This window comes from Eleutherodactylus coqui, unplaced genomic scaffold (assembly GCF_035609145.1).
Source record: "Eleutherodactylus coqui strain aEleCoq1 unplaced genomic scaffold, aEleCoq1.hap1 HAP1_SCAFFOLD_312, whole genome shotgun sequence".
Classification (NCBI taxonomy): Eukaryota; Metazoa; Chordata; class Amphibia; order Anura; family Eleutherodactylidae; genus Eleutherodactylus; species Eleutherodactylus coqui.
In genome coordinates, this window is record NW_027101919.1 from 10357 (window position 1) to 82445 (window position 72089).

At 45.8% G+C, this 72089-nt stretch overlaps 1 protein-coding gene and 1 long non-coding RNA gene across 4 annotated transcripts; both read right to left on the reverse strand.

Annotated features, from left to right (window-relative positions):
• Positions 1 to 14448: 14448 nt before the first annotated feature.
• Positions 14449 to 45248, reverse strand: LOC136593537 (uncharacterized). 3 transcript variants are annotated; one of them, XR_010788253.1, is made up of 5 exons: positions 45171 to 45248; positions 16124 to 16212; positions 15983 to 16048; positions 14939 to 15300; positions 14449 to 14719 (listed from the first exon to the last, which is right to left on the reverse strand). It is a non-coding gene; the product is annotated as an uncharacterized lncRNA (long non-coding RNA). The 3 variants fall into 3 exon arrangements; XR_010788254.1 differs by lacking the exon at positions 45171 to 45248 and adding an exon at positions 28613 to 28879; XR_010788252.1 differs by lacking the exon at positions 45171 to 45248 and having other exon boundaries at positions 16124 to 16706.
• Positions 45249 to 56314: 11066 nt separating this feature from the next.
• LOC136593535 (protein kinase C theta type-like) lies at positions 56315 to 59572 on the reverse strand. The gene is made up of 4 exons (XM_066588651.1): positions 59516 to 59572; positions 59307 to 59369; positions 58701 to 59141; positions 56315 to 56351 (listed from the first exon to the last, which is right to left on the reverse strand). Exons 1-4 carry the CDS (start codon positions 59554 to 59556, stop codon positions 56315 to 56317), a joined length of 582 nt encoding a protein of 193 aa, XP_066444748.1. The 5' UTR covers positions 59557 to 59572.
• Positions 59573 to 72089: the final 12517 nt, after the last annotated feature.

Below are 72089 nucleotides of genomic sequence, written 5' to 3' on the forward strand. Positions count from 1 at the left end.
CTGCTTCTGGTCGGATAACCAGGCTGTAGTGACAGCGGTGAACAAGCAGACATCCAGATCTCCCTTGGTTTTGGCAGTTTTACGCCATTTGGTCTTGAGATGCCTGCAAAATAATATGAAGCTGAAGGCGAGACACGTACCCGGAGTAAACAATAACACGGCTGACGCTCTTTCTCGTTTCCAGATGGAGAGATTCAGGGAACTCCACCCGACAGCGGATGTCAAAGGGACATGTTGCCCGGCGATCTTATGAGAGATAGTAGAAGAGAGCTCACGACTCTGATTCGCAACTCCGTTGCGGAATCGACGTGGAAGCGATATATATATATGCAATATGGAAAACATGGTTGATGGCAGCAGGGGGACAATTCCCTGATGGAGCGCGGGCGACAGCGGTGACGTTAGACATTATGGCGGAGCTGCGGCGTCGGGGCGCATCGGCGAGCTCGGCGCGCAAGCACTTATCGGCCATTGCGTTTTTGTTGCGCCTGCACGGACGGCGCGATGTGACAAAGGATTTTGTCTTCGGACAGATACTTAAAGGTTGGAAAAAAGAAAGGTCGTCAAGAGACGACAGGCGGCCGATAACATTTGAATTGCTAAATGCAATGCTGAACGTTTTGGGAGCAGTGTGCAAAGACGAAAGCGAGGTGCTGCTCTTTCGTGTTGCGTTTTCGTTAGCGTTTTTCGCAGCATTGAGACTGAGCGAAATAGTGGCTCCCAGCTGTAGGAAGCTGGGGGGGTTGCGTTTCGAGGATGTGCTGTGCAGTACAGATGATATAAAGTTATGCATCAAAAAGTCCAAGACTAATGTGTATGGCGCAGGCGAGTGGCTGCGCTTGGCGGCGTTGGGGACAGCTGCGTGTCCTGTGGCGTTGCTGAAACAGTTTTTGTCGCAACACAGCGGAAAAGGACAACTGTTGGCGCATGCTTCAGGCGCCCCACTAACCAAGTTCCAATTTGGGGCGGTCATGCGCTCATGCTTGAAGAGATTAGGTTTCGAACCCAGCGAGTTTGGCACGCATTCATTCAGGATTGGCGCAGCAACGTCGGCGTTCGCTTGCGGATTAAGAGGAGACGAGGTGAAGCGGGTTGGACGCTGGAGGTCGGAGGCGTACAGGGCGTACGTCCGACCAAATTTGAGAGTTTTATAGTTAAAGTTACATTGTGGTGTGCCGTTATGTGTTTGTTTTGCAGGTTCGGAGTGGACAGTTTGGGTGGTGGGCCACTCTTTCATTCATTGGGCAGAGAAAAGAGCGGGGACCCGGCCCATTGGCAGGAACCTGGGCCTGAAAGAGGTCCAGGTGAAATGGCACGGGATAAGAGGTTTACAATGGGCCAGGCTGCTGCACGAGGTATTGTGTATCAGCAGATGATCTTAAGGAAAAGTAATCCTAGTAATTCATGCAGGCGGTAATGATCTGGGGAGGGTGAAGGTAGCGGAGTTAGTCGCCCTCATGAAGGAGGATATGCTGAGGTTTAAAAAATGTTTTGAGGAGACTGTTATAGTATGGTCCGACATAATCGCTAGGAGAGTGTGGAAGGAAGCAAGGGATGTGGAGGCGATTGACAGGGTCAGAAAAAATGTGAATTTTAAAATTTCAAAGTTTGTTAAGGCTATAGGAGGGGTAGCCATTAGGCATTGGGAGTTGGAGAAGAAGGTGCCAGGGATGTGGAGGAAGGATGGTGTCCATTTAAGCGACATAGGCATGGACACATTCTTATCGGGGTTGCAGGACGGGGTTGAGGCGGCGCTGACGCTGGCATGTGGGGGGCGGATGGCAGCGTAGGCAGGCTGCATCCTTCGTGGCGGTTTAGCGGTATTTCCATGCCAGCTGGAAGATTGAGGGTGCGTACAGGCCGTAACGGGCTTTCTCACGCCTTGAAAGGTTTAGAGCATTAGAAGTTAAGAATAGGCGATAGGCATGGAAAGAAGGAAATAAGTTGATGTTATATATTAATAATAAATAAGCTGTGGCCTTCCCACATAATTTATGCCAGCATAGAGTGATATATAGATGTCTAATAAAGAAGTTTTGTTAATAAAGAAGTTTTGTTACTAAGAAGTGGTCACGTGTTTTATTGGAAGGGAGCGGGAAGAGTGGGGCGTCCCCCCAGTCCCTCAGCAGTGGGCCAAGCTGTCTCTTCCCCCTCCTCCTCATGCTCCTCCCCCTCCTCCTCAACGCGCTGAGATATAGACATGAGGTTGCTCTGACTATCCAGCGACATACTGTCTTCCCCTGCCTCCGTTTCTGATTCCAAAGCGTCTGCCTTTATGCTTTGCAGAGAACTTCTCAAGAGGCATAGCAGAGAAATGGTGACGCTAATGATTGCAGCATCCCCGCTCACCATCTGGGTAGACTCCTCAAATTTTACAAGGACCTGGCAGATGGCTGCCAACCAGGCCCACTCTTCTGTAAATAATTGAGGAGGCTGACTCCCACTGCGCCGCGCAAGTTGGAGTTGGTATTCCACTATAGCTCTACGCTGCTCATAGAGTCTGGCCAACATGTGGAGCGTAGAGTTCCACTGTGTGGGCACGTCGCACAGCAGTCGGTGCACTGGCAGATTAAACCGATGTTGCAGGGTCCGCAGGTGGCAGCGTGCGTGTGGGATTTGCGGAAATGTGCGCAGAGCTGGCCCACCTTTCCGAGCAGGTATGACAAGTGGGGGTAGCTTTTCAGAAAGCGCTGAACCACCAAATTAAACACATGGGCCAGGCATGGCACGTGCGTGAGGCTGCCGAGCTGCAGAGCCGCCACCAGGTTACGGCTGTTGTCACACACGACCATGCCCGGTTGGAGGCTCAGCGGCGCAAGCCAGCGGTCGGTCTGCTCTGTCAGACCCTGCAGCAGTTCGTGGGCCGTGTGCCTCTTCTCTCCTAAGCTGAGTAGTTTCAGCACGGCCTGCTGACGCTTGCCCACCGCTGTGCTGGCACGCCGCGTGACACCGACTGCTGGCGACGTGCTGCTGCTGACACATCTTGATTGCGAGACAGAGGTTGCGTAGGAGGAGGAGGAGGAGGGTTTAGTGGAGGAAGCATACACCCCCGCAGATACCACCACCGAGCTGGGGCACGCAATTCGGGGGGTGGGTAGGACGTGAGCTGTCCCAGGCTCTGACTTTGTCCCAGCCTCCACTAAATTCACCCAATGTGCCGTCAGGGAGATATAGTGGCCCTGCCCGCCTGTGCTTGTCCACGTGTCTGTTGTTAAGTGGACCTTGGCAGTAACCGCGTTGGTGAGGGTGCGTACAATGTTGCGGGAGACGTGGTCGTGCAGGGCTGGGACGGCACATCGGGAAAAGTAGTGGCGACTGGGAACCGAGTAGCGCGGGGCCGCCGCCGCCATCATGCTTTTGAAAGCCTCCGTTTCCACAAGCCTATACGGCAGCATCTCTAGGCTGATCAATTTTGCAATGTGCACGTTTAACGCTTGAGCGTGCGTGTGCGTGGCGTCGTACTTGCGCTTGCACTCAAACTGCGGCGCTAGCGACGTCTGGACGATACGCTGAGAGACATTGCTGGATGGGGCCGAGGACAGCGGAGGTGAGGGTGTGGGTGCAGGCCAGGAGACGGTACTGCCTGTGTCCTCAGAGGGGGGTTGGATCTCAGTGGCAGGTTGGGGCACAGGGGGAGAGGCAGTAGTGCAAACCGGAGGCGGTGAACGGCCTTCGTCCCACCTTGTGGGGTGCTTGGCCATCATATGCCTGCGCATGCTGGTGGTGGTGCCTCCCCAGCTGATCTTGGCGCGACAAAGGTTGCACACCACTGTTCGTCGGTCGTCAGGCGTCTCTGTGAAAAACTGCCACACCGTAGAGCACCTTGACCTCTGCAGGGTGGCATGGCGCGAGAGGGCGCTTTGGGAACCAGTTGGTGGATTATTCGGTCTGGCCCTGCCTCTACCCCTGGCCACCGCAGTGGCTCGGCCTGTGCCCACACCCTGACTTGGGCCTCCGCGTCCTCGCCCGCGTCCACATCCTATAGGCCTACCCCTACCCCTCAGCATGGTGTATTACCAGTGATTTGATTTCCCAGGCAGGAAAGAAATTGGCGCAAGCCTGCTGTTAAACGTAGCTGGCTGCGTATGTTTTTTGTTAACGTTCTGCACCCACCACACACGTACCCAGAACGCTGAGGACTGACAGAGGCAGGGCACATAGAATTTTTCCCTTTTTTTTTTAAAGAAAAGGCCCACTGACTATATTCAATCAGATAAGAAATCTGTTCCACAGAAATGCAGTTATATGAAGTGCAGCAGAGCGGTGATTTTTCCCAGGAAGGCAGGAAATAAATTGGCGCAAGCCTGCTGTTAAACGTAGCTGGCTGCGTATGCATTTTTTACTATCTCCACTCACCACACACGTACACAGAACGCTGAGGACTGACAGAGGCAGGGCACATACAATTTTTCCCTTTTTTTTAAAAGAAAAGGCCCACTGACTATATTCAATCAGATAATATATGTCTTCTGGCCCTGCCTACACAATTCTCTCCCTGTAGTATTACTGCAGGGCGCAATGCTCTGCACAGCGGATTTTGAAAAAAAAAAAATGCAACACTGCTAACAGCAGCCTGCACAGTACTGCACACGGTTAAATGTGGCCCTAAGAAGGACCGTTGGGGTTCTTGAAGCCTACACTCACTCCTAACACTCTCCCTGCCTAACCACCACTTCTGTCCCTGGACTATTACTGCAGGGCGCAATGCTCTGCAGACAGCCGATTTTGAAAAAAAAAAAATTGTGCAACACTGCTAACAGCACCCTCCACAGTACTGCACACGGATAGATGTGGCACTGAGAAGGACCGTTGGGGTTCTTGAAGCCTACACTCCGTCCTAACACTCTCCCTACAGCAGCACCAGCAGCAGCACTTTCCCTCAGCTAACTCAGTCACAAGGCATCTGAGGCGAGCCGCGGGAGGGGCCGACTTTTATACTCGGGTGACATCTGATCTCCCCAGCCACTCACTGCAGGGGGGTGGTATAGGGCTTGAACGTCACAGGGCCAGAAATTCAATTGGCCAGAAAAGCGCTCTAACGTCTCAGAGAGGAAACTGAAAGTAACCCGAACATCGCGTGGTACTCGTTAAGAGTAACGAGCATCCCGAACACCCTAATATTCGCCCGAGCATCAGACGAGTACGTTCGCTCATCTCTAATTGTAACATATTTTAAATATGATCCTTAATTTATGATTATGATGGCACTGGTTATTAACAGGCTTTTCTAATATGCATATGCATATTTTATAATGTTTGTGTACAAAATATTTTTAAATGAGATATAATTGGTTAACAACATTTTATCTATACAGTATTATACTGGTAGATGGTTTTAGGGAAAGGTTTTAAGAATGAATTTATAATAATGATGAAAAGAATTCTATCTCCAGTGTATGACTGAGGGCGGAGCACTTAGATAAATCCTGTTGAGATCACAGGATGGTCAATAAAGTTGATAGAGAAATTGAGACGCACCTTGCGGTCCAAACTAAATCGGGTGATGATTCACGTTAGAAAGAGGGGAATCCCTCCCACATCCATTACGTCATGAATTGGAAGGCGGAAGATGTAACTGTGTAACAATGTATTAAACTTCACAAAGTCACAATAATAGTTCTGAAACACGTAGCGGAATAAAAGATTTTATCAATAGAAGTTTCGTAGTTCATAATGGCGCGGGTAGGTTTTAAATAGTATATAGTGATATTCCTGAACTGGCTTTGCCTGAGAGCAAAAGCCTGTGTTACCCTGGACGCCTCTTCCCCACCAAGGAGAAAGTGGACAGAAAAAGAAACTTCCTAAAGCCGACTTGGACAACAGGTGCCGGAGGGTTCTCCCAGTGAGATGAATTAACCTTTCGAGCACCAGGTGAGTTACATATTCACCTTCCACTTTTATTTATATACATATAATTGCTTGAGGCACATTCTGATGTTATATAATTTCTTTCTGGTGACGGGGCTTTAAATACCCTTCCTCCAGCAAAGCGAGCGCTGTGATTGGATCGTGCGCCAGCCAGTCATAGCCGGCGTTCGATCCTATCACAGTGCTCGCTTTGTTGGAGGCGGGGTATTCAAAGCCCCGTTTACCAGACAGAACTGATACGAGGGGGTGCTGATAAGTCTTTGGCTTTGTGTTCTTTTTTTGTTTCTATGGTAACGAATGTTACATCACATGAAAGCCTTATATGTCTAATATATGTTTTCAAAATTTTTTGTTTGTAGCTTATGGCAACAGTGATCTAGGCAGTCGGGAAAACAAAATGGTGGAGTCTAAGGTGATATTCGCAGCAAATGAGAGCAGAGGAGTGATAAAATTCTTGTTTCTGCAAGGAAAGTCCGTAAATGATATTCATGGTGATATGTCACAGACATTTGGGGATCAATGCCGTTCATATTCTACAGTTAAGAACTGGGTTGCCAAATATAAAACGGGCGACTTCAGCACCAATAATGAGGTACGTCCTGGACGACCGAGAGAGGTTGTTGTCCTGGAGATCGTCGATGCTGTGCACAACCTCATACTGGAGAATCAGAGAATTTCAGCTAAAGGAATAGCAGACATCATGGGGATTTCTCGTGAACGTGTTTGTGTCATTATCCATGAACATTTGAACATGAAGAAGCTATCTGCAAAGTGGGTCCCCAAATGTTTGACAAAAGATCAGAAAAGCATGCGAGTGAAAACTTCCCAGTCCATTTGTCAGCGTTTCCAGACTGATAAGAACTTCTTGGATCGACTGGTCACTATGGATGAGACCTGGATTTATTTGTATGACCCTGAAACCAAGGAGCAGTCAATAGAGTAGAGGCACAGTGGTTCTCCTCGCCCAAAGAAGTTCAGGGTGCAAAAATCAGTCACTAAGGTGATGGCTTCTGTGTTCTGAGATAAGGAGGGCGTGCTACTAGTGGACTACCTTCAAAATGGTTCCACCATCAATTCAAGGTATTACATTGAACTTTTGGACCAATTGAAGGCAGCTCTGAAGGCCAAAAGGCATGGCAAGCTGTCCAAAGGAATCTTGTTCCTGCAAGACAACGCCTCTGCTCACACTGCACAAGCAACCACGGCAAAACTGGTGGAGCTAGGCTTCCAGCTGGTTGACCACCCACCTTATTAACCAGATCTAACTCCCTCCAACTCTCATCTGTTTTCAAACCTGAAGAAACACCTCAAGAGTACCAAAATTCACACCAATTCTGATACCATGGCTGGTACGGATGACTGGTTTGAGGCACAACCGAAATCCTTCTTTTCGCAAGGCTTACAGAACTTGGAATACCGATGTAAGAAGAGTGTTGATATCAGTGGAGAGTATGTGGAATAAATGTAAAGTTTCATCTTCCTATCTTGTTTCTTTCTGGGTAAAGCCAAAGACTTATCAGCATGGCCTCTGTGATAAATTCTTGTAGATCAATCATATAATTGCTGTAATGTCTCAAATGATACTGTTAAGCCAACATAGCCACATCATGTGGGATACAAGTATGAATAGAAACCGCATCACGTCCTATCCAAAAAAAACTGAGAAGACCAACTTTAGGCTCAGAATTCCTGTGGACACCTGTGTAGTCATGAATGTACCCAGGAGCTTGCCGTACCAGAGGCTGCAAGAGTCCCAATCCAATTTGGCAAAAATCTGATCGATCACGGTGAACAGCAGTACTTAGATCAGCATATGAAATGCTAGTCTGAGTGATTATGCTCCATTGCTTCTCGGCAGAAAATATCCTTGATATGGCAGCTTATGGAGGCACCATAAGGCAGCACACAGTGCTTACAGCTCTACCTTGTACACAAGTCCTTCAAAATGCTAAATTCTAAAGAAAGCATAAAACTAAATTATGTACCCATCAAAAGTATTAACATTGATTATGTTTTGTGCAAACATTCTGAAAGACCGTCTGCTGGTGAACCAATTATCTTTTGTGGGTTCATTATTATTTTTTTGGCTGAAGCCTTTGTTTGTTTATCCAAGCTCCTTTTAATGTATATTGCCCCCTCCATACATTACTCATATAACATAATGATTATCTTGCTGGGTACAAGCAGGATGTACATTTTTAAGAGCCCTGCATAAAGCATTTAAAGGGGTTGTCCCGCGAAAGCAAGTGGGGGTAAGCACTTCTGTATGGCCATATTAATGCACTTTGTAATATACATTGTGCATTAAATATGAGCCATACAGAAGTTATTCACTTACTTGTCTCCGTCCTCGCGCTGTCTCTGTGTCCCCGTCGCCATGGTGCCGTCTAATTTCTTCCTCACCAGTCCGTTTTAGACGTGCTTGCGCAGTCTCTTCTCTTCCCTCTGTGAACGAGCCTCTCCAGCGTGCCCACGCGATACAGCTCATCTGCGCATGCGCAGACGAGCTATCACTGCACGGGAGCGCGCAGGGGCGGCTATTCAGTTCCCGGCGTCCCTTTAAACACGGGTGAAGGAGCAGTCTAGCCTTTCACCCCGAATCAGCAGCAGCCAGATGGGACCATCCAGGAGCAGCCAGACGGGACCATCTAGGAGCAGCCAGCCGGGACTATCCAGGAGCAGCCAGCCGGGACAACCGACCAGCAGCCAGGAGCCACACGGGACCAGCAGCCGGGAGCCACACGGGACCAGCAGCCGCCAGCCGGGACGAACACAATCCAAGCCGTGCAGCTGCCTGGGTAAGTGAGGTGTCTGTGATGCTGTGGGCGCTGGGGGGGGGGGGGGGGGTGAGGTGTCTGGGGTGCTGTGGGCGCTGGGGGGTGGGGGGGTGAGGTGTCTGGGGTGCATGAATAAATGCATGGCTGGATATGTGTGCATAAGTGCGTGCGGATGCACGGATGGATGAGGCTGAATTAATGAATGAATGAATGCATGCATGGATGTGTGCAGGCCGCATGAGCGTTGGGATGAGGCCGCAAGGGCGGATGTGTTTGTACGTGATGATGGGTGCATAAGTCTGTGTGGATGCATGGATGGGGCCGCATGGGCGGATGTGTGTAGGCCGCATGGGCGGATGTGTTTGTACGTGATGATGCGTGCATAAGTCTGTGTGGATGCATGGATGGGGCCGCATGGGCGGATGTGTGTAGGCCGCATGGGCGGATGTGTTTGTACGTGATGATGCGTGCATAAGTCTGTGTGGATGCATGGATGGGGCCGCATGGGCGGATGTGTTTGTACGTGATGATGCATGCATGCATAAGTCTGTGTGGATGCATGGATGGGGCCGCATGGGTGGATGTGTGTAGGCCGCATGGGCGGATGTGTTTGTACGTGATGATGCGTGCATAAGTCTGTGTGGATGCATGGATGGGGCCGCATGGGCGTTGGGATGAGGCCGCAAGGGCGGATGTGTTTGTACGTGATGATGCGTGCATAAGTCTGTGTGGATGCATGGATGGGGCCGCATGGGCGGATGTGTGTGTGGTTGTGTGTGTGTGTATAGGGATGGATGCATGCATGTATGTATGTGTATGTGCAGATGGATGGATGTGTCTGTTGGTCTGTATCTGTGGGTGGGTGGGTTGGTTGTTGTAGCTTAGCATCTCTGTTGATCTACACCTTCTTGTCTTTAAAATGCAGAGCGTATACGTCGGAGCGCATCGGTGGCCATTGGAGATTCCTGGGTTTGGACTCGTGATATTCTTCCGAAGTTACTGCAGGAGGGTGAGTATTTGCACCACATTTTCTTTCCCACACACAGCAGATCAGTCACTTTAAAACACAAAATCACAATGCCTAGCTGCGTGGTTCCAACTTGCACTACATCCTGGAAGAAGGGAGGCGAAAGTGCTTGTCTTCATGTCTTTCCAACGAATATCGAAAAAACAAGACTTTGGCTACAGCAGGCTCCTCACATCTTTGTTGACGTTGAAGAGTGGCTTACTAAGATTTCCCCAAAAAAAGATTCTTACAGTTATCGTTTGTGCAGCAAACATTTCTTGGAGGATTGCTACATAACAGTCGGCGACCGTAAAAAATTGAAGCCCAATGCTGTGCCAAGTATATTCCCAACAGCGTTGGAAATTGAGACCCGGTTAGCGAAGAAAGGTGAACCTTCAAGAAAACGCAGAAGAATTGGGGAGACGCAGCAGCCAGAAAGTTCAGCCACAGAAACTTCGAGGGAAGAGACTTCGCACGAAGAATCTACCCTGGTTGCACCTAGCGCGGTTCAAGAAATGACAGTCGACGTGTATCTACAAGGTGATGAAACACAGCTAGAAATTCCTATGACAGTAATCAGTGAAGGTTGTACAGTAGATGCAAAGGTAATTGTCAATTTCAAAAGACAATTTGAGCAAAGAGAAACCGACAACGAAGCAAGCAATGCAGGGAGGGGTAAATGCAAGGCCTGTCAAGCAGCGGCAAATAAATCGCAACACAGGACACAACTCCAGTCAAGAAGCATTGGCATCCAATGCAATGAAGTAGAAGCCAGTCCACACCGGAATCCAATTTCATTTAAAATCCCACAGGGCACTCCGTGCTCTTCTACACCATTAAAAACCAATATGGGTAATACTGCCTTCCAAGAGATACCAGAAGAGAGCCCAATATCCAAAACAGCCAATGAGGCCGATAGAATCAATATGCAACCCTCAAGTTGCAATATTGCTTCTACTTTTGAGGAAAGCCTTTCAAGTGTTTTTTCTGATGATCAAAACGACTCGACATTCAAAGCATCGCAAGCATCGGAGAGTTCCGGTAGTGAGGATTTTGCCATTCCTTCTGATTCCAATAACCCCTTGAGCTACCCCTTACCAGAATTTGTAACCTTAGCTCCAACAGAGATGGACCCATCCGCTGAAGAAAAGTACATAGTTTTCAAAAGCTCCTTGATGGGTTTATTTTCAATGATCCCTTGCCCTTACCGAAATCAATGCTTTCTTAAACTAACTCATGTCAAGATTTTCCCAAAGGGATCAATGGTAATTGTGAAATCTTTCTGTGAAAGAGGCTACACCTGCAACTTGTGGCGAAGCCAACCACTCATCCACAATTGCCCGGCGGGGAACATTTTACTTGCTTCCAGTGTCCTTCTTAGCAGATCTAATTTTGCAAAAGTTAGTAATATGCTACATATTCTGAAACTTCAAGGAATCTCAAAAACCACTTTCTACCGCCACCAACATCACTTATTATTCTCAGTGATAGATAATCATTGGATGCAGTAGAGGGCAAATCTAATAGCAGAAATGAAATCAACACCCTTGTATTTAGCTGGCGATGGGCAATCCGATAGCCTGGGTTTTTCAGCAAAGTACACCGTTTATACTTTTTTGGAGTTGAAGAGCAAAAAAAATTGTGGGCTTCACGTTGGAACAACTTGTTCCACCTGCTTCGTCAGTTTCGCTCGAAACCACTGCATTCCAGAAAACACTAATTGAATTGATCGCCGATGAATTAAACATTCAAATAGTCACAACTAATCGGCATGTCTCCATACGTAAGGTAATGCGCCAGGAATTCCCAGAAATTATGCATGAATTTGATGTCTGGCATGTGGCCAAAGCTGTCGGCAAGCAGTTGCTTGTGGCTTCCAAAAGCACACACTGCGCAACCATTTCCCCGTGGATATCGAGCCTCAAAAATCATCTGTGGTGGTGTTCGCATACCAGTCAAAAAAATCCCGAATTACTGGTAGAAAAATGGAAATCGGCAACAAATCACATTATCAACGTTCACGAGTGGGAGAACAATGCCCAATATCACCGCTGCAGTCACGCCCTTCTTGAACCAACCACCGCTTGGTTAGCCCCTAACACTACAGCACATACCAAATTCAAAACCGTGGTTCTGAAAACAAGTTTACTGAAAGACATCCGCCATCTTTCCAATTTTTGTCACACTGGCGATTTGGAGATTTTTCACGCAAGTGTATTGAAATACAGGCCCAAACGAATTCATTTTTTTAATGACGGAATGGTGGCTAGAACGCAACTTGCTGTTCTAGACCACAATTACAACGTAGGTAGGATTCAAAAGCTCAGAAAAACACAATCAGAAGACGGGATAGAGGACCGGAAGTGTTACCGAGTGGAGTACTCAAAAGCACGGAAGCAGTGAATTTTGAAAGCTCTTTATGAGCCTAAGTCCATTGCATTTGTATTTGACATAATTCGTGAGATTGTGATGTTCGCCAAAGGTGAGATGTCCATCTCCTGGCATTCAAAATCCTCAGAATTCCCTCATAATATTGCACCTGTTGTGAAACCCAGTGAAGAGGAATTGGTTCACAAATTTCAAAGTCGATTTCCAAGGTAATCAAGAAAAAATTTTGGTGGGTATAAAAAAAAAAACAAAAAACCAACAAACTTTAACGAAAAATTTAGTAATATTTTTGTATCATGTGCAACCATTGTTTCATGTCTGTCTATTGTAAATAAGTGAACTACAATTTTCAACGGTTCGTCTGTCTCTTTTATCTGTGTCTCTTTATTACTTACTTTGTCTTTTGTATAGTTTACATGTGCGTTGCAATCTTATTTCCATGTGTGTATAGTAAAGATGAGCGAACGTGTTCGGCTCCGCCCCTTTTCGCCCGAACACCGAACTTTGCGAGCAATTCCGTGCTCGGGCGAAAAAAGTTCGGGGGTTGCCGTGGCAGCGCGGGGGGGTGCGGCGGGGAGTGGGGGGGAGAGGGAGAGAGAGAGGGCTCCCCCCTGTTCCCCGCTGCTGCCGCCCGCGCCGCCGTGCCTCTCCCCGCCCCCCGGCGCCCCCCGAATCTTTACGCGCGGACACTGAAGTCCTCGGTAAAGCCGGTGTCCGGGTGCGTAAGTGTTCGTTAAGAACACGTTCGCTCATCTCTAGTGTATAGTGATATTTATTTAACATTTTGGTCACTTATCCTTATTTATTTCCTATGCCCTCTAGTCCCTTTTGTTAATCGCATTAACATCCCTTTTTACTCTTTGCAATCATCTGCATAAAATGTCTTTTTTGTATAGAATGTATAACGGGTACAATGTGAAATGTTGCCGGTCTTATCCCATAAATCCTATGCATTTTTCCACGGGTGTTTCTAACTAATTTTACATTTTTTATTAATTTTTTAAATTTTGTAAAAAATTCGGTCCTTTACGGTAGAATTTTTAGTTAGGGAATTTTTAATTTTTTTAGATTGGTCTCGCAAGAGAATGAGGATCCTTGTCGTGGATTGCGGGCTTACGGTAAAATGACCAAATTAATGACACTCGTATTTAAAAGTATAGCCATAATATTTATAAAATGTTTTTGCACAAAAATTCTTAATTTGGTCATTTTATTAACCAATACCTCATTGCAAATTTTTTTTGATGTAAGTTATTGTACTAACATGACTTACAAAGTAGGTGCATGTGTTTGCGAATACATACGCACGCGCACCTTGTCCAAGTGTCCACGTGTCCACTTGTCCAAGTGTCCACTTGTCCAAGTGTACAAGCGTACATGTGTACATGGTTACGTCTGTCTGGGAGATATATATATTTATATATATAATCTCTCTCATACACACCCACGCAGACGTATGCATATATGTATGTATTACACACATACACACACACCTGTGGGTATGTTACATACATGCATACATAGACATACACGCGTATACTATATATATGTGTGTACATGCATATATACCCACACATATTTTGGTGAAGAAAACTATTTGTTCCATCACACCATCGATGTTGGGAGTGCATTGCAGCTATTACAGTACTTTCTGCTGAGACTTCAGCACTCGACAGCTCCCTGCTATAACGAAGCCTTGCCTCGCTGTGCAGGGGAAAGGTTCAGCACTGGACAGCTCCCTCCTCCCTTATAGAGACCTGCAAAGGAATACACAGGCAGGCAGGCAGAAAAACAGATAGAGGCAGACAGATAGAGAGAGAGAGGCAGACAGATAGAGAGAGAGAGGCAGACAGATAGAGAGAGGCAGACAGACAGATAGAGAGAGGCAGACAGATAGATAGAGAGAGGCAGACAGATAGATAGAGAGAGGCAGACAGATAGAGAGAGGCAGACAGATAGAGAGAGGCAGACAGATAGAGAGAGGCAGACAGATAGAGAGAGGCAGACAGATAGAGAGAGGCAGACAGATAGAGAGAGGCAGACAGATAGAGAGAGGCAGACAGATAGATAGAGAGAGGCAGATAGATAGAGAGAGGCAGACAGATAGAGAGAGGCAGATAGATAGAGAGAGGCAGATAGATAGAGAGAGGCAGATAGATAGAGAGAGGCAGATAGATAGAGAGAGGCAGATAGATAGAGAGAGGCAGACAGATAGATAGAGAGAGGCAGACAGATACACAGGCATACAGATATATATGTGTGTCAAAATACATACACTCACAACCCACAGTTTGTGTGTGTATATATTATACACACTAACATACGCATATGTAGTCATGTATATACATAATGATAGAACGATTAGTGATTATAGTCGAGACGTTCCAAATAAAAAAACCACACACTATATTTCACAAAAAAATGTATTAACATTTTAAAATCTGTAAAGCCTGAATACAAAATTGCACAAATTAAAACATCCTACAAGTTCAACTGGAAATCCAAATTGCTTTCAGTCGGGTCCATGTAGAACTGGAAATCAGTGTAATTTCCTTGCGGATCAGGGTAAGCTGTCCGTATTGATTTAATCACACACGCTGGTATGGGGATTCTATTGTTTTTCCCCAAGAATCCATGTATCCACGCTGTATAAGAGCGATATGCGCCCACACGCATAACCCTAAGAAAAAACGAAAGGAAATATATTAATATTTCTAAACTTATTAAAAAAATTTTAATAGTCTACATGAAAACAAAAAAAAAAGACGCATTGATATCTTATGTTTTTCCATGTTGCCTTTTTCACTAACCTTTTTTCCTTTTCAAATAAACTTTTTCCTTTGTTAAAAATTATACTTGCATTGTCTTGTGTGTTGTACAATAAAATTGTAATAAATACCTATTGTTTGTGGTGTCGTACTGTCTCCGGGTGACCAGTGCAGATAGTCTTATCGCGTGTTCTATGTTTTCGCGCACAAGCGCATACTGAGCAAATAACGGATGTTGTGTAACACATACGCAAGCTTCTGGTAACATCTGTAGGACTACTTTGTGTTCTCGACAACAGACACACTCCGCCACTGTGGGCATGCAAATGCACTGCCCACAGTGACACCACTCTTTGTTGGCAAGCCTGCCATGGGGATCTTCAGTGGATCCTGAAGCACCCGCTTCTGGTGCACCCTGCGGATCGTTTTGAAAACACTGGAGACTGCTTATGTCCGCCTGAGCATATAGCGAGTCTGCCAGTTGTTGTTGAACCTAAGAAGGGATTAATATGAAGAATACTGTATTTAATGTTTTAGGAAAAAAGGAAGGGGTACATTTTTAATTGTATGGTGTTGCTGAAAGCGGCATGATCATCCTTATTAGGCAGGGCACAGATTCCTGTATGTATATGTGCATACATACACAGACGTACGTACGAGTTTGTATGTATATACACAGATGTACGTACGTGTTTGTATGTATATACTGACTTACGGGTGTGTATGCATTAACACGTACACGCGTGCGTACCGGTGTATGCCTAAACACGTACACGCGTGTGTCTGTGTGTATATATATATATATATATATATATATATATATTAAATATAATGTGTGTGTACACACGTAATTAAGTGTGACTGTATATACACATACACTCGTTCCTACGTGTGACTGTATATACACATACACTCGTTCCTACGTGTGACTGTATATACACATAAACTCGTTCCTACGTGTGTATGTATATACAGATACACACGCGCATGTGTGTATATACACACACACACGTGTGTATGTATATACACACGTGTGTGTATGTATATACACACGTGTGTGTATGTATATACACACATGAAATAATGTATTGAAATAATAAATTGTACAGGACTGATGCATAGTTGCGGTTTCAAACAATAAACAAAAAAAATTTTATACATATTTCAACACATACCGCCGAATAATGCCGAGTTTCGGGGAAATCCTCATCATTTTCCTCGCTATCAGATTAAAAGTCCTGCTAAAAAAAAAAAAAATGTATTCTGTTTATTACCATTGGTTTGCTGCAACCTTTCTATTTTCAGCAAAAACTTACCTCTCCAAAAGAATCGGATGAATAATCAAGCTCCTCAAATTCAAGATCTTCCTGGTACATGTTTGTTCTTGAATTGGACTACAAAAAAACTTTAAAAAAAACAAAAAAACACCAAGTTAGTGGCACTTCAATAACAGTTATGGAAGCAGCAGCATTTTCTAATAACAATCTTTTAAAGGTCCATGGCAGGCATAATTTAGGCAAATTTTAGATTGATTACTGGGCGATTGTGGACAGATTGTTGATAGCTAGCATTATCCGCAGTCTGTAGGCAGATAGCATGCATATTGTATGTAGAATGCAGGTTAATAGTGTCGATTGAAGGCAGTGTTTGTGTGTAGATTGCATGCAGATGCTATGTCTATTCCATGCAAATTTTCCGAAGATTGCATGATAATTGTATGAATGAATTGTGCGGAATGTATGCTGATTCAAAGCGGTTTGCAGTCACATGCACATTGCAGCACATGGCAGGCACATGGAAGCACACGGCAGGCACAAAAAAAAAAAAAAGGCAGGCACATGGAAGCATACGGCAGGCACAAAAAAAAGCAGCAAACGGAAGCACACGGCAGGCACATGGAAGCACACGGCAGGCAAATGGAAGCACATGGCAGGCCCCCCCAAAAAAAGAAGCACACGGCAGGCACCAAAAAAAAAAAACAGCACACGGAAGGCACAAAAAAAAAAAAAAAAAAACATGGAAGCACACGGCAGGCACAAAAAAGAATTAAAAAAAAAAAGGACATGGCAGGCACACGGCAGGCACAGAAAAAAAAGCAGCACATGGCAGGCACACAGAAGCACACGGCAGGCACATGTTAGAACCCGGCAGGCACATGGAAGCACACAGCAGGCACAAAAAAAAAAAAGGGAAGCACACGGCAGGCAAAAAACAAAATAAAACAAAAAAACACATGGAAGGCACACGGCAGGTATATGGAAGCACACGGCAGGCACAAAAAAAACGAGAACACGCCAGGCACATGGAAGCACACGGCAGGCACCAAAAAAATAAAAAATACCCCTGGCAGGCACACGGCAGGCACATAAAAGCACACGGCAAGCACAAAAAAATAAAATAAAATACACTGCAGGCACATGAAAGCACACGGCAGGCACAAAAATAAAGAAAAAAAGAAAAAAGCCGGCACAAAAAAAAATAAAAAAAAAATACACGGCAGGCACATGAAAGCACACGGTAGGCACAAAAAATAAAAAAATAAGCACATGGCAGGCGAATGGAAGCAGGCGGCATGCACAATAAACACTGCAGTCGCGATAGCAGCACACAGCAGGAAAAAAAAAACGCAGCACATGGCAGGCACTATAAAAATGTAAGACACATTACTATACAGGGCATGCACAATACATTTTTCATGCACAGACTCACTGCATAAGGCAATGATCCTGTGCTAATAAAAGCATGAAAGAGTACCGCGGAAAGGTGCACTTACCTGCGCTTCTGTGTGGTCAAGAGATGGGAGAAACAGCTGTTTGCTGTTTTCTCCGGTAGACTCCACCTCCCGCTGTGACGCTTTCTGCCGACCAGCCAATGTGGCGGCTGGAGCGGCGTTTCATTCATTTGCAAGTGCACGCCTCCACCGATGACGTCAGTCACCTGCTCACGTGACCGGCGTCTCGGGAGCGCGCATGAAGGCCTCCAGGAAGAGCGAGCATTGCACCGTGGAACGCACCCAGGGACAACGCAGGCGCCATCTTACATGGAGAAGTTTAAAAGTTATTATTTCTGCTAAACTGTAAGTAGGATGCGGTTTATAACCGCTCAAAAGGGCTGCTTTATGACGGGGGGTGACAGGGGGAATGGGCTAATAATATAAAATTTTGCGGTTTTGCCTCGGGACAACCCCTTTAAAACAAATTAAATTTCAGAAAAGCTTTGGGAGCTCAAGATGAATGTTTATGCGAAATCCAAGAAGCTGTTGTACAAACAGGTAAACTAAACATAATAATTCAAACTAATTGACTTTGAAGTTAATTTTTGTTTATTTAGCATCTATGAAAATATACCTACTTATCTTAACTCTAAGCTGCTCCATTACTTTACTGGGAATATAAAGTTTTGTGCTTAGCTTAAAGCCATATATAAAAGTTCTTCTAAATGTATATAGTATGATCATTTTCCTTAGGACTCTAAAATGTGGCAAAAAATGCCATTCTCACACCGTTATCCTACCAGCTGCAGGGTGTATTTTTTAGTGCTGTGCCACAGCTGCTGCAGAACATCAAAATATACACTATCAAAATAATTTTCAGACATGAATGTCTCTTTACTTCTAAGGCCGGAATCACACAGGCGAGAAACTTGCGCCAGTTTTCTGCGATGCAAGAGCCCGGAAAATGACACAACTATGAAATGTATTTTTTTCAATGTGTTTATTCCCATGTGCGACTTTTCTCTTTATGTGATCCTGCGAGAATTAAAAACCGCAGCATGTCCTGTCTTGTTTCAGAATGGTATGTCTTCTTGCCCATGTGTTCCTAAGGACCCTCTGTATTCTCGCATTGCCTTGTGTTGTCTTGCAATGTTTCTGTGATGCATTTTCATGCGTATTGCTATGGGAATATATGCAAATTTAAGCGGACGTGCTCATCAGCTTCTTAGCAGTGTGGAGGCCTGTTTGGAGCAGCGTGGAGGCAGGAGTTGTTGGCAACTTTCAAAAACACGACATACATTTATATAGACGAGGAGCACTTGATCTATCTGGTGCAGGGGCACCCCATCCTGTGGTACATCAGGAGAGTGGAGTACCATATCAGGAGCCGGAGGGACTTGGTGTAGGAGGAAGTTGCAGAGCTTCTTTTAGGGAAGCAGTGGGAGTCCCCACACTCCCTCCACAATACTGATGCCAGCCATAAGCCCCGTTCCCTGCAAATGATGCAACAGGATACCCGCCTGTATCACATCTTGTATCCAAGCTAAAGGCAGCCCAATAGGTTACTAGAGCCTCCATGCCCCCCTGTATCACAATTTGCATCCAAGCTAGAGGCAGCCCAACAGAGTACTAGAGCCTCAATGCCCCCGTATCACATCTTGTATTCAAGCTAGAGGTGGTACAACAGGGTACTAGAGCCTCCATGCCCACCCATATCCCATCTTGCATCCAGGCTAGAGGCGGTACAACAGGGTACTAGAGCCTCCATGCCTGCCCATATCACATCTTTTATCTAAGCAGGAGATGGTACAACGGGGTACTAGTGCCTCCATAGCCACCCATATCATATCTTGCATCCAAGCTAGAGGTGGTACAACAGGGTACTAGAGCCTTCATGCATGCTGTACCACATCTTGCATCCAAGCTAGAGGCCGTACAACAGGATACTAGAGCCTCTATGCCCACCGTTATCACATCTTGTATGCAAGCTAGAGGCAGTACAACAGGGTATTAGAGCCTCCATGCTGCCCTTATCACATCTTGTATGTAAGCTAGAGGTGGTACAGCAGACTACTAGAGCCTCCATGAGAAGGAAATATATATATCCTTGTAGGTAGATAAGAGAAAACAATGGAATATATACATTTATATAGATATAGTTATGTGCCTTTCTTTTTATATGTATACTAACTTTATTCTCATATGTACTAACTCTATGAAAAACTTAATACTTCGCCTTACATCAGATATGCCAAGATGCTTTGCAAGGCAAACAGAGAAAGAATGTCCAAAGAAACTGGATGAAGGTTAAAGTGAAGGAGAGAAGAGATATGGAGAATGCATGCTTAGCTGCTTTTTTAGAATTGAGTGGGTGATTCTTTGCACTGGAGTTAATTGAATATGTGATTTTCTGTACATAAGCCAGAGGCGCCATATCAAGATAACGACTGTTCAACTATGCATCTGAACTTTCACTATCTCAGGCCGGAAATCCGGACTTTCCATATATGGTTATACGGTGGAGTTGAGCCAATGAGCTCATCACCCATTTCTAGTTATGAGACCAAAGGGTATAAGATCCCATGTAATCTGTAATAAAGCGCGCGGCGCAGTCATGTCCCCGTGTGAGGAACTATACCAGACTTCCGTGTGTGGTGTTTTCTTCCTTACCGCCGGCAGCGGGGCAAGTGGGGTGGGCCTGATTGGTGCTGTACTTAGAATTTCTCTGACAAATGGTGCCGAAACCCGGGACGACAAAACCGGAGCCGTGCAGCCCTGTCCACCCGGATCCACGCCACGGGGAAGCCGTCCTGCTGCAAACCGAGCCTGATCAACTCACAGAACTCCACGTAAGACCAGCATATATTTATGTTGTGTTTTACACTGCGAGTCTTGCAGCAGGAGGGACTATCTGTGTTTTGTGACCGGACGGGTTGGGTTAAGAGTTCTACACGGTAACTCGTGTGGGCTTCGGGTTTGCCGTCATGGACCACTGACCGTGATATGCGCACCAATCGCTCACCCAGAAACTAGTCTGTAGTCTATTTGTACTTTGAAGTCCATAGTGTTTTAACAATAGTGGAGATTGTTGTATCTGCAGAATTTTTTTTCCTCTTACTTTTCATTTTGTCTCATAGTAGAAGGGACCCTCGGTTTTAGTTTAGTTAGTTAATGGTTTAGCAGAGGAGGAGATGCACTCTATGAGATAGGTCTCATAGAAAAAGGGACTCTCGGTTGTTTTGCCTTATATATGGGGCTAACGATTTGATTTCAGAGAGATGCATTCTGTGAGGCTGGTTCCATAGGAGAAAGGACCCTCGGTTGTTTTGCCGGTATATAAGGGGCTGACAATTTGGAATTAAGAGGGATGCACTCTATGGAGCGTGTTATTATTATTGTTGTTGTTCTAATATGCGTAAGATCTTATTAAAGAAGACAGAGCCCTTTATGGGCCGCCGCCGTGCGGATCAATTGGTGGAGGAGAGACAGGAGTTCCAATGTGTAAAATGTAAGAAAACTTATGAAAATGTGTAACAAGGACCCGCACGGTAGATTACAGCATGGTGTCTGGGAGGAGGTCTTTAGGACCAAGAAGCGTGCCTTGAAAGACCAAGGTTTCCTAGAAAGTGCTGGAGTGAGGAGGAGAGAGAGACAGTCAGAGAGAGTTAAGTATGTACACATTATTTGTTTAGTAAAGTATCCGTAAGTGAAATGTTGGAAAGTACAGTAAGTGATCAAGAGGGTGTCGGGAGAGTGTCTATTGAAGGTTACATTGGCAGTTAGGTAGGGAGAGAAATATGGGGAACAAGCAAAGTCGAGAAGAAGGTTACAATGCATGTGATTTGTTGGCAAAGAGAGAGGAAAAGGTGTATAATATGTATAATCCATACTAGATGGATATATATATGTGTATATATGTATATACTGTATGTGCAAATGGTTAACTGAGCTTGCTTTTAGATGAGAAAGATTGTTTACATGAAGCTGCAGAGCTTGTGTTTAGTTTTCAAGGTCAAGCGATAAAGTAGAGAGAATGAAATAATGACCCTGGAAAATATCTTTGCTTGCTTAAATGGAATGAAAGCTTATAATGAATTTAATTAATTATACTGTCTTACAAGGCAGGAAATATAGCAATTTCTAAGGTATATTCTTACTTATACAGGGGTTGAAAATGCAAAACAACTCAGTCAGTGAATGCATATTCGGAGAGATAACAGTTGGTTTTACAAAGGTGGGGGCTTTCAGATTTCACTCCAAACTCAGGGTCACAGAAACTAAAATACTTTAGCGTTTAATATAGCATATAATAGCTTCAGTAAATAAGAAAGAGAGAATGTCTCAGTCACTCAGCAAACTTTTTTCACATAATTTGTCAAAGATAGCGCTCATTCACAATCTCATCTCAATAGAATCATGTACTTTATAACATTATAGCACTCACCTCAATGTTTTTCAACTGATGTATGTTTGTTTGTCAAACTTTTTTTTGTCTGTGCGTCTGTGTGTACTGGGACACCTTCAATAGGGGGTGACGGAGCAGACTTGAGCGCATGGATGGATGAAAGTTAATGCCCAGTGCTCAGGCTGTGATGAATGTGGGATGTGTGATGCAGATATTGACTAGGGATGGAGGTCCCCCCCATGCATGGGACTTTACTTGGTTGTGATGTGGATGCTTGGACGGTTAAGCTGAAATGAAGGTGTGAAAAAAAAAGACGCAAGCGACCAATATCGAAGGGGTGGAGCTAGATGATGTAAAGGACGTAATGTTTCATCCCTCTTGTCCACAAGGGAGGGGGTGAGGATCTTGAGCAGCTAGTAAAAGTTTTTTTGTTTTTTTTTCTCTCTCTCAAATTTGATAAGACATTGCAGGCAGGATCAGATTAATAATGAATTTGCTTAAAGGATATCACATTTCCAATATTAATAGATGTTTGTAGATTATTCTGCCCCGATGTAACTCATGTCTCTGTTATTGGTGCTAACATCTTACAGGCCTTATCTGCATCCATCAAATCTTTTTACAATGTGATACTACCTTGAACTTGGCTACTCTTCTTACAATTGAGTATCCTGGTTCAAAGGGGGGGGGGGAGGAGAAGGCATAGGTGATCTAGGTATTGCAAATCAGCCATTTTTAAATTTTTTGCAACAAGATTCTGATCTTTTTGAAATAGAATATCAGCCTGATTGTCTAGCATTGATGCAACAAGAAAATTTAAGTTTTAAAAAGTTACTGAAAGCCCTTGTTAACAATGCATATTTTGAGTTGTTTTTTATAGATGGTACCAGGGTGATTGACGACTCCACACTGGATATGTAGTGGTCACACAACAAGATGTCCTAAAAGCAGAATGCTCCGCATGTCGCAGTACAAGAAGCGGAACTAAAAAGGCCATCACTGAGGCGAGTAGAGTGGCCACAGGTAAGACGGCAACCTTTTACACTGACTCCCGGTATGCATTTGGCATAGCTCATGATTACGGCCCAACAGGGAAGGCCAGACAGTTTTTTACCTCAGCAGGACAGCCAATTAAAAATGATGCAGCGGTCTCACGGAGGCCCTACTTCTACCCGACAAAGTGGAAAGCTCACATCAATTCCTACACCGGAGAAGCAAGAGGCAACACCATCACAGACCACACAGCAAAAGTAGCGGCCCTCAAGCCGTGGAAGAAAAGAAGAAAAGAAGAATTTAACAATAACTTTGACTAAACCTTGGACTTTGATATGATCTTGGACTTTGATATGAATTTGGACTTTGATACAAACTTTGAACTTTGATATGCTAAAGACTTTACAGTTACAAGCCAGCAAGGAAGAAAAGGAAAAATGGAATAAAAAGGGACAGCATATGGTGAACAGTCAACAGCACTTGCCTACCACGGTCCCTGTGCCCCATGATGGCCCAGCTGACGCACGGAAAGACGCACCTCTATGTCAACGCATGAACGAGGACGGGTGGCTCCTTGGTTTTCTGTAGCTGCTGCATCATTTGTCCAATTTTGCATGATCTTTGCCGTAAGCAACAGGGCAGAAGTAAATTTGCCACATAACACTTGCCTAGACCACTCTACCCATTTCAGGGATTGCAAATTGGCTACACTCAGCTCCCACTTGTTGGGAAGCATGAATATGTGCTTGTTGTTGTTGTTGATGTTTTTCAGGTTGGAGACCTACTCTGTTGCCAAAGTAAATAAGCAGGTAACCGCATAGAAGCTCATGAATGAGGTAATCCGGAGATACGGGGTACCGGAAGTGATTGAGTCAAACAAAGGTACACACTTCACAGGTGAAATAATGCAACACATCATGTCTGTTTTGGGTATATTCCAGGCTTTTCACACACCCTACCATCCACGGAGTAGTGGGAAAGTAGATACAAAAGGCAATGAAGAAAACGGGCAAATCTTGAATTGAGTGTCTCCCATTGGTTTTTCTTTTTCTTAGGAGGGTACATGCCACAGTATCAGAGTTTGGGGAATGATTTTCTTGTTAATTTTGTCATAGGTCTCTCCAAGGAATTGTCAATAATGCATTCTGCAGTCTCTGCTTTTCTCCCAGGTCCTACAGATGAGTGTCACAATCTGAACCCAGGTGACAGGGTCTATGTAAAAAGTTTGAGAGAGAAACCCTGTTTAAAGGTCCTTACCAGATGTTGCTTACCACCCCCACTGCAGTCAAGCTCGAAGGAAAGCCCACTTGGATCCACACTTCGCACTGAAAAAACTCATGATCCTGCATATCCTTTACATGCTATAATGTGGTACAATTCCTCTAACACACACCTTTGACTACTGTACACTAGCCCCCTGTTTCAGAACAAATTAATACAATCAAATGTGCAATATGAAGAGTACACTGAGGGTAAGAATCCAACACCGCATCGTGCTAAGAGAGATGTTGACACTCAAGGTGGTAACTTTGATCCACATGTATACATAGATGTAATAGGAGTGCCAAGGGGGGTGCGGGATGAATTTAATTCTTGAGATCAGATTAAAGCAGGTTTTGAGTCCTTATTTGCTATTGTCACTGTTAATAATAATGTAGATTGGATGAATTATATCTATTACAATCGGCAGAGATTTGTAAACTACACCAGAGATGCTTTACAAGGGTTAGCTGACCAGTTAGGGCCCACTGCATCCATGGCCCTAGAGTGGCCCTGGATATGATTTTAGCAGAAAGAGGTTGGGTATGCAACTTTCTGTATGTGTATTATCCCTTTGATCAAAAAGAGTGTGAGTAAGGGACTGGACAATATGACACCAAAATTTCCCTTGTTTGAAAAAGATGAAGAGCCAGTTCCGATAATGCCAACCACGTAAGTTACCAGAAGAATGGAGAAATGTACTAGTACTTCGCCTGCCCCGATCTCCTAAGATGAACTGTCAGTGGACTTCCCATTTGCCTAGGGATAGTGCAGAAGACCTTAGCTTCCGGCGAGGGGACACCCTGTGGGGTGTTAACTTGTACAGATAGAGGGTATGGATGCCCGGAAATAAGCCCAGGGAATCCATGGCCTCCTTCTGAGGTGAGGTAGGGATCCCCCCTCCTAGGAGTAGGGACTTACGGGCAGTGGAGAAACCCTGACACAAGGGAGAGGCGACCGAGGAAGAGTGCAAGGTCTGGTGCTTGATCTCCGTATTAAGTTTTTAGGGGGGTTTGAGAAGGAAATATATATATCCTTGTAGGTAGAAAAGAAAACACTGGAATATATACATTTATATAGATATAGTTATGTGCCTTTCTTTTTATATGTATACTAACTTTATTCTCATATGTACTAACTCTATGAAAAACAATACTTCGCCTTACATCAGATATGACAAGATGCTTTGCAAGGCAAACAGAGAAAGAATGTCCAAAGAAACTGGATGAAGGTTAAAGTGAAGGAGAGAAGAGATATGGAGAATGCATGCTTAGCTGCTTTCTTAGAATTGAGTGGGTGATTCTTTGCACTGGAGTTAATTGAATACGTGATTTTCTGTACATAAGCCAGAGGCGCCATATCAAGATAACGACTGTTCAACTATGCATCTGAACTTTCACTATCTCAGGCCGGAAATCCGGACTTTCCATATATGGTTATACGGTGGAGTTGAGCCAATGAGCTCATCACCCATTTCTAGTTATGAGACCAAAGGGTATGAGATCCCATGTAATCTGTAATAAAGCGCGCGGCGCAGTCATGTCCCCGTGTGAGGAACTATACCAGACTTCCGTGTGTGGTGTTTTCTTCTTTACCGCCGGCAGCGGGGCAAGTGGGGTGGGCCTGATTGGTGCTGTACTTAGAATTTCTCTGACATCCATAGCCACCTGTATCATATCTTGCATCCAAGCTAGAGGTAGTACAACAGCGTACTTGAACTTTCATGCATCTCTTATCACATCTTGCATTCAAGCTAGAGGCGGCCCAACAGGGTATTAGACCTCTATGCCCACCCTTATGACATCTTGTATGCAAGCAAAAGGCGGTACAACAGGGTACTAGAGCCTCCATGCTCCCCCTTATCAAATCTTGTATGCAAGATAGAGACGATACAGCAGGGTACTAGAGCCTCCTTTCAAGGGGTCAGTTTTTCACAATAAATTATCCTTTTGCACTGATATTGTAATCACTTACTTGTATCAAATATCAGAGAGAAAGTTTCATTCCATTCCAACAACTTCTCTTATGGGAGAGATTGTTTTTTGACAATGAGTGTACATGGCGGATTCTAAATCTGTATGTGGGTTTTGAGAGCAGAATTCAACCTTTAAGACCTAAGGCAAACTGCACCAAAATCCATGGCAAAATTCTTACCATTTTGTTTTTTCATTAAACTAAGCTTTTTATGAAGGGGTAGAAGAAGAACATCTTTTGGGTCCACAAGAGGCTCAGCAACGACATTTTTCTCGGCAGAGTCAAGATTTATTGCAGGCCAGTCCGCTTGAATGTAATCTGATTTCCTATCCCTACTCCAAGTGCTGCAGACCTCTTTTCAAATATTTTCCTATCCCTACTGTCCCACATACATAAAAAGCAACAGTATTTAGTGTACCCCAGTTGCATTCCTAAGAGTACAACCATGACTTTTAGATTTTCCTCTTGTGTTCAGCATATTTGATTGAGTCGAGGAGGGCTGTCATGTTTGCATAAAAGTCTCCTTCACGTGAACTGCATGACCAACAGGAAAAGAAGGAAGACGGTTGCTGTTGTGAAGTAATACAGCTTTCAAACTAAGCTTGGAGGAGTCTATGAATAGCCTCCATTTAGTTGGATCATGGTTCAGATTCAAACATTTTATCCAGCCATTAACGTCGCAGCAAGCAACCAGATTGGTTTTATTCCGAAAAAAAGAAGCAGATCCCCCTGACGTTGGAGAAGACTCCATTGCTGTAGTCTTGACCCTAGAAGTTACGCCTTCTCCTTTGACAAGTCAAGCTTTCGAATGAGATCCCTCAACTCCGCATGACTCAGTCTGTGCCATGTATCATCTTTTACCTCAAAGTCAGGGTCATGGGATGTGGAAGGCTTGTTGAGTTCTTCTTTTTCCACACTTTCTTCAGTTTCTACTTTAAACTCATAATGTTGGGGTGGAATAGGAACTGGTCAACTATCTGAATGTGGAATAGCAGATGGAAGATTTGGGTATTGAACTGTTCCTGTTTTCTTCATTGACAATCCTTCCTTTATAGGCTGAGTCAAGCAGAAATAGCAGTCATCTGTATGGTTTGTAGGCTACTGCCAAACCATAGGCACGGCAAAAGCCATAGATAATTTTTTTTTTTTCAGCCAATCTCGTAGTTTAACTGAGCAAGAGTTGAAACATATATGTGGAGCCCATGACTTATCATGGTCCCCTACATTCATACCAAAATAATGCTGATAGGCAGTCTTTATAAGATTGCGTTTCTGAGACGAAAATGTTATTTCACCACAAATGTAACAAAAATTCTTCACTAAATTTACACATTTTTGTGGCATTTTGATATAGAAAATGTTACACTTCAAAGGCACTCCAAAACCAGAAATTCTGAGAAAAGGTAAAGCAAAAACAATATGAAACTCAGTCATAGCAACACTTATTATGTTTATAACCTACAAACATATGGAGAACGTTGTGTTATGTCAGATGAGAGGTGTGAGAACTACCCCCACCCCAAAAAAACCTCCAACAAAATAAGAATGTAAACTCTAAGAAATGATATGTCACTGTATCTCCAAAGCAAGAGCTAATCGGTCATTTGTATGTTGATTTTTGAATTCAGCAGATGAAAATACATAAGAATACGCTAATTTTGAGCCCGAAACAAAATCATCATTGGGCAGTGTAATCAATGTTAAATTTGTACGGCTTCTAAATGGTTAAAAAAACGAAAGCTTTTCAAATCTGCATCCAAAATAAGGTAAACGGATGGAAATATATATCCTAGCAAAAATGTGTACAGTATGTTTGTACATATTTATTATATTACAATTGAAAATGTGAAAAAATGAGAATTTAAAAAAAAATTGCCCAATTTTGGCGCTTTTAATAAATATACACAAATATTATTGGACTTCTGACCTAGTTGGGATAATTTGCACTCACAATGCCTAGGCCTGTGTTCCTTCCAGATTCCGTGGGGTCTGCTCTGACTCGTACTTTCGCTGCTGCAGGGAGGAAAAAGTCTCTCTGACGGCTGGGTCCACCATCTTTGTATCACTATCTCCCTGGCTTGTGATTGGCTCAGACTGGCTGGTCTGAGACTCAGCTTTCCCTCTTGTGTCCGATCTCTCCTACCACATCTTCTCTTCTCTGTCTCTCTCCCTACATTAAACTCTGCCCCCCAATCAATCCTAACCCAGACAGAAACCGCTCACAACACACAGAGCAGGTTAGGGTGACAGGGGTGCAAGAACATACAAGTTGGTTGTGACAACAATGACACAGACATACACACATACACATTCCACATGAGATAGCCAAACAAGAGCTGTGGGGGCCCCAACCTCAGGCAACTACAGTTGTTTGTCTATAATTGTCCTGTATATAACAACCAGTCCACATTTTTTACTAATTAATGTAGAAAAAGAGTTAATTACAAAGGGTTCACTTACTTTTTCTTGTAGCTATATGATATTAAAATCCCTTTTAATTCAGAATTGATCAGGAACTGTCAATCAACACCAGTGCACTGAAACTGCAAATATTAACCCCTTCAGCATTTGTATTTGTTGATGCACCATGCAGCTACAATGTATATATACATCCTCTACTTTAGCGGCACATCTTATCGTGTAGCTTTCTGCCAGTAGGTTAGCTCTTGCTAATAAACAGTGAGGAATGTAGTGGTCAAAATGAGTCAAATTACCAGCTAGCGACAGGCGAAACCAGAAAATTGAAATGGGGATCTTTGTTCTCAGGTCTTCTATTGATGATAGGCATGGGTGGACTGGCCAGTGAACTCACCAGGAAAATTCCCAGTGGGTCGATTGGGTCCTGGGGCCGGTGCTGGGGGTGACAATTTTTTTTAAATTTGACTGCAGAAGTGACATAAAATAAAAAAAACACATTTACTCACCGGGGTCTGTCTTCTCGGCTCATGGGCTCTGAAGTTCACTCAGCATTGGTTTTGCACTGATTTTCACATTACACGGTCACGTGGTTGCTACAATCAGTCTCCAGCCTCACCAATGCTAGGGACTGGCACTAGACGTAGCGATTACGTGACCATGAAACCCAGGTGAGTGTATGTGGTTTTTAATTTTAATGCATACAATAGGGGGCAAAGGGGATATTATTATTATGATCAGGAGGAGTATTCTTATTACCAAAAGAAGGACAAGTGAGGCATTATTTTTATTACTAGAAGGTGGCCATGAGGGGCATTATTATTACTGAACGGGGACAGTAGGGGCATTGTTACTTAAAGGAGCCCGTATAGGATTTTATTACTTAGTGAGAGTATAAAAGAAGGCACTTTTACTTTGTATGGGGCACTAAAAGTGGTACTTACTCTGTGGTGCCTACAGAGAGCACAAAAAGGGAATACTCTTATGCTTTATTACTATCTGGGCCACTCTGGATAGGAAGATTATGTAGAAGTATGCAAAACAAAGGCAGGTGGCTAGAAAATTGAGGAGTCACAGATGTCTATGTGTCAAATTCTGCAGACACAGGTTGTGACTGGGAGAAGTCATGATCGCAGTCTGGGCCATATGGATAAAAGGGAAGGGGTATTGGTATTCTTTAAAACCCTTTACTTTCCTAGCACATAGCCAGGTCGCTTTCTCAATTATAACACATTTAATCAATTGATCTTTTTTTAATCATAAGACCTTATCATTATACCATTATTACAACTATTAACCCTTTCCAATCCAATTTGTATCCTGGTTTTCCTAGGGGACTTACTCTTTTTCTGCTGTTATACAATGGCGCTATCTGTTGGCTAAAGCAAGTACTGCATGAGGTGACACGTTGGATAGGCTCCGACAGCAGAGAGGCTGGCAATATACAGTAAGAGAACCCCGATGGACGTCTTCTAACATCGGAGCTGTACAGCCTTAAATCATAATGTCTTCAGACATCAGACAGTGGATTGGAAAGGGTTAAGACATTGCAAAGGCTGGTCATGTTAGTAGCCTAGCTGTAATAAAACAGCAGAATGCTGCTACTATAATGCATCATTATCACTTATCTATGTAGGAAAAAACTGCTGAAAATTTGCACCATTTGCAAGAATTTTGACCATGACATGAAACCGCAATTATGTTTCTTTCTGTTTCTCCTAATTCATGTGGATTGTACACTATAACCATAATGGTGGAATAAATTGTATATTCAGTTGTATCTGTGAGTGGTCAAAACTAATCCTAAAGCCTTATGTCCACTTGCATGCACGGATTACACTGCTGAATCCCTGTGTGCACGGGGACATGGAGAGGAGAAGAACATTATCTTACCTCACCGAATCCAGCGCGGCTCCCCTCCGTACAGGCTGGATCTTCTTTCTTCAGCACTGCGGATGTGTCTGGGCTTTTTTTTTTCCCTTCAAATCTCCTGCTTTCCTGTGGATTTGTAGCACCTCCACAGTGACAGCTGCAGGTGTGCTGTGGTGAGGGTGGATTCCATTGATTTCAATAGAACCCGTCGCTGTTGGACCCGCTGGAAATTGAAGCATGCTGCGATTCCTTCCTATGCGTGCATCTCGCACACTGGAAAAAAAATCATATCCGCATGCTTTTACTTGCCATGCGGATGGTAATACATCCCTATGGGTGGCAAGACGCGCAGATCTCCTGTGCAGGAGACACGCATGGATTTTATAATTAAAATCCGCACCTGGACATCGGGTCTTCACAAAGGAGCTGGCTGGTTAAAACATAGTTATGTTTCATATAAAATAACTACTTTTATAGTAATGGGATTTGTCTGTTTTTTTTTTACCATAAACTCTGTGGAACTGTACAGGGAAAGCTCTGTGCCCTATAGCAAGTACAAAATCATAGTAAGGTAAGTTCTGCCACCTAGAGGCAAAACATAGAAATGGCAGGGACAATGATAAATATAAGGTTCTGCACATGGGTAGGGAAATACATGTCACCATTACACACCAAATGGGAAACCACTGGGTAACACTGACATGGAAAAGGACTTGGAGGTTTTAGTTAACTGTAAACTTAACTGAAGTAACCAGTGTCAGGCAGCTGCTGCCAAGGCAAATAGGATCATCAGATGCATTAAAAGAGGTCTAGGGGCACTCAGGAAGGACGTATCAGAGCCTGAGCGGGTACAAAGGCGGGCAACTGAAGTAATAAACGTAATGGGCGGACTACAATACCCAGGGAGGTTATCAAAATTGGGATTATTTAGTTTAGAAAAAAGACAGCTGAGGGGCGACCGAATAACTATGTATAAATATATCAGGGGACAATACAGAGATCTCTCCCATCGTCTGTTTATACCCAGGACTGTGACTGTAACAAGGGGGCACCCTCTACATCTAGAGTAAAGAAGGTTTCTACACCGATATAGAAGGGGGTTCTTTACTGTAAGAGCAGTGAGACTATGGAACTCTCAGCCTGAGGACGTGGTGATGGCAAAGTTGGTAAAAGAATATAAGAGGGGCCTGGACGCCTTTCTTGAGCGATACAATCTTACATGTTATATCACTGATTACTACAGAAGGTTTGGTGATCCGGGGATTATTCTAATCGCCAGATTGGAGTCATGGAGGATTTTTTTTCCCCTGTGATATCGCTGCGCTTTTTTCAATGGGAACGCAGCGATATTGCAGCATGAAAAAAACGCTAGTGGGTAAAAGCCCTAAGGCCTCCTGTCCACGGGCAATTCTGCATTGCGTTATCCGCGGCGATAATCCACATGCGGGTAACACAATGAACGCTTGCCATAGGACAACTATGGAAAGCGCAGCCCGATGTACACAAATGGAAATCCGCCACAATTTTCCGCTCAAGTATAAAATTTGCGGCATGTCACGATATTTTCCTCGATGAACCTATCATAATGATAGGATAATTGCGGTGACTTTAGTGTCCTTCCACGACAGAAATCTGCTTGCCCGCGGGCGTAAAACCGCAACACCCATGAACAGGCAGCCTTAGTGCTCCCCCCTCTGCCATAGGGGAGGAGGGGGAAGCAATAAAAGGTCTTCGCGATCAGCCTATATTAATGATAGGCTCACCACGAAGAGTCACTGCATGCAGCAATTTTAATCACACGAGCGGAAAATCGCTTTCATTTTCTGCTTGTGTGCAGTAGGCTACGCTTTCCATAATAATCCTGGCATGCGAGTTCCGTGTGCGATTTATTGCCACGAATCTCGCAATGACACCTCGCCCATGGACATCCAGCCTCATTGAGGAAAATTGGCTTCTACCTCACTGTTTGTTTGTTTATTTGCCTTCCTTTGGATCAACATTTGGGAGTAATAGGCTCACCTGGATGGATGTGTCTTTTTTCAGCATGAGAGTGCATTCACATGAGCTTGTACATACATAGGTGCACACAAAACCGCGCACCCATGTACATGCACAAACATGCATGAATGCAGGTCTGTGTCCATTGCCCTCAATGGGGCCACGGCTGCTGTTGGCGGCCCCATTGCAATCACAGAAAATGGCCGTTAATTACTGACTGAGGAGTGCATATAGATGCATCCTCTCACCATGCAGGTAGCTGACTACCAAATGGAGGAGCCAATAACACCTGTGCAGGACCCCCCTCACTATCAAGAGGCAGTGTGAGTGGTTGTTTTATCGGTCTCCTGCACAGGTGTTATTGGCTCCTCCATTTGGTGGTCAGCTACCTGCATGGTGAGAGGATGCATCTATATGCACTCCTTACTCAGTAAGTAACGGCCATTTTCTGTGATTGTTTTTAATTCTTGATTTCCCCTTCTGTGATGCATTTATATTAGTGTAGGGACCCACTACAACGCAAGGAACCGTGAAGTGGCTAGTGGGCTCATGTATCTTGGCCAACATCCAACCAATGCCTTGCATTTATTATCTATCATTCACATACAGTGTGGCATTAAGACTCCAGGTTGGCGGAATCTGCTCATTCACCTACTCCTGGAACCCCCGTAAAAAATCCTCATGACACTTCTACAGTTGTATATAATTCCTCTCATAAGGAACATTCATACATTATCTCTATAGCTGTTTTAGGTACTGGGTTGGAGCATTAGGTGTAGCAGCCGCAGATGTGGAAAGAGTAGTTGGGGACGAGCCAGGAGTCCGCAATAGGAGGTCTTATGGGCAGAACAAATGGAGTAGATGGGTCGTGTTGTCAAGAGGGAAGCCAGGGGTCGGTATCAGAAGGTCTCAGTGTTGAGTTAGAAATGGAGAAAGTGGGTCACGTTGTCGGAAGGGAAGCCAGGGGTCTTATCAGAAGGTCTTCGTTGAATAGCAGAGAAGCAGGCAGTAGTAGAGCTTGATCAATGGCTGCTGAGGCACAATATTCACGCAAAGGAGGTGGGAACATGGCCTGGTTTTATACAAGAGGCTTAATCAGAAACAGAAGCATGGCCATTTTTATATAGGAGGCCTAATCAGGAACATGGTGGGGACAAGACAGGGAAACAGAGAAGCATGGCTAGGTTTCAGCAGAGGAGCTGTCCAAGACCTGGACAGAGCTGCCGACTGGAGCGCAGCAATATTCTTGAGGTGCAAGCGAACTGTTCAGGCCAGAGATTGGATGTAGGGGTAAAGGAGGGATTGGAGTCGAATGGGCCTGTGGTGCCTCACACTGAGATGGAGATGTCAGGATGAGGTCGGTTAGTAGGGGGCGGAAACAGGAGAAGGTCAGTTTTTGGGAGGTTCAGTTTAAGGTAGAGAGTGGACATAGGGTTAGAGACCACGTACATCCGGTTGCATACTGAAGAAACGGTGCTGTAATGTCATGAGAGGAGGTGTATAACTGGGTGTCGTCGGTGTAGAGATGGTACTGACAGCCAAATCTCCTGATGGTCTGTCCTGATGGTAGTGGCTGTGTTAATGGAAAAAAGGAGGGGGCAGAGGACTGAGCCCTGGGGGACCCCAACAGCAAGGGAGGAGGATCAGTAGGGAATAGTTGCCCCTCGATTTAGCCGTTAGGAGGTTGTTTGACACTTTAGTCAGAGCAGTTTCTGTCGAGTGTAGAGGATAGAAGCTGGACTGTAGGAGGTCAAGAGGAGAGTTTTCTGATAGATAGCTTTTAAGGCGGGAGTAAATTAGGCTTTCTAATAATTTGGAGATGAAGGGGAGATTTGAGAAGAGTCGGTAGTTGGCAGCATCGGTCGAGTCAAGAGTCGATTTCTTTAGCAGTTGGGATATGATAGCCTATTTGAATTAGGAGGGGGAGATGCCAGAGTTTTGGGTGTGAACGGTCTGAAGGTCCTGTACATATGGTAGGCTGGTGGGTCTGATGAGATTCTAGGCAGCTTGACAGGCAAAGAGAGGAGGTTATGGTCCGAGAGCGGGATAGGGGAGTTAGTGAAGTGGCAAGCAGAGCAGAGACGGAGGAAGACTAGATCAAGAGTATTGCCATCTCTGTGAGTGGGAGAGGCTGTGAGTTGTGAGAGACCAAGGAAGGAGGTCTACATTTGCTGTAATTGAGCCTCTAGAACATGCAAACTCGTAGACTGTCGAAGTTGGCATCCCAGATGGTCCAATACATGTTCTATTGGCGATAAATCTGGCAACTGGGCAGCCATGGAAGTGTGACAGTGTTGTAGAGACATTCCTAGAAACCCTTGTTGTGGGCGGCCAACTATTATCCTGTTGGAGGCCGCCATGAGAGACAACACATGTGCCTGCAGGATGTGCTGAACATATCACTGAGCTGCCATTGTCCCTCGTACCACCACTAGCGGTAGCCGACTGTCATGCAATGGCCCCCAGATCATCACACCAGCAGTGTGAGCAGTGTACCGCTCCACAGCAAAGGCAGGATTGCAGTGTTCACCCTCAGGTCTCCAAACACGAACACAGCCGCCATCAATGCCCAAACTAAACCTGGATTAATCGCTGAAGACAACTGGAATCCACTTTGTAGCATCCAGTTTAATCGTGCATAACACCACTACAAATGGTGATGGTGGGTGTCAAAGGCAGTACACATCATGTGTGCCATGAGACCAAAGGTCCTTTAGCCAAACACCTGGAAATGGATACAACAGATGCAGGGGTCTAACGATGGTGTCACCTGTTTCTGAACTGCTCATACTTGTCGAACGATCATATGATGTTGTCTACTGGTGGTCTGTCGAGGGGGTCCTGAGCCCAGTCCCCTTGTGTGCCCTTACACATCCACTGGTCCCAACACCTCCTAACAGTCTGGTCAGAAAGGTCCAGGTGTCGGCAATTCCTTAATATGACCATCCAGCTTCTTACATCCCACGAAAAACCTTCTGTGTGTCTTAGAGGCGTCTAGTGGTCAACAAGCTCTACACAAGCAGAAGAAGAGGTCACTGCACACAAGTAATCACTGCTAAAAGGGATGAAGCTGATTTTTAATCTGCATGAATTATTTTAGCTCCTGTTGTTCTAGCGTATGAAGCGGGGTTTTAAAAAAAAAACAAGAAAAACCCCAACATATTCTGACTCTTCGAACTTCGCGCCAGTGTGTGTGAGCGTGAAAAGACGGGTCCTGCCGTAACTCTTCTTGCACACAACATGCGAGCGTCCCGGTAGTGGAAACTAAACCAGTGATCAGTGGTTTCGTATCGTCCCATCATGCGGCCACATAACGGCCCGTGTGTTGAGGCCCTTACCAAGGATATTCATCGGGGATCTTACAAGATGCTATATAATACAAACCTGCAGCAAGATAGTGTTACATGAGACTGGATTTATCACCAAATCAGAGCAAAATCATGGAGATTCTGATCCTGCCCTTATACTTTGTATTACTAGTCAGCATTATTATAGTATTACTACTGCTGATTCCGGAAGGTCTCAGATGCTCCTCGAATCGCTTCTCTAAGATGTGACAAATTTCTTCTCTAGCAGTATAAGGCTGCTGTCACGCCTGCGTTGGGGTCGCTTCAGGGTTTCCGTCTCTCTGCTCCATTTTTGGAGAAGAGAAACTGAAATAAAACAGAAAACAACGAATCCATTTTTTCCCCATTGATTCCAATGGGGTTTCAATAAAGCAGAAAGGCTTCCGTATGCTTCCATTTCATTAGATTTTCGTTTCTTTGGATGATAAAATAGCGCAGTCTGCAGCGTGATTTTTCTGTTTAAAAAACGTAGGCCTGACAGAATGAAGGCAAACAGAAGCCTTTCTGTTATTTTTCAAACCCCATTGAAATCACTTGGGTAATAAATCATTTTTTCTCTCCTCTAAAAATGGAAACCGTGAACTGACCGTCACGCAGGTGTGAGCGCGGCCTTATTCTGTAATCCCTGTGCCTCGTGTTTTGTATGTGGGATATATGTGTTTGTCAGAACTTCCAAGTCATTTCATGTTTTAGAATCTCAAACATTTTGATCTTAATTAGAGATGAGTGAACCTACTCGTATTGAGTAATTACTCGATCGAGCACCGCGATTTTCAAGTACTTCCGTACTTGGGTGAAAAGATTCGGGGGGCGCCGGGGGGAGGCGTGGCGGAGCGGGGGATAGCAGCAGGGAACAGGGGGAGCCCTCTCTCTCTCCCTCTCCCCCCCACTCCCCGCTGCAACCCCCCACTCACACACGGCGCCTGCCGAATCTTTTCGCCCGAGTATGGAAGTACTCGAAAATCGCGGCGCTCGGGCGAAAAAAGGGCCTGGCCGAGTACGCTCGCTCATCTCTAATCTTAATGTAACACATACAACAACAGTAGTTTCAGGCTTCCCTCACACAGGCGTTGTGGTAAGCGCTACGATTTATATTGCGGGGCTTTGCAGCATTTTACTTTAGTTTTGATGAGGAACGCGAAACGCTCAAAAATAGAACAAACCCTGCTGGAAAATCACAGCGCTAAAAGTCACTGCAATCGAGCGGCTGTCTGAGCGGTCTAATCGAAAACAATGGGAGCGCTATACTGCGATGCTGAAAACGCCGCTCTAGTCGTGGTAAAAAATGTCTCTATGAGGGAGACCGTAGGCAGGTGTGAAAAATGCTGCAAAGTGAGAATGCTTTCAGAAAGAGAAGAAGTGTTCTCAGTTTCATCAAAAACCAAAATGCAAAGTGAGTGAAGAGAGGAATCTAAATCAGTATTTGGTGTGACCGCCCATTACCTTCACAACAGCATCAGCTCTTCTAGGAACGCTTGCACACAGTTTGTGAAAGAGCTCGGCAGGGAGGTTGTTCCAGACATCTTGGAGAGCTAAGTACAGATCTTCTGTGGATGTCGGCTTGTGAAACCATTGGTCACGTTTTGCGGGCGTGATTTTAATCGCTTAGTAAGGTTGGACTTGATGGATATTTGTCTGTTTTCAACCTGCATAAACCAAGTAGCTGAAGAGTTTGTGCCTGCGGCTGCTGACGTCTCCTGATGCCCCCCACCGATGACGGTTGTCCCACCAGACCCCTTGTTCCCCGTCTTCCAGTAGTCAGGCCATATTCAGCGTCAGAAACATCCAACACGGACTTCAATGGAAATCCATGGCATAAATCTGCATGTTAACGGTAGATCTCTGACATGGATCTGGATTAGAGCTGCCGTAGGTACGCACACCAACTACTTGCATTCAGTCTGTATGTGGATACACCGCTGCGGAATCCACATCAACAAGGGACATGTCACTTCTCTTCTTTCCATGAAGCCTTTGGGCCATGTGCTGTCTGTGGTAAATCCCGGGCAGCACATGACCCCATTATAGCCTATGGGTCTATGCAGATTAACGAGGACCGCTAACTCATCGCATGCTCTATTCCTGTCCGTATCACGCTGATGCATGGCTATGTGCTATATCCAAGTGAGTCCGACAGCACATGGACAAGTGTCCGCGTGTTGTCCGATGCAAGTTAAACCCCAATCACTCGGGCGCAACTTGCACACACGGTAGGTGTGCACACAGACTAATGCAGATTCCACCATGTGAACACGGCCTAATGGATACAAGTAGTAATCTTGTATATACTCTATGCAGCACTAGTTACAGGAGGTCCAACCATGTGAACACGGACTAATGGGTACAAGTAGTAATCTTGTATATACTCTATGCAGCACTAGTTACAGGAGGTCCAACCATGTGAACACGGCCTAATGGGTACAAGTAGTAATCTTGTATATACTCTATGCAGCACTAGTTACAGGAGGTCCAACCATGTGAACACGGCCTAATGGGTACAAGTAGTAATGCTGTACATACTCCATGCAGCACTAGTTACAGGAGGTCCAACCATGTGAACACAGCCTAATGGCTACAAGTAGTAATCTTGTATATACTCTATGCAGCACTAGTTACAGGAGGTCCAACCATGTGAACACAGCCTAATGGGTACAAGTAGTAATCTTGTATATACTCTATGCAGCACTAGTTACAGGAGGTCCAACCATGTGAACACAGCCTAATGGGTACAAGTAGTAATCTTGTATATACTGTATGCAGCACTAGTTACAGGAGGTCCAACCATGTGAACACAGCCTAATGGGTACAAGTAGTAATGCTGTATATACTCCATGCAGCACTAGTTACAGGAGGTCCAACCATGTGAACACAGCCTAATGGGTACAAGTAGTAATCTTGTATATACTCTATGCAGCACTAGTTACAGGAGGTCCAACCATGTGAACACGGCCTAATGGGTACAAGTAGTAATCTTGTATATATAAAGCTGAAAGCCCTCACTGACTCACTGACTGATTGACTGACTCGCCAAACGTTCTCCAACTTCCCGATATCGTAGAAACATGAATTTTGGCACGAGCATAGATTATCTCCAAAATAGGAAAAGTAATTGGGTCCCAACTCGATTATTCAATTCTAGCGCAAAAGAATTGGCGTCGAAATTTTACGTACATAATCTAAATCTGTCACTTCCCAATGTCATAGAAACTTAAAATTTGGCACGGGCATTGATTATGACATAAATAGGAAAAGCTAATGGGTCCCAACTCGATTATTCAATTCTAGCGCAAAAGAATTGGCTTCAAAATTTTTCGTGCGGAATGTAATTTTTTCACTTTCCGGTGTCATAGAAATGGGAAATTTGGCACGAGCATTGATTATGTCATAAACAGGAAAAGCTAATGGGTCCCAACACCATTATTCAATTCTATGTGCAAAAGAATTAGCGTCCAAATGTTACGTAGATAATGAAAATCTCTCACTTCCCAATGTCATAAAAACATGAAATTTGACACAAGCATTGATTGTGTCATAAATATGAAAAGTTAATGGGTCCCAACTCGATTAGCCAATTCTAAGCGCAAAAGAATTAGTGTCCAAATTTTATGTACGTAATCTAATTCTCTCACTTCCTGATGACATTTTATATAAAGGAAACGTCGCATGGTTTCCTCCACGTGGTGTTTCCTGGGTAACGCAGAGAACTATGCAAAATGGTGAACATATGTTTTTCTTCAGTATCTCTAAAGTAACCACGACTTCGTAAGATTTTCCGTGTGAACACCAGATAAACACCAGTACCAAATTAACTCGGGCAAAGCCAGGTATATCAGCTAGTCTTGTATATACTCTATGCAGCACTAGTTACAGGAGGTCCAACCATGTGAACACGGCCTAATGGGTACAAGTAGTAATCTTGTATATACTCTATGCAGCACTAGTTACAGGAGGTCCAACCATGTGAACACGGCCTAATGGGTACAAGTAGTAATCTTGTATATACTCTAAGCAGCACTAGTTACAGAAGGTCACGTGAAAGACCTGTGGATGTGAGGCATTTTCATGTGGCAGCAGCGCCAGCCCCATTGAAAGCAGTGGGAGAACTCTGGGAGATTCTCTGTGACAGCAGCAGCAGGGGATTCCTTCATCCCCGCAGGGAATCGCTTCACCCCAGTCAGGGCTGAAGGGATTTCCCCACCACATCTTAAGGGATTCCCCGAGAGGATGAAGGAATCTCCTGCCGCTGCTGTAATGGAGGATGACCGAGTTCTCCCATTGCTTTCAATAAGCAATGGGCGATATCGCAGCCAGATAGAACATGCTGCGATCTGTTTCTCACATAGCACCGTGCTGCCATGTGGGATAATATCTCTCATGTGTATGAACCTATTAAAATGAATGGGATTCATGTTTGTGCGTCTCGCAACGCAGAAATCTCACCCGATCTTATCAGCCGTGTGAAACTGGCCTTATTCTTTAGTTGCGGGTTTGTAACTAATTGCAACCTCCGTCCCCCGGAGACTGAACCTAGCTATCGGGTTGTTCAATATAAAGTTGTCTTCAGGTCCTTTTAGACGAGCCGATTCTATTATTGTTCGACCGGGCGAATGGCGTCACCGCGGCCTCGTTCACTTGTGCTCTCTGTTTAGACAGGCAGATCCATTGTTGAATCATTCAGTCTGTATAAACGGAACAATAAGTGAAGGAGCCGATGGTGGCGTATATGCCTGCAGAAAATGAATGAAACGCGAATGAATATCGTTTGTCGTCCAGTCGTTGGCTCGCTTTTAGACTGAACGATTTTTATTCACTTTCGCTTGTTTGAACGATAATCGCTCCGCCTGTAGGCACCTTTAGGCCTCATGTCCACGGGGAAAATCAGGCCCGCTACGGATTCTCCATGGAGAATCTGCAGCGGGTCCCTCCTGCCCCGCGGACATGAGCGCTGAAAATCAGAATAAATCAGAATTAACTCACCTCCCGCACGCTCCGGATACTTCCTTCGCCGCGGCGTCATCTTCTCTGCGTCGCGGCCGGATCTTCTTTCTTCGGCCCGGCGGATGCGCAGGATGATGTCGGTGACGTGCCCCGCGCATGCGCCGTCCCGAAGCAAAATGATCCGGCCGCGACTGAGAGAAGATGACGCGGCGGCGAAGAGAAGAAACGGAGCGGGTGAGTAAAATCTGATTTTTGTTTCCCGCGGATCCGGACGGCTTCCATAGGCTTCAATAGAAGCCCGCGGGAGCCGTCCCCGCGGGAGACTGGCATGAAAATGGAGCATGGTCCAGATTTTTTCATGCTCCATTTTTTTTTTAAATCACTTTTATTGACCATCCGCGGTTATTTATCTACCCCGCGGGTGGTCAATGCATCCCTATGGGGTGCGGATCCGCGTGCAGAAGAGTTAAAATCTGCTGCGGATTTTAATTCTTTTGCCCGTGGACATGAGCCCTTAGGCCTCATGTCCACGGGGAAAATTAGGCCCGCTACGGATTCTCCATGGAGAATCTGCAGCGGGTCCCTCCTGCCCCGCGGACATGAGCGCTGAAAATAGGAATTTAAAAGAATTTACCCATCCGGAGCGGTTCGGGAAAGTCTTCTCTTCCTCACGGCCGGATCTCCTTTTTCGGCCGGCGGATGAACTCGGCACGTCGCCGGCGTGCTGCGCGCATGCGCCGGGCACATCCGCCGAGCCGAAGCAAGAAAGATCCGGCCGTGAGGAATAGAAGACCTTCCCGGTCCGCTCCGGATGGGTAAATTCTTTTAAATTCCTATTTTAGGTCTCCCGCGGATCCGGACGGCTTCCATAGGCTTCAATAGAAGCCCGCGGGAGCCGTCCCCGCGGGAGACCCGCACGAAAATGGAGCATGGTCCAGATTTTTTCATGCTTCATTTTTTTTAAAATCCCTTTTATTGACGATCTGCGGGTATTTATCTACCCACGGGTGGTCAATGCATCCCTATGGGACGCGGATCCGCGGGCAGGAGAAGAGTTAAAATCCGCTGCGGATTTTAATTCTTCTTTTGCCCGTGGACATGAGCCCTTAGGGAACTGGGCTGTCATTATTCCGACTACCTGGAGAGGGATGCCCTGCCTGGGGGGCTCATACATTTGGCCCCAGCATGGCCGATAGGCTGCAGCCGCCTGAGGGAAGAGAGGGAGACCTTCAGCTGACGCCAGGCCCGGGAGCGATGGCCAACATAATGACCATATTTGCGCATGCTTTTGCGTACCTAAAGCAAAGGTGTAATAGAACGTCAATGTATTTACTCCGATGAGTGCGTTTTGCACGAGGATTTTGCGTACTTGGACAAAAGTAGGAACTGTTGTATTTTCCTGTGGTTTGTGCAGCAAAGTCCCCCAGAGAAGTCTATGGGAGGAGCGCAAATACGCAAGAGGGAGCGTGAAACACTGCGCAAAACACGGGGAATACAACACATCTGGAGCTTTTAAAGCTAAATGGTTTTTTAATCCACGGAGGGGTGTGTCGTGTGACCTGGCCCTGCGTTCGCACAAAGTACAGAACTACACGCAAACACGAGCGCAAATATACTTAATTCACTATAATGCGCTGCGGCGAGTGTTTTTCTGCATATGGTCGTGTGAAGAAGCTCTAAGGCCGGGCTCACACGGCCAAAAGTGTAAAGCGCAGCGTGGAGCCGGCTGTGACCCTGCATATGGCGGCAAAATCCTACTGCACATGACTGTGTACTCACGCACCCCGCCATGCGCAGCACACCTGTGTCTTTTTATACTCCCCTTAGTGATGATGCGTATACCCCCCGCCCGTATGCATGTAATTGTATATACATACGCGTATATATGCTTGGCAATAGAGAATAATGGGCTCTAACTCACGTATTAATGGTGCTTGTGTATTACGCAGTTCCTTCTGATAAGCGTACAGCAATGTAAGTGATGTTGAGTTACCGCGTATCGCACGGCGTACAGATCCCATGTAATACGCTGTAAACATACGGATGTGTGACTAGCCCTGAGACAGGCTGTGAGGTAACAGCCATCGCAGAACCCTCAGCCACCAGCCATGGCTTCTTCATCTGCCCCAATAGGGCCACCAGCTGCTTCCCTACAGAATGGGGGCCGCTGCCGCAGTGTGTGAACGGCCGTGGGAAGGGGACTGCAGCCGTCTGTCGGGACATGTATTCTGTAGACGGCCCCTGTCGTGACATCCTCCAGGCTGGTGACAGAGCAGAGCCCTCCTCCTCGGCTGCCTCACTCTCCGCCTCAGTGCTACAGTCTCGGACGGAGGACATTACTCCGGTGATGGGAGCCGGGCTGCTGACAGGAGGATGCGGCAGTCATCACTGGCGGGGAACACGGTGAGTCGGGGGAGACGGGAGGATGAGCTGTGATATATCGTGCAGGGGCGTAGCTAGAGGCTCATGGGCCCGGGTGCAAAAGTTTAGCTTGGGGCCCCCTTCCAGACCCGTCCACCCACCACTCCTTTTCACAGCTACTCCTTGTATATCACTTTTAGCTACATTACTGTTTTTTTTAATGACCCATCAATGGATCATTAGTAATCAGGGGTTTTAGATTTTTAAAACATCCAGAACACAAGCCTCAAGGCACGCTTTGCTTCCTCAGGAAAGAAAAAAATAATTCTATATACACATACATAATACAGGCACACATACATTGGAGACAGCATGAGCTAACTTTTATCACATGTTAGGGCTCATGTCCACGACCAGGTTTTCACCACGTATTATGCACACGTGGTAATCCCAGCATGCTCTCTTTCTCTGCGTACCACGTAACGTGAGCCCTGTACACTTGTATGATACACTGCCCATACACATTACATTGTTTTCATACGCATTGTCACTCTAAACAGAGTGGGGAATTAAAAAAAGAATCCCCCTGTGCATGTGCAGTGCTACACAAGGCCATATGTGGTCCCTGCCGGCAGCGTGCATGGTTGGGAAATGTGTGAGATGCCGGTGGTCTCCCACAGTGTTGTAGGCTTACAGCTGTGGCATTGAGCCCTCAGTCACCAATACAGCGGCTCGGTTCTAGCATACCTCTAATAGTGAAGTCAGGTGCCGGCTCGCAGAACCCCCCTCACTCACCCCCACTCCCCATCACACAGAACCCCCCTCACTCACCCCCACTCCCCATCACACAGAACCCCCCTCACTCACCCCCACTCCCCATCACACAGAACCCCCCTCACTCACCCCCACTCCCCATCACACAGAACCCCCCTCACTCACCCCCACTCCCCATCACACAGAACCCCCCTCACTCACCCCCACTCCCCATCACACAGAACCCCCCTCACTCACCCCCACTCCCCATCACACAGAACCCCCCTCACTCACCCCCACTCCCCATCACACAGAACCCCCCTCACTCACCCCCACTCCCCATCACACAGAACCCCCCTCACTCACCCCCACTCCCCATCACACAGAACCCCCCCCACTCCCCATCACACAGAACCCCCCCCACTCCCCATCACACAGAACCCCCCCCACTCCCCATCACACAGAACCCCCCTCACTCCCCATCACACAGAACCCCCCTCACTCCCCATCACACAGAACCCCCCTCACTCCCCATCACACAGAACCCCCCTCACTCCCCATCACACAGAACCCCCCTCACTCCCCATCACACAGAACCCCCCTCACTCCCCATCACACAGAACCCCCCTCACTCCCCATCACACAGAACCCCCCTCACTCCCCATCACACAGAACCCCCCTCACTCCCCATCACACAGAACCCCCCTCACTCACCATCACACAGAACCCCCCTCACTCACCATCACACAGAACCCCCCTCACTCACCATCACACAGAACCCCCCTCACTCACCCCCACTCCCCATCACACAGAACCCCCCTCGCCCTCCCACTCCCCATCACACAGAACCCCCCTCGTTTCCCCCACTCACCATCACACACAGAACCCCCCTCACTCACCCCCACTCCCCATCACACAGAACCCCCCTCACTCACCCCCACTCCCCATCACACAGAACCCCCCTCACTCACCCCCACTCCCCATCACACAGAACCCCCCTCGCCCCCCCAGTCCCTATCACACAGAACCCCCCTCGTTTCCCCCACTCCCTATCACACAGAACCCCCCTCGTTTCCCCCACTCACCATCACACAGAACCCCCTTCACTTACCCCCACTCCCCATCACACAGAACCCCCCTCACTTACCCCCACTCCCCATCACACAAAACAACCCTCACTCACCCCCACTCCCATCACACAGAACCCCCCTCACTCACCCCCACTCCCCATCACACAGAACACCCCTCGTTTCCCCCACTCACCATCACACACAGAACACCCCTCCCCCCTCTTAATCATACCGAGGACGTTCCCTCTCACTGACTGCACTTACTTTCACTATGGTCTCTGCGCAGGCAGCCCCTCTTGCACATCGGCGTTTCCTCCCAGGAACTCCGCTCAGACTCCTCCCCTCTGATGATCTCTGTGCTGGAGAACCAGATGGGGGAGGGGTCTGAGCGGAGGTCCTGGGAGGAGCGCCGATGTGCCCGGAGAGGCTTCCTGCCTGCGCAGAGACCATAGTGAAAGTAAGTGCAGTCAGTCAGTGTCGCCTGACTGACTGCAAAGTAAGCCCCGTGGGCCCCCTGGGGCTCAGGGGCCGGGTCGCAACCGCACCCCCAGCACCCCGTATATGTACGCCAGTGATATCTTGTATATCCCGACAGACAGACTGCTGTGTGTATATACTGTATGTGTGCATGGGGGTCGGGAGGACATGTCAGTTGTACGGCACGGGGGTAACAAGTTGGTCTAGTCAGCATGCAGCCCGGACTAGTTGTTGTACTTGGTTACCAAGGAGCAGGACTGTCAGCCACAACACAAGGCTGCCTGAGGAGAGGAGGCTGCGGAGGGAAGCCCTGCACGAGGGGGTGTGAGGGCTGTCAGAGAGGGGAGGGGAATATGAGGGCTGGAATGGAGGTGAGGGGAGTATGAGGGGTGGCATGGAGGTGAGAGGGGTATGAGGGCTGGCATGGAGGTGAGGGGGGTGTGAGGGATGGCATGGAGGTGAGGGTGTATGAGGGCTGGCATGGAGGTGAGGGGGGTATGAGGGCTCGCATGGAGGTGAGAGGAGTATGAGGGCTGGCATGGAGGTGAGGGGGTAGGAGGGCTGGCGTGGAGTTCAGGTGTGTGTGAGGACTGGCATGGAGATGAGAGGGGTATGAAGGTTGGCATGGAGGTGAGGGGGCTATGAGGGCTGGCATGGACGTGAGGGGGATATGAGGGCTGGCATGGAGGTGAGGGGGGTATGAGGGCTGCCGTGGAGGTGAGGGGGATATGAGGGCTGGCATGGAGGTGAGGGGGGTGTGAGGGATGGCATGGAGGTGAGGGGGTAGGAGGGCTGGCATGGAAGTGAGGGGGGTATGAGGGCTCGCATGGAGGTGAGAGGAGTATGAGGGCTGGCATGGAGGTGAGGGGGTAGGAGGGCTGGCATGGAGTTCAGGTGTCTGTGAGGACTGGCATGGAGATGAGAGGGGGTATGAAGGCTGGCATGGAGGTGAGGGGGCTATGAGGGCTGGCATGGACGTGAGGGCGATATGAGGGCTGGCATGGAGGTGAGGGGGGTGTGAGGGCTGGCATGGAGCTGAGCGGGTATGATGACTAGCATGGAATTAGATCAACAGTTTAGGGACATGAAGTAATCCTGCCGTATTCCGCCCCTCAGGGTCCTGTAATGTAAGGCTGGGTTCTCACATGCGTGAGATTTCCTCCGGGAAAAGCGCTGCTTCAAAACCCGCGGCACTGTGCCGCAGGTTTTGAAGCGGCCTGGCCAGCGAATCCGCGCCGCAGCACCGGCTTTTGCCGGCTTTGCCGCGACGGATTCGCTGTCCCGTGTGGACAACAATTCTGAGAAATCCGCCCTGTGCGAACCCAGCCTAAGAAAGCCGTTGCGCTGTCCGTGTTTTAATGTCATACGACCCCTTTATGTATGCTGAGTATATGGCCGGGCTCACACAGTGACATTCATACTCGCTGCGCCCGCCAATCCCCACGCACACGTAATACACGTCCAGATAGAACATGCTGTGGATTTATTCTCTGCACCAGTAATACACGTGTGAAAACCCGCAGATGTGAGCGATCCAATACAAGTCAATGGGCTAACGACATCACGAGCTGCATATAGGAGAAGTGCGCATGCACAATAATAATACACCCGTGTGACACCTGTATGACTTGAAACGCGATAGCGAAGCCCAAGCACTTTTACAACACTGTGGCTATGAATGTTTTGGGGTGAAAGTGAAGAATTCCTATCCTATCCTCTGCCAGGAAGTTAAGTTGACTAAAATACTTCTTTGGTAATTTTTAGAGACATGTTTTCACAATTAATGCTAATCTGACCACTCCATAGTGTTTTTACGTCCTGCCTAAGTGAGCTGTAATTCCCGGGGACGTAAAAACATGCTTCCTCTGGGGATTAAAGCCCTGCAGGCTCTGGACATCGCAGTTCCTGGCTGCCAGCTCCCGGAGGTAACCGACAACCTGGAGCTGTCATGGGGGGGCCGCAGGAAGCCCCCTTCCCACAGTTACACGATCGCCAGTATCGCCCGAATAACCCATGATCATAGTATGAGTAGTCAAAAGCACAGAGCTGTCACCGGAAGCTGCTGTATGTGGTTCCCGGTCACTTCATTGCTGTTATCCAATGGATAACAGCGACCATGTAAAAGTTTAAAAAAGGTGTAAAAGAAAACCTCTCCCGTCATGGATTATGTCCGTGAGGGGAGATGAGATTACGATCGGCCCTCGGATTTATATGTGGACCTTACCCTGGCTGTTGCGGACGTGCCTGTCGCCAAAATAGCGGGCGCATGCACAAAAGCCGGGATAATATAAAATCCCCCCGCTCTTGGCTACGAAACGTTGCCGAGAGTCTGGAGATGCCACAGGGGGCCGTGGTCCTTGGTCACATGGTCGCTGCTATCCAATGGATAACGGCGATCACGTAAAAGATTTTTAAAAAGTTTCACCTCCCGTCACGGATCTATACTTGTGACTCGGCTTTTTAAGAGATAAAAAGGTTATGGCGGTGAGAAGACGGCAACAGAAAATACTATATTATTAAAGAAGACATTTTATTATTAAAATTAGTAAAGAAAAAAAAACGTATATATTTCTGCGGGCTGTACCGAAAGTGCAGAAGTGGTCATAAATTCTTTATTAATTGATGTAGATTGTTCAACTTGCACATGTAGTTGGAGGGACTCTTCCTCTATACGGGGCCTTCAGAATCTTGTTCTTCCTTGCAGGTCAGTAATGGATTCCAAACAGAAACAACGTGCTGTCATAGAGTTCTTGATGAAGGAGGGATGAAGGCTGTCCGACATCCACAAAAGGCTGCAGAATGACACCATTGACAAGAGGAATGTTCACAGGTGGATGAAGAGGTTTACAGAAGGTGAAACCAGCACTGAAGACAAACCACACAGTGGGAGACCATCAGCTGCGACCACTGACACAAATCGTCAGCGAGTGGATGAGTTGATTCACGGCTGGACTAATGGGTTGAGGCCAAACAGTGACCTCCAGGACTGCCAAGTCTGGTAATATTCCCAACTAGTAATAACACGATTATGTGTTACAAGTACAAGTAAATCAATAATTCATCTGTGCACCAAAATGGATCTATTAGCCCCTTCTCCTATAAACAGTATATAAACAGATTAAAATGGAATGTGTAGGCCCTGTAAGAATGGTAGAGGGTGATGGGGAGAAAGCAAATCTGTTAAAAGGTTTATTCCCCAGTGCATTCACACAAGAAAATAAAATGTTAGATGAAATGCAGAGTGATTTTTCTTGGACATAGAGTGACCAAAAAGGCGCAATTGTGGCATTGTGTAATTTCTTTTTTCTGACCGCGTCCACCCTGCAGGATAGATAATGCATTATTTTTTAGATCAGACTTTTACATTAGCGGCGGTACCAAATATATTTGGGGGGTTTTTTTGCTTGTATTTTTTAATTATAAATACAAGAAAAGTTGTTTTTTTTTTAACTTTTAGTATGTTTTTTACAATAAATTTTTTTTTGTCCCCTTAGGGTACTTGAACTTGAGGTTGTTTAATCGACTTTAACATTTGATGGAATACTTATTGCTGTATATGGTATTTTTATCAGCATTCTATTATGACGGGCCACAGGGAGCCCTGAGGGCTTCAAAAGGCCTTGGGCTGCCATGACAAGCGAACAGCACCTCGCAATCTCATCACGAGGGCGCCGTTCGGGACTCTCAATCTCCGATTGGATATTTATAGGGTTAACCATCGGTGTTAGCGCTCACGCTGATCATGGCAGTTGTGGTGAATTATCAGCTGTCAAAAATAGTCGGTATTCACCATCTCTGGAGTAAAATTGGCTCCCAGTCCCGCTCCACACAAACCTTCCCCAGGAGGGCGTATATATACGCCCTTTATGGTGAAGGTGTTCAATTTTAAAACATCTGTCTTCGGTAGACCATCCCTTTTTTTTTAATAGAAATCAATAGTGATCAGCCCTGATCCGGCTGCTCTGATGCCCGGTAATGTCATGTATTTATGGGTTGTGCTGCCAATGCAGAAATTGGTCTTATAGAGCGACACACATACAGAAGGATCCGGAGCCGGGAGCCACCTTCTATGGCATCCACAGGGATTATAGTCAGGGGTTTATGTTTGGTCAATTTCACTTTTGCAGTCTCTTAAAGGGATTGTCCAAGAGTTTAAGAAATAAAGCTAACAGTAAAATGTTATAAAAATAGCAATCATTACACTTCCGTTAAATCACCCAGCACTCTGGTGCCGATGCTCCTGGGGTCCCAGCCATTCTTTATTCTCCTGGTGCAGTGATGCACTATACTTCTGGTTAACAACCTCAGCCAATCCGAGGCCTCAGTAGACATGTGCCATACATGCTAGCGAGGCCAGTGATTGGTTGTAGTGGTCACATGGCTGTGGTAGTCACATCGACAAGCCAATTGCTCTACTATCTTTGGCTGTCATGAATGGAGAGGTAGTGCACACGCATGACCACTGGTCCGAACATTCATGGACATGTGAAAGTTCCTAATTTCTTGATCGTTGGGATCCATGCAGTCAGACCCTTGCCAATCAGATGCTTATTCTTTATCCCTAGGACATTCCCTTTAATCATATCTTAGAAGTTACCCATATCTTCCTGCACAGAGGTCTTTAATGTCTTTTACACCCCTTACATGCCCTAACACAGCAGAAGACCGGGATATTGGCGTGTAGAATGACTTTTCCCGGCGCGGATCATACAGCAGCTATATGGACAGTCCCTCTACGGGGATCACTGCTCTCACACCCTCGGTGTATATATATTTGCAGTATTTAATCATCTTAGAGGGCATTAGGCTTGAAATGATTAAACCCATTATACAGCACTTACCTGTTTAGAACGTTTATAGTGTTCTTGCTGATGGTTTTGTTGCCTTTCGTACAAGTCCGGGGTTAGAGTACATTAGAAGCATCTTGGATAGTACTAGGTAGCAGTTACGTCTTCGATATATAAAGTACTGGCGCATCGCTCACACGGATGACTATATTTACGGATATTTCACTCTATACAGCGCGGTTGCAGGAAATGCGCTTTCAACAGTAATTGTCTGCTTGGCATAAATAATACTGCATATCCTGGCCTGCCAATCTTTGTCAGAATTGCTAATGAGATTTACAGGTTTTAGCATTGCAAGAAAGCATGCAAGTCTCTTCTAAATCCTACCTCTGTGTCTTTTCAGGCAGCTTAAGGACAGGACCCATGAGAAGAGATTGAAAGCGGCAGTGCAGTCGTGAGTGGTCTGCTGTTGTTTTGGTGCCAGTGACTCAAGCATCAGCCGCCTAGTGGGAATAGGAGGTAGAGCATGCTTCAGGAGAGCCGTGCAAGATATTGTGTGACATCTTAAGAGCTAAACTTGGAGTCAACATTCCTATAGCTAAGGATACCCTGAAGAGTCAACATGGCCACCTCACGGCTCGCGAACAGAAGCACCAGGGACATCGCAAATGTGATGCAAAGGTTGCAAGGTAAGTGACCGTCAAATAAACTGACCTTTAGCGCATTATCACTTTAGAATACGCCTCTGCTCTGACAATCGTAGCTGGAGCCGTCCAGGTGTCATGGAAGCCAGAGGCCTTTTTTTCATGCACCCACAGAAAATAGTGGGCATTCTTGAACAAAATCACTCAAAATAGAACCTGCTGCAATATTTTTAATCTTTACCATTGGTACGAGCAAAAAAAATTCACAGGAGCGTATATCGGCCGCCGTTTTCACGGCCGGCGATATACACTACCATTTGAGCTTTCTTCTTCTTTTCCTCCCTCTCAACAGCTCTCTACATCTCTACTCCCTTCTGACTGTTTGCAATGGGAGGGGTGAGACGGAGGTGGAGCTAAGCTGCTGCCCCCTCCCCACCTGTTCTCCACAGCCATTGCAAACAGCCGGAGGAGAGGAGAGGCAGTGAGTCGGGGAGGGGGAGGGAAAGTGGAAGACAGCTCAGATGGTAGCATATATCCGCCGGTCGTGAAAACGACGTCATGGCTATCATAGATAGTAAACAAAAATTATTTTAAAAATTGGTAAAAGAACAAAACAATACAATAAAATTATACACGTAAAAAAGAAAATGACCCAAAGCCGACACCAACCCAAACCGTCATCGTATGCATCCTGTAATCCGAAGCTATACAAAAAATATATATCTAAACATCCAAAGCAAAATGAGGAACCCATTCCTGTACTTTATTTTAGCGTAAATAAACTAAGAAAAAAACAGGTATAAATTTCAAAAAATCTTTTGAAAAAAAATAGAAAAAAAAAGTCATTGAAAAAAGATATAAAAATAGCCCCATATGTCAGGGGAAAAATTATGTTGGTAGCTGAAGGAAAAACAATAGGGCAGTAAAACCAGCACATGGGTAAATTCTTTAAAAAGTGTCCAGTCCCTAAGGTGCATAACAGCCTGTTCCTTAAAGGGTTTTACTAATTAAAACCCGATAATAGCACATTTTATTTTTGTAATCTGTTTTTATTTTCCGATTTGTAGATTTTTCTTCAATTCTATTATCAGTGCATGACTATGGGGCCGCCCATTCTGCATTCAACAGCATTTAGAGATACGCTTTACAGCAGCCTCATGGATCATTTACACAACGGACAGGAAGGGACTCATTGCTTCTATGGGAGACTGTTCTAGACATGTGCTTTGACATGTTCAATGGTAATTTCGCAGGGAGGGGGAAGAGGTGAGCTGTGACCATTACCTATTTTAAATGGTACACCCTGTTTTATCTACATGTATTGTAGGTGTTACCTTTCATTGCAATCCTGCCTGTGATAATAGTGACTGCTGAAAAGTTTTCCGTACAGAACAGGAAAAGTTGGGTTGATGATCAGTATGAAAATATAGGATTTTAGGGATTTTTTTTTTTTTTAAATACAATTAGTGACCAATTCTTTTCTTTTTTAAAGGTCACCAAAAAATCTTATGATTCTTACAATTCTAAACATTCTCATTAATCATTGTGTCCCCTGTATCAGCCCCAGCAGTAATAGTATTACTATTGAGGCCTTTGTGCGGGTCACTGTTATTACTGAGGCCACTGTGGGGAGTCACTATTATCACTGAGACCAATACAGGGGACAGTATTACTACTGAGGGTCACTGTTATTACTAAGCGCGACAGTAGAGGGGACAGTATTACTACTCAGGCCTCTGTGGGGGTCACTATTACTACTGATGTCAATATAGAGGACAGTATTACTGCTGCGGCCAATATATATATATATATATATATATATAACATTATTGCTACTGAAGCCACTGTGGGTGTCACTATTATTACTGGGGCTGATATAAGGGACACTATTACTACTGAGGCTGATGTAGTGGACACTTTTACTACTGACGCCACTATGAGGGTCACTATTACCACTGAGGCCAACACAGGGGACAGTATTACTACTCAGGCCTCTGTGGGGGTCACTATTACTACTGATGTCAATACAGAGGACAGTATTACTAATGAGGCCACTGTGGAGGCTACTGTTACTGCTGGGGCCAATAAAGGTGACATTATTGCTACTGAAGCCACTGTGGAGGTCACTATTACTCCTGGGGCTGATATAGGGGACACTATTACTACTGGAACTGATATAGGGGACACTATTACTACTGAGGCCACTGTGGGGGACAGTATTACTACTGAGGCCACTGTGGGGGACAAGATTACTACTGAGGCCATTATAGGGGACAATATTACTACTGAGGCCATTGTGGGGGACACTATCACTACTGGGGCTGATATAGGGCAAGCACTATTACTATTGATGCCACTCTGCAGGATACCTTAAGCTGACTTAGGTTATGTTTATACTTGGCGGAAATGCTGTGGAATGTGGCAAATTATGCAGCATTTCTGCTTCCAGATGCGGTCGTTTAAAGCTCTTTTTTTTTCTTCAGCGCTGTAGAAATATGGCGCTGCATTAGAAGTCTGTCGCAGGTCTCTTCTGCCAGAGGGAGCAGGTGCTCAGCTGTCAGATAATGGCTGAGCACTTGTTCTAACAGTGGGGACTGAAGATACCTTTTGTTACACGCTATTTAACTCTTTGCACGTTGCAGTGTAACGGCGGAATATAAGAGGCAGATAAACGAAGGGGGCTCCCTCTGTCACCTATTGGACCCCCGTAATGTGATTACGAGGTCTCAATGGGTTGCTATGGAACCCTGAAGCTTGGATGTAGCCTCCGGGTCTGTGGCCGAGGAGGCTCAGCCTCTACTAACCTCATAGGCTTTCTAATGCACTACTATACAGAAGTGCAGGAATTACATACATTGACACCGATATGTGTCTGTCATGTTGTGCTACTGGGACCTGTAGTGCTACGGGTTTCCAGCAGCACATTTCCACAGGTGTGGGATGATTGAGCTGGCTGGTTGTGTATTGCTCCAGCTAGCCAACCTCCACCGGTCTGTTGCACATATATACCAGCCCCTCTTACTAGAGGGTTCTAGTCATTTGTCATTTATATCATTCCCTCTCAGAACTGTGGAGCTTGGCATCATGCATGTTCTGCTTTGGTGTTATTGCACACATGAGGTTCTGGGTAGGATTCCCTTGTCTCTTCGTTGGTGTGAACAGTGACATGTTCAAGGTCTGTATGTAGGTGTTTACACATTAGGTGAGAATTGTCCAGTTCAGTGTGTGTTACTGCCTGTCGCCATCTAGAGGACGTGGGCTTGTGGACTTACATATTCTGGCCAAAATACAATCCCTTGTGTGTACTAACTTGTTAGATATTTCCATCTGTCTGGGTGTTGTAGTAGATTGGTGAGTATTTTGGCACTTATCGTTCAGTGTACGTGCATGCACCGACATTTATGAATTACTGCATATTTACTGTGAATAGAGGCAGATGGGCCGGAAAGATCCCCAGCCGCCTCCACCTCCATTCACTGAGCGATGATAAGGCCTCATGCAGACCGCTGGGTCGGATTCCGCTGCGAGAATTCTCACAGTGGGATGCGAGCCGTGCTCCTGCAGTGACCCCCGCGTCTTACCTCCTCCAGCGTCTACTCCGCTCTGCTGTGTGCCATCTTCCGCCCAGCCGGCACATGTGCAGAGCAGAGGCGGCGCGCCAGAGGTGACACGATTTGTTTACCGCGCGGGTTTTCACTCGGTCAAATCGCGGCAGTCTGCATAGAATTGCATTATCTAATGCAATCCTATGGCAGCGTGCACGAGCGGAAATTCTGTGGGAAATCCCGCTGAAGAATTTCTGCCTGTGTGCATTTACCCTAAAAGCGCAGAAATGATCATCACTGTGTAAAAGGACCCTAACTCCAGTCACCAAGGCCTTTTTAACAGTTCTTCCTAAAAACTTCAAAGCAGAGAAAAAGCCCTTTAAACTCCCTGGTTCTCTTGGGGCTCATTCACATGACAAGATTACAGCTTCTTGGAGAATGTTTCCATGTATACCGTTCCCGACAGACGTGCACAATAGTGTACAGGGGCTATAAACCTTTGTACTAAGGAATTTATAGCCATATTGCCAAATAGGTCCATAACCGGGCTCTGCTGTGCACATAATGGGGTTTGAATTACGGAATCTGCAGTCGCCTCCTGCACGGACAATCCACAGCATTCTGCACCAATTCAAGCCAATAGAACATTCGCATGTCCGCTCATATTGTCCGCTCCCGTGTCCTTGCTAGGCGGTGATGCGGGGAAAGCAGAGGTATAAAAAACTGTAGTGCACGTGTCTGATGTCGACACGCACGAACTATCCGCAGTACAAAATAGAAGATGAAGAGACAGGTACACGGTGTCACCGGCCGGGCACAGGGCAGGTCATGGTGCAGGATCCACATCTGCAATCAGACCCGGTCGTGTGCAGCCGGCCTAAAATAGATGGAACCAGAAATCTTGGTGACGCATAGGACTCCTGACCACCGATATAATGACCCGAACTAAAAGTCCTTGGCAGTAAAGCACAATACCTTAATAGCGATGCTCTTTTTAATCATATTGTGTTGTCTTCTTCTCACACCATAATGCTGGGTTTCCTCAGGACGGCTTCACGGTTTTGCCGCAGCAAAAAACTGCCAGATTTTTGCAGGATAAGTGCAGCTTCAAAACCTACAGGACTTAGCCTCGGGTTTTGGAGCGGCTTAGCCACATGCTTTTCCATTGCGTCCAGCTCTCCCATAGAGAGGATCAAGGCCGCAGCGAAAAAAAGAATTGATATGCTGCATCCAAGGAAACGGCGCCGTAGCGCCAGCTGATGCTGGTTTTGCCGCAACAGATTGTCCGCCCCGTGTGGATGAGATTTTTGACAAGTCTCGTCCACATGCCTGGCTAATTTTGGTATTAGCGGCCACAGCGAAATTCTGCAGGGAAATTTCGCTGTAAATCCGCCCTGTGTGAACCCAGCCTAAGTGGTGTCCCTGTGGTACATGCACTCTTGATGATCCATCAATTCTCCTTAGAACTCAAAAAGACAGATGTGATCTGAGGGCTCAGGCAGACGGGTGTTTTTTGCTGAGAATGTTTTTGGCGTTTGCGATCCGCATCTATATAGAACCAATGCTTTTCAATGGTAGCGGTCACATGTCCGATATTTACATGTGCATAAAATTGACACGTACAAAAGAACATATGGGTGTCAATGGATGTGGTCACATGTTTTTTTTTTATGCGCGAATATACGCATGTAAAAAATGTCTGTCTGTCTGAGCCCTGAAGGTTGAAGGGGCATAACTACAGGCCCTTTTATGTGCAAAGGTAATCTTTCAAAGGACTGAAACATTGAAAGATTTAGCAATCTATTTGTATAAAGTGTTAATGGACATTAACACTTTATCAGCTTCATTTGCATGTAAAAGGACCTCTAGAAGTTGTTTGCAGAGACCAGTGTGTGTTTAAACACACTCCAAGCTGTGCAAACAGCTGCCTGCACATTCCATTATTCTCCTCCTGGCTAGTGTAAACATACCACAGGGAGAACATCCTGCAGTCTATTGAAGGATGAGTAAAATACGTTCAAACGGAGTATTTGTGCTCAGTCTTTCAGCGGCTGCATGATGAATTTTAAGTTTAGCTAAAATCCATCGATCAAATTAAAAGTACACAATGTCTGCGTTTACATGTAGCGATTATCGCTCATTTTTGTCTGAGAGAACATTAAATAAGGGCTAATGCCCATTGCCGAATTTCTGCCACATTTTACGCGGCGGAAATCCGCGGCGTTACCCCGGAGCTATTCGGTTCTATTGAACCTAACAGCTAAATGTTCACGCTGCAGAATTCCGCAGCGTGCAACAAACGGTGGCATGCTCTATTTGCCATGGGAATATGCGTGGCCGGCTTCCATTGACATAGCCGTCATGCTATCCTTCGGAAGTATCGCGTAAAAACGCGTGCCTACCTGCATCATCTGGCACTGCCGGCGCATCATGCACTGTACTGCGTATGCGCACCGGCTCGAAGGACGGTAACAGCATGGCGGAACCGGAAGCTGAGTGTTAGGGTTTTCCGGGGCGCCGTGGTGGACTCCGTTGCAATATTCCACTAGCGGAGTCCGCCACGGCTGTGGGCATGAGGCCTAAGACATCCAATAGAAATAAAGACACCGACACAAAGGTTTATGGAGGGAGAAAGAACATTTTATTTCTAGCTGTAGGAAATGGTAGATTTTATTATGAGGTATTTTGAGGCTATTGATCGAGAGGAAGGCGAAAACCCTTTGATAGGAAGAAGCCAATTATCCTTGTATAAAGGGGAAAAATTCCTTCCTGACCCCAAATATGGCGATCAGAACAAGTCCCAGGATCAAAGCCGACATCTGACCTGACTTATTAGAATGTATTCTTGTTGTCAGAAATCTAAATAAATCTCTTACCATTTATTGTTTGTGGGGAATCTAAAGTGTATTGAACTAAACCTGTTTATAGACTGTGTTGGTCCAGAGGAAGGCGAAAACCCCCTTGAGGAAAGAGCCAATTATCCTGTTTTAAGGGGGAAAAATTCCTTCCTGACCCCAAATATGGCGACCAGAATAAATCTCAGGATCAAACGCCAGCCGCTCACCTCCCTGGTGTATGTGATGTCAGCTAAAGATTGTGTTTCTTTATGTTTATATTATGTTATTTATGTGGCTGATTCCTTATAAATAAGACCTAACCCTATTTAAGGCTGTGAGTTGATCCAGAGGAAGGCAAAAACCTCCTTGAGGTATGAGCCAATTGTCCTCAAGTTGGAAAAATTCCTTCCTGACCCCAAATATGGCGATCAGAGCAAGTCCCAAGATCAAAGCCGACATCTACACCTATCTGTGTGTATATTTGTGTCTATGTATGTGTTAGTGTCTACACTAGTGTCTAACCTTCATGTATGTGGTGCGTGCTGCTTACCTGGCCTGTGCCGAGGTCTTACTAGTAACCAGGAGTTCAGGGATGATAGTCACTCGGGCTATTGTTCCTGAACTCGCCAGTTACCAATCAAGCACAGGCCGCTCCTGGGGGCGTAGAGGGTCTTCAGGAGAGGATGATGTTCGATGCCAGCCGAAGGATGCCAAGGTCGGGGTAGCATGATGGTAATACGCAGGATGCAGTTGGTGGAGAGAGGATGTTGTTGGTAAGCCGGGGTCTTCTACAGCAGCAGAGTCGTGTGTTCAGCAGACAGTTGTCGTGGGCCGAGCCTACAAGACATAAGAAGGAATTGTCAGTGTTACCAGTTGTGGATATAAACCAGTGAACTACTGTAACATAATGACTTGTATCAGGATCTGATTGGGATCTGATATAAAAAAGTTATTTTCTGCAACTGTGTCTTTACTATGAGGTATTGGGAGTTTTGTGATTGTGGAAGCCATAATAGAGGCCATATTGCTGGTCTTAATATATTTTCCCCAAAGTCCTTTGCTATGTTAGAGGAAATGGTTTATGTATTAAGCTTTCTACGGTATGTGAAGTTTTGCTACAGTGTATGGATATGATTGTAGGTGTCCTGTGTGTATAGGTGTACAGATATGTATGTGTGAGTGTGTATAGAGGATACTTACCAGATGGTCGCGGCTTCCTTCACAATCGGATTCTTCTCGTCATCCTAAGAAGAAGTAGAGACATGGTATTTACAGGAGCAATAATAATGTTATTATATGACCTCCTGAGCTGTCTGACACCAGAGGAACAATGATAATCAACACAGAGGTCTGCCTGAAGAACATCAACCCTAGAGGAGGAAGATCTTACCGGGTCCAGCTTGGTGAAGTGTACGAAAATCCGTCCACAGGGTGAAGGGGTGTACCACCCTCCGGCCACGGCAGGTCTCGATTCCTGGGAACTCTGCTGAAGGGTTTGAATGGCGGCTCTGCTCTTTTCATCTCCAGCTCCTCCCAATTCACGGTGTTGAAGAATCGGTGACCTCTGATATTCTTGTGGACACCCAGCCTCTTCTTTGGCTTCTTCCGCAGCAGTCTCTTCAGAAGATGCTTTACGTCAGCATCTAGCCAAGATGGGAATTTTGGCTTCTTTCTGGTGATGGACTTGATGATCTTTCTCCTGGAGGAGCCGTGGTAGAAGGGGGACTGTCCTGTCGCCATCCAGGATACGACAATCCCCAGGCCCCACCAGTCGACTGCTGCGTCGTAGTCCTTCTCACGAAGCACCTCTGGGGCCATGAATCTATAAGTGCCTGTCACTCCGCTGATCTTCTTAGACGGGACGACGCCGTCTTGGGCCAGCCCCAGGTCAATCAGGCGGATGTGTCCATCTCCGTCCAGCATGATGTTCGCCGGCTTTATGTCACTACAATGAAGAAAAGTAAAAAGGTTAATCTGTTGAGTGATGCAGTAATAATGTAGTAGAGAAATAATGTACCACAGCTTAACCAGTCCTAATTCAGGACTCTGGGAAAGCTGGGTACATTATCTTCACCAGGGAAACAGGGAGATGTGGGAAAGTTGTGCTTACCGATGGATGATGTAGCGTCGGTGCAGGAACTGGAGGCCGCATGCAATCTCCGCTGTGTAGAATCTGAGAAAAGAGTGTAGTATCAATGACATGAAATAAGTCCCCGACGTCATGTCACCATCATAGTGTCACCTGTACGCCCTCCACTCTTCTATATCTGTCATGTCGCCCTCAGTATCCCCCCGTCTCCTGATTAGTCATTTACTCACCTGACATGGTTGATGTCCAAGCTGCCGCACATCCTGATCATCGCCGCCAGGCTTCCTCCGGACAGATACTCCGTGATGAAGTAGGCCCGGTCTGCAGACTGCTGTGCGGCATACAGATGGTAGATGAAGGGGCAGTCTTGGGCCTTCAGGAGTATCCGCCGCTCTCTCCTTATGACGTCTGCCTTGCTCTTTCCTCTGTCAACAACCTTGATGGCCATGAAGGTGTTCCTTCCAGGAAAAGATGCCAGGACCACCTTAAGAAAGCAGATAAGAAATTATCACTGACAGCGGCCAGAAGGGAAAATCATATATATTTATCACATGGTGGATTTATCACTAGGCGCTTTCACATGGCCAAGAAGATTGTGCAAATTAGAACCCCGTTCTTTTGAATGGAGTCATATACATGAGCGTTTTTCTCTTTTTGTCCCGCACCGCATCTTGGTGCAAGGAAAAAAAATTGCAGCATGTTTTCTTTGCATGTTCCTCAAAATCCATTGTCTATTGTTTTCAATGGGACAGGAAAACAGATTGTATGGCGTGTGATGCGAGGTTTCCCATTGACTGTTTCTGATAGCCGGCCTCCTGCTGTGACAGCCGGGGTGCAGAAGGACAGTGACCCCTGCTGTTAACTCCTTACATACCACGATCTATGTAGATCACGGCAAATTAAAGGATTCACAGAGGAAGGGCGCTTTCCTTGTGATGTCATTGGACCCTTGCGATGTAATCGCAGAGGGCCGATGGGTTGCGATGGGTGGCAGGATGCTAGATAGAGGCGTCTTGCTTTACTGTTGCCTATGATTGTTTTTACAATCGATAAGGTTGTAATAGTAATCATAGCTGCTATGGATCAGGTCCCCTTCAGGGACATAAACAGTGTCAAAAAGCAAAATTAAATAAGTACATTTTAAAAAGTATTTTTTTGCTCATTTTCCCCTATTTGTATGAAAAAAAAATTAAGAAACCCCCCACATGTGGTATCATTGTGTCTGTAATGAGCTGTGCTATAATTTGAGCAAACTATTAATTTTGCGCAGCAAAAACCGTAAAAAGAAGGGAGCAAAATACTGATATGTGGAGGAGCCGTCACTGCGCCATTCCCAGAAAATAACAGTCATATAACTTACCTCGCTGAAGCTTCCTCTGCCCAATATCTGAAGGGCGGTGAAGCGCTTGATGTCAAATCCGCGGTCTGATGGTAGAAGGTCCTGGCTGGTGCCTGGTCTTGGCTCCTCATCCTCTCCACTCCTCCTCCTCTTTATAGCTGTGAGTCCGCTCACGCTCTCATCTTCTCTTTTGCGCTTTTCGACGTCTCCTTTTTGTCCATTGGACTCCATTTTTCTCAGTCCTGTAATCTTCGATCCAACCGCTGCCGTCGTCAGTTGAAAGGAAATGGCAGTTGGCCGATTGGAGGTCAAAGGTCAGTGAAGCCGCCAGTACCAGGCTTGCCAGTACTTTGCCTGCCAGTACCCTGCTCTGCCATATACACTGTGATGTGGCCACCATGAGTGATGGTCTAGTGCCCAGGGAAATGGAGAAAATCATAGCTGGTTCTTCCAGTGCCACATTATTAGTAGATGGGCAGGGATGGCACTTGATGTCTGGGTTGGCAGTGGTGCCCATAGTTCATCAGAAACTTTTGTAGTTTTATAAAACTTACGGTTGATTGGAAATTTAAATGAACCCAGCGGAGGAAAAAACATAAATTGTGCTAATGAGAGGAATAATAAAGTCTTGTGAGAGGTCATTTAATAAGTGTCCATCATCCAGATACATGATGTGTATCTCCATATGTTACAGCGGGCAGCGCCCTCGCCAGTGCAGATCTGGGTGGTAGCGGGCGGAGATGCTTCTATGGAGGTCATAGACGGATTTATCCACAATGGGGATTAATGCTGAGGTGTCAAATGATAGAAAGGGGTCATACAGAAATGTTAGGAGGATGTTATAAATCTACGGTTGCTGTGTGAGTTATTGTTGGGGGTTGCAAATTGGCGCAGTAATACGGTATTATAGGACTTTTTATTTACACTGAGACAATAAAGACTATTTTATTAGACAAGCTTGTGAGTGCAATCTAAAGTCTGGGAGAATAAGAGGTTGTGTGCAAGATATAGTCAGGTTTAGGGCAACGACAGACGAGCGTGTAACGTAACACGCTCACTCCTGCACATTTTTTGCGCAGTGAACGAGTGTATTTAACATTCATGCCTGTGCAAATATGGAGTGTATGTCCGCAGGCTCCATTCGTTCACACAAGCAGTGGAATCACCGCACCCTGATTTAAAAGGCTAATTTGCCTAACGTGGATGATTGCAGATCTGCACTGCACTTAGTGCATACCTGCGTAGGCAGATGTGCGCGCTTGCCCACCTCACGTGGGACTCTATGGTGCACAAACACGCACAAGATAGGGCAAATACAGCCGCAATGAGCCCGTTTGCAATCAATGGGTTCTATTCTCTACATATCGCACTCATCTGTTTAAGCCCTTATATAAGGTGACCAGACGTCCCAATTTAGGCAGGACAGTCCCACTTTGGGACCCTGTGTCCTGCCTTTCCTAGGGTCCAAGCTCCCTGGCTTGTAATCAGTCAGTGGCGCTGTGGACGGCAGTGTGTGCATCCAGGATCCTTCTCCCCTGACCGATCCTCATTTGTTCCACAGGAGGAGAGGAGAAGGGAGGAGGTGTTGCTTTGGGTGCACACACTTCTGCCTGCAGCAGCGCCGAGAAGAGAGAGCTCTGTAGACCAGGAGAAGGGTAAGTATATGGGGGGACACTATTACTACCAAGGCCTCTGTGGGGGTGGGGTCCCCATTACTAGTGAAGCCACTCTGGGGGATACTATTACTACTGACGCCACTCTGTATGTGGCAGCATACCTCAAGCTGACTTACTGTATGCTTACAGGTGGCAGAAGTGCTGCAGACTGTCCACGGTAGAAATTTCTGCTGCTAATTATGCAGCATTTTTGCAACCAAAAACAGTCAAAATCCGCACCCCTGGTGTCATTCTTCAGCCTAGCATACTGTATTACTAGGGGTTTGAACACATGCGCATGATTTTGTTCCTTTAAGCGGCCGTGATAATCACGAGACAATTGATTTCAGCTCTTTTCTCGGGAGTGAATACTACGTCGCACCTATCTTCCCCCAATTATTTTCAGCCTTCTGCACAATGGCATGGAGTTTGAACGGGCCGAGAAGGGGGAAAAACCCTCCATTAATGCGCAACTATGCTCCGTACCGGCGATCGTAGTTGTGCATAAGCCCGTGTGATGTTGCCCTTGTATATTTATATAAAATGTGTGTGTTTAGAATATATATAATATATGTGTATTCATATAGAGTCTCATACTTACCCATCCAGCGTGGGGCCGCACAGAATTAGGACATGCTGCGATTTATCATAAGCCAGCATTAGGGCGCCTACCCACTGGCGATTTTTTTTTTTTTCCTGCGATGCTAAATTGCGTTTTGCGTTTTTTCTGAAGAGCAATTAGCATAGAATGTGTTCTTGTCCATTTGTTGTTTTTTTTTCGTTGCGTTGCAATTTTTCACATAGGAACTGTCAGTTGCATATGTCTCCTTATTTTTCTCTTAAAGGGGTTGTCTCGTGAAATCAAGTGGGGTTCAGCACTTCTGTATGGCCATATTAATGCACTTTGTAATATACATCGTGCATTAATTATGAGCCATACAGAAGTTATTCACTTACCTGCTCCGTTGCTAGCGTCCCCGTTGTCATGGATCCGTCTAAATTCGCTGTCTTCTGGCGTTTTTAGACGCGCTTGCGCAGTCCGGTCTTCTCACTGGTGAATGGGGCCGCTCGTGCCGGAGAGCTGGTCCTCGTAGCTCCGCCCCGTCACGTGTGCCGATTCCAGCCAATTAGAAAGCTGGAATCAGCAATGGACCGCACAGAGCCCACGGTGCACCATGGGAGAAGACCCGCGGTGCATCGTGGGTGAAGATCCCGGCGGCCATCTTGGTAAAGGAAGAAAGAAGTCGCCGCGAGCGCGGGGATTCGGGTAAGTAATAAACTTTTTTTTTTTTTTAACCCATCCCTTGGGTTTGTCTCGCGCCGAACGGGGGGCCTATTGAATAAAAAAAAAAACCGTTTCGGCGTGAGACAACCCCTTTAATGCACCCATGATTGTCAATGGAAATTAACGAAAAACGCCGCAAAAAAGGCGCGAAAAACGCTGCGTTTTTCACGCACGAAAATCAGCAACGCCAATGGGTAGGCGCCCTTAGAGTGCATAAACTAACGCAATCCTATGATAGCGTGCCAATCCCGCTGCAGAATTTCCGTCCGTGGGCATTGGGCCTAAGCCGTAGCATTGGCCCCATAATGCCACAATGCCCAATATCCTATCGTAATTCTAATCTTTCTTTTTCAGATGAGCAAGAAGCCGTTCAAGAGAACATTTACCAAGTGGATGAATTCCCATTTGGCCAAGGTAGCTGGTCATGTAGTTACATTGTGTAAGAGGACATTCCACATGCTTTAGGGCTCAGTCACACCAGCAAAGTTTTCCTGCATGTATAGGCGCGTTTCCGAAACGAATCTATTAGAACCAATGCTTTCTAATGAAAGCGGTCACATGTCCGTTTTTTAGAATTCTTTAAAATGCGCACCTACCAAACATAGGACGTGTGAGTGAAAATGCACCCGGTCACGTGATTATTTTCTACATGCCATGTGCTTTTATTTTTTTTACATGCGTGAAAAATTTGCTTGTCTGACTGCGCCCTTATAGTTGTTACAGTAATTAGAACTTCTCTCGTTAGTCTGGCCTCCTTCTACACTACTTTATCAGGATGTTGTAGGGGAAATGTATTAACTGATGTTTGCCGGGTTTCTGGTGTAAAAAGGTGACACATTTTGGCGCATGCCACATATTCAACCTTTTCTGTTTTGTGGCTCGATCGCCATTTTGCAAAGGTGGTCAGATATTGAGTGTAAATTCTGCCATCTTTTGGTGCATCTTGTTTCTGCGGCGTACACAGTGCAGCAAAAATGACGTGAGAACTATATTCTATGGGTCAGTACGATTACTAACATAAAAAAATTATTTTTATTTTTTTATTTTTTCCTTTACCACTTTTTTTTCCAGAGATATTTTATTTTTTAAAATTATTTTCTTCCGCAATCTTCTGACAGCCATACCTTTTTTTTATTTTTCCGTCGACATAGTTCTGTGGGGCCTCATTTATTTTTTAGCAATACCAAATAGATTTTTGTCTTTTTATGTAGATTTTTTTATTATACATCTGGCAAAAGGTTTTTTTTTAAAACTTTTATTACCTTTTTATTATTTTAATATTTAATAAAATTTAAGTGATTTACACTTGTTTTTTACATGTGTAATACACGGTACTAAAAGCCCATTTACACTGCGCCATTCAGGCACACATGATAAAAGACGCAGCATGTCCTCTATTGATGCATGAGATACGCAGCGAGGACATCTTCGGATGGACGTGTTTTTTCAGGTTTTGTTTTTACTAGCGGGATTTTCGTGCGTTAATACTACCTATAGTCCGCCTGCTTTTTTTGACAGGAGCCGTGTGATCATCATCAGTCACTGTAATAGGAGGAACAAAAAAAGGTTTGGTACGGTGTTAGCCAGCAGAGCAAAATGTGATTGTTCCCAGCAAGAAAACCATGTAATCTTGGAGATATGATACCTTTTAATGGCTAACAAAAAGACATGATGTTCTAGCGAGCTTTCAAACCTACTCAGGGTTCTTCTTCAGGCTTAATGAAATAGATGTGAAGAGGAATACATATATACACTCATACATATGAGAAGGTACAGATCTGGTGTGATTAATGTGCACTTTAAACAATATATACTGGGGGTGGGGTGGCGGGGGGCTAGTTACATAATGAATGAGAAATGAATTCACTGGAGTGGGCCTTTAATACTCTCTTTACGTTAAACATTCTTGCACGCACTAGCAGCGGGGCCCCTACCGTGAGGCAGCAGTTTGTAGGACCCCAGAAGGAGGAGGTTGCTGCCCTCTGGTGAAAAAAAAAAACAATTGCCACCTGTTGGGTGGGCAGCAACCTGAGAAGCATTTTACTCACTTAGGCTAACTTCACAAAAAGAGCGAGCGCAATATGGGGCCATGAATCACACCCCTATATCACACTCTCCGCTATGTCAAATCCCTGAGGATGTGAGGCGTTGTCACGTGAGAACAGCCTCGTATCACTTCAGGGATGCCGGAAACCTCCGCCGTGACGGACAGGAGTTTCTGACATTGATTTTAATGGGAGACCTCGCATCGCGTGCCCCTAGCATGTGGTGCAATGCTGCCGCCGGGACCATAAAATGACATAGGGTTTAGAATCAATTTCTGCGTATACAAATACGAATCTGCCCTCAGGGTCCCTTCTGACATTTATGGGGTTCCATCTTAATGATTTGTGAATAAGGAGTGAGACTCATCTGGAGAAAGAAGTATGAAAGGAGTGACATGTCCACTGTACCCACGTTTTTTTAAGGGTATCTGCTTTATCTATAGTGAGGTGAGTCTCTTGCAAACCCACAATCTGGGGATTAAATTGCTTAGTATAAGACAAAACTGCTTTACGCTTATTAGCGGTGCCCAGGCCTCACATGTTCCAACTAAGACATGACAGCGACATTGGGAGACATAATGACATATAGCACAGTCGGGTTTTCCAAGTAGGGGAGCATATTACCCATATTAGAAAGAAGGATATAAGCACAGACCTACTTGTAACTTAAAAGAAACTGTAACAGCTTAAACAACTAAGAATTGACATCCCGCTTAACAATAATGTGTCGCAGGTGTCTAAAAAAAAAGAGTAAGCTACAATCTATTTTGAAAGTAGCAGTTGTTGTGAGTGGGGGACATTCCAATGGCCTATCGGGGATTGGTTTATGTGATAAAAATTTTTTTTCCCTTTAAGCATGGCTTCAGGCTATTGCCGCAGCGGTGGCTACCCGGGGACGAGCCCACAATCCGGGACAGCGTAAAGGCTAGGTGACATATCTCTTCATCCCAGCCATATACAGTATCAACCATAGGCCAATGGATCATGGGCCCAAATGTTCTTTGCAGAATTTACATTGCATAGATCAGAGCTCGGGACTATGCAACGTCGGATGACGCAAGGTGCATACGGAGCCACTCCATGGCTTCAGTAGGGGAATGTAGAAAGATCACTTTATCATTTGCTGCAATCCGTAAACGGGACGGGTATGCCATAGAGTATGGAATGCCTCTATCCTTGAATCTCTTTTTTATTTCCACGAAGGTGGCTCTTTGTTTCTGCAGATCCGCCGAAAAATCAGGGAAAATAGATCTCACTGAGTTGTTATATTTATCCCTTAGTGACGAAGCCTGTTTGCGCCTTAGTGGTGGAGCCAAATTTTGGAAATCTGACATGCGTCGTTCAACGTGGCATAACTCCGTAAAGGCTTTACATATCCCAGTGATTCTGACATTGTTTTTTCGCCACATGTTGTACTTCATTTAGATTGTAAAAATAGACCGATATAATTTGTGTATATTTATTAAAAGTACCAATATTGGAAAAATGTTGAAAAAATTGTCTTTTTCACATTTTCAACCGTAATATCTCAAATATGTCCAAACATACTGTACAAATTTTTGATAAGATATATATTTCCATCTGTTTACTTTATTCTGAATGCACACTTGAAAAACTTTTGTGTTTTTTTTTAACCATTTAGAGGACGTACACATTTAACATTACTTTTCAGCATTTTGAGGAGCACTTTGTTTTCCTGCACCAAGGCAAGTTTGCAAAGGCTCATAAGTGTCAGAATAATAGATACACCCACAAATGACCCCATTTTAAAAACTACACTCCTTAGTGTATTCACTGAGGGGGGTCATGAGTATTTTGACCCCACCAGTTTTTTTCAGGAATTAGTTCAATTTAGGGGAGAAAAAATAAAATTTCATATTTTTGCAAATATGTCATTTTAAAGACATATTTTTTTCCTATAGAGCCCATGAAAATGAGGATTTACACACCAAAATAGATACCCCCGTTTCTCCCGTGTTCAGAGACATACCCATTGTGGCCCTAATCTCATGTCTGGATGCATAACAGGAGCCAAAATGAAAGGAGTAGTCGGTGTCTTTCAGAACATAAATTTTGCTTGAAGGCGTTTTAGGCCCCATAGCACCTTTGTAGAGCTCTTGAGTGGCCAAAACCAAAGAGAACCCCCACAAGTGACCCCATTTTGAAAACTAGACCCCTTAACGAATTTATCTAGGGGTGTACTGACCATTTTGTTCCCACAGTTTTTGAATGAATTGAAGCAAAGCAAAAGGAAAAAATTGTGATTTTCGTTTTTTTGTCAATTCTGTCATTTTAAAAACAGCTTTTTTTCTACAGCACACGCATGAATGAAGCCTTTCACCCCAAAATGGATACCCCTGTTTCTCCCGTGTTCAGAGACATACCCATTGTGGCCCTAATCTTTTGTCTGGATGCACAACGGGGCCCAAAATGAAAGGAGTAGTCGGTGGCTTTCAGAACAGAAATTTAGCATGAAGGTGATTTAGGCCCCATTGCCCACTTGTAGAGCCCTTGAGCGGCCAAAACGACAGAGAACCCCCACAAATTATCCCATTTTGAAAACTAGACCCCCTAACGAATTTATCTAGGGGTGTACTGTGTATTTTTACCCTACAATTTTTGAATAAATCTAAGCAAAGCAGTAGGAAAAAAATTACAATTTTCATTTTTTTGGCAGTTGTATCAATTTAAAAACTGTTTTTTTGTACAGCACACATAGGAATGAAGACTTTCACCCCAAAATTGATACCCCTGTTTGTCCCGTGTTCAGAACCATACCCCTTGTGGCCCTAATCTACTTAAAGGACGCATGGCTAGGCCTATAATGGAAGGAGCACCCGTTGGATTTTAGGGTACAACGGAATAAATTCCAGGCCCCATTGCCCACTTATAGAGCCATTGAGCGTCCAAAACGATAAAGAACCCCCACAAATGACCCCATTTTAAAAACTAGACCCCTTAACTAATTCATCTAGGAGTGTATTGCGTATTTTGACCCCACAGTATTTGAATAAATTTCAGCAAAGCAGAAGGAAAAAATTACGATTTTCATTTTTTTGGCAATTTTGTCAATTTAAAAACAGGTTTTCTTTGTACAGTGTACATAGGAATGAAGACCTTCACACCAAAATGGATACCCCCGTTTGTCCCGTGTTCAAAAACATACCCATTGTGGCCCTAATCTACTTACAGGAAACATGGCAAGGCCTGTAATTGAGGGAACACCCGTTGGATTGCAGGGCACAACTGAATACATTCCAGGCCCCATTGCTCATTTGTACGGAATAAAAATTGACTCCCTAAAAATCCCCCCCCCCCCCCACCTCCATGCCCTTTTCGGCGTTCCCCAAATCTTAGATAAAAGTAATAATGTGAACTGTGTGGTATTTCCAAAGACGGGTAATTATGGAGGCTGGTTGGGATGGGCACATAGGGCAATAAAATCTGGTATCCCCCCTCCTCTCATGCTTTTTGGGGGTCATTTTTTGACCTCCGTGGCGGGGATGGGGTGTAAAAAGTGGCGTTCCGTGAGTCTCCGTAAGCTTGACGAGGTGCGGCGGTCTCACACAGAAGGTGCTCAACAAGGTGCTCCTGGAACTGCAGGAAGGCGAGTGTTCCCGGGGCTTCTTGTAAATTGCGTATTACAGGTAGCGGTCTGAATAACGCCGGGCTTACGCAGCCGTAGGTGGATCCCGGCTGTGAGCCCGGCTGTGACCCTGCGTACGGCCGCGTAATGTACTGCGCATAACTGCGTACTTACACGGGCGGTCATGCGCAGTACTTTTTTTTTTGTTGTTGTTGTTTGTATTTCCCGCACCGTCGCTTAGCGATGACGCGGGTACCCGCAGCCCGTATACAACGTAGTTGCGTATGGGCTGCGGGTATATCCGCGACCATGGAGCACAATGGGCTCTATGTTGCTGATATCCGCGGTAAAATAGAACCTGCTGCGTTCTCTTTTCTGCGAGTGGATTACACAATTCCAACCCGCTAATGTGAGCGGAATTGTGTAATCCAATGCGATTGATCTGCGTATTACCGCTAATCAAACGCATGCGGAATCCGTAATTCCTATCCGGTCATGTGAGACCGGCCAAAGGTAGATCGCTACCTTTTTATCACGTGACCGGGGACCGCTCAACGAGGCCACCCGTCACTGCTCCAGGCTCTCGGCGACCGTTGGTCGCCGAGAGCAAGGAGATATTAAGTTTCCTGGGCTCCCCGACTCCTGCGCATGTGTGCGGTGTTTTGCCGGCGGTCGCATGCGCAGAATACGGGAAAGTTCACGGAAGAAGATTGCGTCGGGGTGCAAATATGGAGGCCTCCGGTAAAAAGTTTTATCTCCTCTCACCGATCGCATCGGTGAGGGGAGATGAACCTTCCCCTTTTTTTAACTTTTACGTGATCGCCATTATTCTTTGGATAACGGCGAACACGTGATCAGGAACCGCTCACCGCGGCTCTCCGTGAAATCTCCAGGCTCTCGGCTAAGTTTTGTAGCCAGGAGCAGGGAGATTTTAAAAAAGCACGGCTTTTGCGCATGCGCCTGCCACATTGGCGAAGGGCGCGTGCGCAGAAGCTGGGGTGAGGTCCGCGAATAAATCTGCAGGCCTTAGGTACGTCATTTCATCCTCCCTCACGGATATGATCAGTGGGGGGAGATGAAACGCAAGGTTTTTTTTAAGTTTTTAAAACTTTTTTTAACTTTTTGCACTTTTTTTTTTTTTTACCTTTTACCCCTTTTTTTTATTTTTTTAACTTTTTGCACTTTTTTTTACTTTACATGATCACTGTCATCCATTGGATGACAGTGATCATGTCCCTGGTGACATCCCTCTGCTCTTGGCTACACATGGCAGCCAGGAGCAGAGCAATTTTGAATTTCCCGGGGCTCGAGCCCCTCTGTGCACGCGCCCGATGTCAATCATCGGGCGCGCATGCGCAGACGGGGATTTCGGGTCCCGGGACATCGGGACATCGCAGAGGACCGGGGGTGAGTATCTTCACATCCCCTCATGGATCCGATCCATGAGGGGAGGTGAAACTTTACTTTTGTTTTACTTTTTCAACTTTTTCGCGATCACCGCTATCGCAATGGATAGCGGTGATCGCGGGCCCGGGGACCGCTCACAGTGGTCCCCGGTAACACCTCCTGGTTCCCGGCTACCTTCAGGAGCCGGGAGCCAGGAGATTTTAAATTTGCCGGGGACACCCGGGCTTCTGCGCGTGCGCGTGACGTCATCGTCTGGCGCGCATGCGCAGAAGGCCGCCGGCGGGTCCGGGAGGACCAGATCTCCGGGGAACACCGCCGACAAGCCGTGTGAGTATTTTCAGCTGCCGTGATGGATCCGATCCATCATAGCAGCTGAATTACTACTTTTTTACACTGTTTTATTTACTTTTTTGCGATCGGCGTTATTCATTTTATAGCGCCGATCGCAATACCGGGGGGGACTGCCCGCATCCTGGGATGACAGCTCCATGCTGTCGGCTACCTGCGGGCACCAACAGCATGGAGCTGTCACGTCCTCAGGCCAGTGGGCATCAATCCAAAGAGGATGCATAAAACTACGTCCTCTAGGATTAAGGCCCACTTTCTGAGGACGTAGTTTCCCGATGGGGCGGACGTTAAGGGGTTAAGAGGGCCTTCCAGTTTGGCCTGGTGCAAAGCGGCATCTCGATCTCTGCAGTTCAGAATTCTTGCCAAAAATGGATGCGGTGGGGCGCCCGGCGCCGGACGGGACCTGCAGGGCTCTCTTCACCGTGAAGGAGGCAGAGAAGATGCATTCACCCAGTGTAGATTTAAGCCAGTTTTCTACAAACGATTCTGGTTGGGAGCCCTCTGCTCTCTCCGGGAGACCAATTATGTGTAAGTTATTGCGACGAAGACGGCTCTCCGGGTCATCTGTCTTGGATTGACAAAATTCTGCTTGCCTTATGGCTTTCTGCACCGCCGCCGGGAGTGGATGCAGGGAGTTTTCTATGTTAGAGACGCGGTCTTCCATCTCAAGTATCCTACCCTGTATGTTCTGCATATCTTGTCTTAATAAAGTAACATCCGATTTAACTTCATCTATTTTCCCGGTGAGGGAGGATTTACAGGTATTTATTGCTTCTAATAGTCGACGCATAGTTGGTTCCGAACTCTGCCCGGAGTCAGCTTCATTATCTCTTGCCTGGACAGTCCACGATGAGTGCAGCGTATGATCGGACATCTCCACACTAGAGAATTCCTTTATTTTCTCCGCAGCGGTACAACCTTTAGCTCGAGTGCTCATGATAAGCGCTCGCAAGGTAGAGACTGATAACAGAATGTGCACTAGCGTTTCTGTGTTACCGCATAAAACTTTCTTTGGGATTTAAGGTAGGTTAAGTACCAAGAGTCCGTCTTTTTCACAAGTTATGGTTACCAGCCTAGGGTACAGGATGAGGTCTCAAATCATCATCAGAGCAGATTCTGCGTCGGTCCTGTCCAACTGC

Bases quoted from the DNA above. Each gene is read 5' to 3' on its own strand.
- LOC136593535 (XM_066588651.1), bottom strand. From the start codon at position 59,556: ATGATCAGGATGTGCGGCAGCTTGGACATCAACCATGTCAG. The intron at 59,370-59,515 runs GTGAGTAAATGA...CTCTTTTCTCAG, and splicing joins TTGGACATCAACCATGTCAG to ATTCTACACAGCGGAGATTG. The intron at 59,142-59,306 runs GTAAGCACAACT...TCTTCATTGTAG, and splicing joins CGACGCTACATCATCCATCG to TGACATAAAGCCGGCGAACA.